The 63,136-nt window shown below is 34.3% G+C and overlaps 10 protein-coding genes across 14 annotated transcripts in view; 5 read left to right on the forward strand and 5 right to left on the reverse strand.

The window, feature by feature from the left end:
* Positions 1-3,370, reverse strand: part of LOC107417557 (uncharacterized) — a 3,937-nt gene extending 567 nt beyond the window's left edge. Inside the window, exons 1-3 of the mRNA XM_016026165.4 lie at positions 3,008-3,370; positions 2,135-2,493; positions 1-1,632 (exon numbers count right to left, since the gene is read on the reverse strand). The exon at positions 1-1,632 is cut by the window's left edge and continues 567 nt beyond it. Coding sequence (XP_015881651.3) covers positions 1-1,632; positions 2,135-2,493; positions 3,008-3,242 — 2,226 coding nt within the window. The 5' untranslated portion in view covers positions 3,243-3,370. The remainder of the gene's footprint in view (positions 1,633-2,134; positions 2,494-3,007) is intronic.
* A 1,194-nt stretch (positions 3,371-4,564) lies between these two features.
* Positions 4,565-5,085, reverse strand: LOC107417542 (photosystem II 5 kDa protein, chloroplastic-like). The gene has a single exon (XM_016026151.4). The coding sequence runs from the start codon at positions 4,999-5,001 to the stop codon at positions 4,684-4,686; it is 318 nt and encodes a 105-aa protein (XP_015881637.1). The 5' UTR covers positions 5,002-5,085; the 3' UTR covers positions 4,565-4,683.
* A 481-nt stretch (positions 5,086-5,566) lies between these two features.
* On the reverse strand, positions 5,567-10,186 carry LOC107417541 (uncharacterized). Its single transcript, XM_016026150.4, has 13 exons — positions 10,030-10,186; positions 9,004-9,242; positions 8,777-8,903; positions 8,352-8,479; positions 8,188-8,257; positions 7,983-8,085; positions 7,565-7,682; positions 7,292-7,373; positions 6,854-6,915; positions 6,655-6,727; positions 6,472-6,552; positions 6,033-6,113; positions 5,567-5,906 (listed from the first exon to the last, which is right to left on the reverse strand). The coding sequence occupies exons 2-13, from the start codon at positions 9,201-9,203 to the stop codon at positions 5,739-5,741; spliced, it is 1,293 nt and encodes a 430-aa protein (XP_015881636.2). The 5' UTR covers positions 9,204-9,242; positions 10,030-10,186; the 3' UTR covers positions 5,567-5,738.
* Positions 10,187-10,529: 343 nt separating this feature from the next.
* Positions 10,530-12,444, forward strand: LOC107417543 (protein TAB2 homolog, chloroplastic). Its single transcript, XM_016026152.4, has 5 exons — positions 10,530-11,099; positions 11,191-11,260; positions 11,473-11,644; positions 11,834-11,977; positions 12,138-12,444. Exons 1-5 carry the CDS (start codon positions 10,600-10,602, stop codon positions 12,395-12,397), a joined length of 1,146 nt encoding a protein of 381 aa, XP_015881638.3. The 5' UTR covers positions 10,530-10,599; the 3' UTR covers positions 12,398-12,444.
* Positions 12,445-13,022: 578 nt separating this feature from the next.
* Positions 13,023-18,903, reverse strand: LOC107417540 (uncharacterized). 2 transcript variants are annotated; one of them, XM_016026148.4, is made up of 13 exons: positions 18,702-18,902; positions 18,241-18,586; positions 17,666-17,843; positions 17,516-17,565; positions 17,104-17,196; positions 16,936-17,024; positions 16,601-16,679; positions 16,273-16,355; positions 15,785-15,863; positions 14,959-15,703; positions 14,327-14,380; positions 13,558-14,188; positions 13,023-13,311 (listed from the first exon to the last, which is right to left on the reverse strand). In XM_016026148.4, exons 1-13 carry the CDS (start codon positions 18,731-18,733, stop codon positions 13,170-13,172), a joined length of 2,601 nt encoding a protein of 866 aa, XP_015881634.3. In that variant the 5' UTR covers positions 18,734-18,902; the 3' UTR covers positions 13,023-13,169. The 2 variants fall into 2 exon arrangements, with proteins under 2 accessions (XP_015881634.3, XP_015881635.3); XM_016026149.4 differs by lacking the exon at positions 14,327-14,380 and having other exon boundaries at positions 18,702-18,903.
* A 7,631-nt stretch (positions 18,904-26,534) lies between these two features.
* Positions 26,535-34,883, forward strand: LOC107417550 (protein SEMI-ROLLED LEAF 2). Of its 2 annotated transcripts, XM_025073615.3 has the most exons (19): positions 26,535-26,965; positions 27,382-27,456; positions 28,684-28,799; positions 29,161-29,275; positions 29,406-29,534; positions 29,663-29,710; positions 30,214-30,377; positions 30,471-30,667; positions 30,800-31,092; positions 31,271-31,420; positions 31,543-32,034; positions 32,152-32,298; positions 32,435-32,510; positions 32,694-32,821; positions 33,087-33,281; positions 33,375-33,512; positions 33,592-33,714; positions 33,834-34,064; positions 34,321-34,883. In XM_025073615.3, the coding sequence occupies exons 1-19, from the start codon at positions 26,831-26,833 to the stop codon at positions 34,483-34,485; spliced, it is 3,117 nt and encodes a 1,038-aa protein (XP_024929383.2). In that variant the 5' UTR covers positions 26,535-26,830; the 3' UTR covers positions 34,486-34,883. The 2 variants fall into 2 exon arrangements, with proteins under 2 accessions (XP_024929383.2, XP_060670128.1); XM_060814145.1 differs by lacking the exons at positions 26,535-26,965; positions 27,382-27,456; positions 29,161-29,275 and having other exon boundaries at positions 29,309-29,534.
* A 917-nt stretch (positions 34,884-35,800) lies between these two features.
* LOC107417558 (peptidyl-prolyl cis-trans isomerase FKBP42) lies at positions 35,801-40,005 on the forward strand. Of its 2 annotated transcripts, none has more exons than XM_016026166.4 (8): positions 35,801-35,978; positions 36,425-36,511; positions 36,967-37,149; positions 37,808-37,897; positions 38,133-38,317; positions 38,394-38,516; positions 38,651-38,803; positions 39,269-40,005. In XM_016026166.4, exons 2-8 carry the CDS (start codon positions 36,475-36,477, stop codon positions 39,593-39,595), a joined length of 1,098 nt encoding a protein of 365 aa, XP_015881652.3. In that variant the 5' UTR covers positions 35,801-35,978; positions 36,425-36,474; the 3' UTR covers positions 39,596-40,005. The 2 variants fall into 2 exon arrangements, with proteins under 2 accessions (XP_015881652.3, XP_048329923.2); XM_048473966.2 differs by lacking the exon at positions 35,801-35,978 and adding an exon at positions 36,138-36,165.
* Positions 40,006-42,735: 2,730 nt separating this feature from the next.
* Positions 42,736-47,723, forward strand: LOC107417554 (protein OBERON 4). Its single transcript, XM_016026159.4, has 2 exons — positions 42,736-46,278; positions 46,911-47,723. Exons 1-2 carry the CDS (start codon positions 43,170-43,172, stop codon positions 47,468-47,470), a joined length of 3,669 nt encoding a protein of 1,222 aa, XP_015881645.3. The 5' UTR covers positions 42,736-43,169; the 3' UTR covers positions 47,471-47,723.
* Positions 47,724-49,270: 1,547 nt separating this feature from the next.
* On the reverse strand, positions 49,271-56,442 carry LOC107417559 (DNA topoisomerase 2). Of its 2 annotated transcripts, none has more exons than XM_016026168.4 (19): positions 55,733-56,442; positions 55,088-55,380; positions 54,928-54,994; positions 54,569-54,839; positions 54,278-54,477; positions 53,973-54,182; positions 53,737-53,850; positions 53,521-53,631; positions 53,261-53,425; positions 52,840-53,181; positions 52,601-52,734; positions 52,161-52,515; positions 51,886-52,072; positions 51,754-51,803; positions 51,228-51,647; positions 50,954-51,140; positions 50,785-50,849; positions 50,509-50,617; positions 49,271-50,102 (listed from the first exon to the last, which is right to left on the reverse strand). In XM_016026168.4, exons 1-19 carry the CDS (start codon positions 56,318-56,320, stop codon positions 49,510-49,512), a joined length of 4,461 nt encoding a protein of 1,486 aa, XP_015881654.3. In that variant the 5' UTR covers positions 56,321-56,442; the 3' UTR covers positions 49,271-49,509. The 2 variants fall into 2 exon arrangements, with proteins under 2 accessions (XP_015881654.3, XP_015881653.3); XM_016026167.4 differs by having other exon boundaries at positions 50,509-50,620.
* Positions 56,443-58,000: 1,558 nt separating this feature from the next.
* Positions 58,001-60,070, forward strand: LOC112491635 (uncharacterized). The gene has a single exon (XM_048473738.2). The coding sequence runs from the start codon at positions 58,001-58,003 to the stop codon at positions 60,068-60,070; it is 2,070 nt and encodes a 689-aa protein (XP_048329695.2).
* Positions 60,071-63,136: the final 3,066 nt, after the last annotated feature.

Genomic DNA, 63,136 nt, shown 5'->3' on the forward strand with positions numbered 1-63,136 from the left:
CTGAGAGACAAATTTCACATCCAGCACTGGAATATGGAAATCCACCACTGAAGCAGCACATGAAAATTCAAACATATTCTGCAAAATGTCTTTGTCAGATTTTTTTTCTGTAACTTCAATTGGCGCAGTTAAATTGGTACGTGCAGGGCCATCCTCCAATATAGTATCAGAGTCAATATCGGTCTGATTCATAAAGATTTGACTCTGAATGTCAGTTTCATCAGGGACCAGAATGTTACTTACTTCAGTGCTATCTTCTTCATTTTCAATTTCTTTTGGACAAAAATCAGTGCCAACCATGCCATGATGGGATTGATCATCATTATTTTCAACATGACTGCCACATGATTTATCCTTCTCTCCTCCTTCATAATGTAGGCACCTTTCATCACCTCCAGCCGTTTTATCTAGATTTTCATGATTGGGAGATCTTATCCTGTTCCCTTCACTTTCTAAAGGAGAAATATTGAGTGCATTTGAAAGCGAATCATCCATGCTCTCTGTTCCATCAGTCCTTATCTTAGAATCAGCTTTCTCTGAAGCACTTTTGCCAACTTTACCATCCTTTTCAATAGAAACCTCATGAGTTTCAACTGAAACACTTTGAAAATTTTTATCTGACTCAATTGAAATTGAAGATACAAATCCAGCCAGTGCAGATGCTAAAGCATCATCGATTGTCGGTGCCTGCCTTGGTTTATCCACCATAGAATCCAATGTTTCATTGGATGCATCGTTTTCTTCCTCATCATCACAGTTTGAAAACTCAGGAGCTGTAACGATAAGACTAGGGAGAAACTGAGTAGCATTTCCAGAATCAGACATATCATCAGCTGGGATAGATTGTGCATCTGAATGAACATCCTTCTTATTGGATTCGCATTCCTCATAATGGGGATAATCACTTCCACTATGACAAAAAGAGGTGGAATCAGATGCAATGCAAGAAAAATTAGGAGCATAAAATCTTGAGCAAGATGGCAACCCAGAATTCTTTGGTCTGTTGGTGAGAACTTCAAGTTGCTGCTCTACCCTTTGCAGCCTTGCCTCAATGCTATTTATGGGCTTTAACAACTTCTCTTCCAACCTTAAACATATGCCCTCTATTCTTCCCATTTGCGAAACAAGCTCATCCAAGGATCTTTCAACTTGATTATTCGGGGGGAAATCAGGCTTGTTAGGAGGAACTTGTGAGGGGCCCTGTAATTGTGCTGTACCTACACTAGACCTATTAAAGTTCTGAAACTCTACTTTCTGATCATCAGATACGCTAAGCTTCTCTTCCTGCCGAACTATAGTTGCAGAAGTTGAAGAATCAGCTTCTTGTGACCCAACATCCTGAAAGTTTTCGTTTTTGCAGGTGTCAGAGGTATGTTTATCTAGGGATCGTGTGGCACTCTTTGTTTTAGACAATTGCAAAAGGGTAGGCAATAGCATGGTCATAAAAGAACTTCCAGTTGAGTTTTCCACCTGACCTACTTGCTTTTCTGAGTCAGTTGAGTCAACAGGATCAGCAAACACATAGACCTCATCAACATACACCCTATCTTTACTCTGAAGTGAGAGAAGACGAATTGTAATGGATACACATGGATTCACATCACTCATCTGTGCCGTAGCCTCGTAAAAATCCTGAAAAAGTTTTTCAATCAGCAACCACAGAAAATTAACAAAGAAAGAAAGTTTTGATGCATCCATGTTATAGATCTTTAGATAGCTGTTTACTTAAACAGCCCTTTTCTAACTGGCATTTTGCATTTTATTTCCCCTGAATTACCGATATTCTACTCACTCATTGCCAGCTCATTATCACCAAATCTTATTTGACTATCTATTCTCTCCATTCAGAGTAAGGGTGGTAAAACAAACTAGGTCAGGCACAAGACTAAGACAAAAAGGAAAGGATGGAAATCATTCCAAAAACACGAGGGTAAATTCACAAACATGCATCAAACTTCTCAAACAATTTTCTTTTCTCTCTCTCCGTTGGAAAGAGAAGCCGTAGTTAAAACCTTAATACATATGCCAAATGATACACACACCCGCACACAAGGTGCACCAATAAAAAAAGTCAGATAAGAGGGTGAAGAAAAATTTATTCAGATTGACATACACGAAGAACGACACAAAATACCTGTGTGATCGGTTCTCGAGGCAAACTGAACTTCGATGGCAAAGAATTTTCTTTGTTGCCGGTTGTGGAATTATCTGGTGCTTTAACTTCAACCCAGTCATCTTCACTGGAGTTTAAATTACTGTCACTTCTTAAACTTTCTTTGGATAAGTTGTCATCAGACCCCTTTGGACATGCAGAAAGAACATCCTCAAAATCAGTCGTACGAAGCACTTGTTCATCCCTAGTAGCTATGCCGCAGCGAACCGTACAGAGATACTCATTGCCACTTTGAAAATCAGCTGCATAATATATCTCATACACTCGAGCAGTGCTTCGAACATAAACCTGCTGGACCTCATGCTTTTGTGTGAAATTAACTGTGCAGTTAAAAAAAAAATTCAGTCATTGCCATCGAGACTCTTAACAAAGATTATGGAAATTCTCTCCAAGCTCAAGAATTTGAACCAAAAAAATAAAAATTTACAAATTTTAAGCTTCGACACATTTGGTTACCAAGCAAGGATATTCTCCTAAAACCCATGATTGCTATCTTGTATTTTCCAACAATTTCCCAATTTTCCCGATGAAATCCTGATATTCTGGAAAAGGGATTTTCACATTCCAAGAAATAATGAATCATTTTTCTTTACAATTTCTTCTTCTACTTCATTTTTTCATTTGCTTAATATTCATAAACACTTAAACTGTGTGATTGGATAAAATACATAAACGAACAGAAATAAAAATTTCGCTTTTTTTTTTCTTTTTTTTTTCAATTACTCAAAGTTCCTACCTTTCGCTTTCTCGGATCCAAACAGATGAACAACCAAAAAAAAAAAAAAATACAAACTTTAAACGACCAAGAATTGAATTCACAGAATGAAAACTTACATGTGATCTCACAAGGGGGTGAATCCGGTGCGGAAGGTTGTAGAACAAGAGAGGGTTTAGCCGTCGAGTTGAGGCCGTCGTTCATATTATCATCGTCGTCGTCGTCATCGTCGTCTTTGATCGGATATAAAGAGGACTCGAAAGTCAGTGAATTTACAAGATTGCCAGAGGCGATAGTCCAGCTTGTTGCAGAGCTCCATGAATCGGAAATTTGATTGTCTCCTTTGATTTCCATGATGGTTTTTTTTTTTTTTTTTTTTTTTTTTTTTTTTTTTTGGGCTCAGTTTTCCCGAGTGGTGCTTTTCCTGATATCGAAGTTTTTCTCTGCAGAAAAATATATATTTGACATCCAAACCAACACAAAATGGAAGCCTTGAAATAAAATGAGAAACTTTATTTATTTATTTATTTTTTATTTTTTGGAAATTTTCAAATCACTTGTTTCATACACGTGGGCACTGAGCTGTGAGTTTGTTGCTAATTTTTTCTTTCTTAAAAAAAAAAAAAAATCAAATATAAATAATTAATGGTAATTACAACATTTCTTTTTGTTTTTTTTTTTGTTTTTTTTTTTTTCCTCTTATTCTTGCTTGTGGAAATTTTTAATCCTGAAGGATAATTGATTTATAATAAATATATATATATATATATATTTAAGTGCTAGAATCATTCGACAAGAGTAAGCTTATGCGATTAGTTCCATGAGATAAAACGGCAATCGTGGAATGCAAAAGTTGTTATTTTTTTATTTTTTATTTTTTTTGTTATGGACTGGATTTTTTTTTTTTTTGGGATATAAAAATGGGTAGTTGTACTAAAGACTAACGCAATAGACCAATTTACATAACTTTTTGACAATTTTTTTTTTAGTTGTTTGTTCTCTTTCAACATCTAATTCAAGATCAATACTTTTTTAGCTCCTACTTTACCCCATTAGTAGATCTTATTTATTTTTCATTAATTGGTACCAAAGTTCGGAAATATATAAATAAATAGGTGACAACAATAATATGTTATCCAATGGGTCTCTTTTTTTGAATGTTTATGAGCCATTGAGGCATATCTTAACTGTTTTTTTTTTCTTTTTTTTTGGAGGATAAATAAGACTTTAAAATGTTTTTATTGTTTCTAATTTTGCTCAAAAAACCCCATCGTTGATAGAGATGAAAAAAGAGAATGCTAGATTCAACATATAAAGGCAGCACAGATGGTTTCTCAAACACTGAATGGTAGAAATTACACCAAAAAAAAAAAATAATAATAATAAATAAATTACTCTGAGGTCTTGCTTGTATCATAATAATCAAACTTATCCAAGTATCAAAACTACATAATTAGCATGTATATATCCAAATCCATTGAAATTAAAAAATTTCTTCTATAAAGGCAATGATTTGAGTTCAGTTCAACCCATAAATCAGAACGTGTTTGGAAAGTGAGAAGGAAGATAGATATTCTCTGTTTAATTACCAAAAAAAGAAAAAGAAAAGGGAGAAAAAAAAAAAATTGCAATATGAACGTGCAAAGCATAGTACAACTAGAAAAGACAAATAGGGCTAATAAAAGATAATTGAAATAACTTAGATTACAAGTTCATAAATTAGATTACAGCATTACATTTTCTGATTTCAACCAAATCAATGAAAAAGCACAACTAAACCAAGTTCTTCCCCCTCTCACTTGTGGCAGACCTTTGCTGTTGGCATGGTCACACAAATAGGAGCATACGCTTTCTTGGCTTCTGGGGTACCCGGTTTTGGATCAGCCAAGGCGATCCCAGCTGCCGAGCAAACAGCAGCAGCTGCTGCAGCAAACATAAGGTCCCTCCTTCCATTGTTGGACTCTTTCTTGGTCTCAGAGTTCAAATTCACCTTCTCACCTTCTGCTGCTCCAGCAGCCTTGGCGACAACCAATCTCCGGCTGTTGTTGATCGGTGAGGGGCTGGCAAGGGTTGCGCCACCGAGGAATGAGGCTGTCATGGTGAATGAGGCCATTGCTGCAACGAGAATGGTGGATATTCACTGACTGTTTTCTTGGCTTTCTAGCCTATTTTCTTGCACTTGAAAGTAAATAAATGTAGTGTGGGCAACACAATTTGGAGGGAGGTAAGGCCTTGGGGCCACCCCTTATCTTATCCCAAAAAAATGCCTTAACCAATATGCTATTGCCACGTTTGATATGATAATCTTTGTCAGAATTAGTGGCCTTCAGAATTCCTGATGGTTCTCACTCTTGGGTCGGGAAATCAGGACCTTTAACAGGAGCTTCCTCATTATCTAGCACTCGAGAAATCCTTTAAAAGAGAGGAAAACAAAGGCCTAAAGTTTAAAAGCTATTTTTCTATTGTATTTTGGTTTTCAGGGTACAACTTAAAGAGTTATAGATTCTGGATTTTTGTTGAATCTTAAAACTGATCAACCATTCAAACAAAGGGAAAACTTTGTAAATTACTAGAAATGTATGAACGAAACCGGAAAATAGAAAACAAAAAGAAATCATAAATTTTACCACTGTCAAATATAATGGATCAAGAATGGATAATATAATGACACAGACTAGTCAAGAAAGATACTGAAGGTATTAGCACTTTAATGTCAGTTATCAATTAATATGCCTACAATACAATATTGTTACACCAGCCAAATCCGGCCACGCTACAAAATTGCAATGAATTTGGGTAGACTTGGAAAAATATAGCCATAGAATGTTTGAACTTTCGTACGTATACAAATTAAGCATATAGAACATCTTCTTCGCTTGTTTTGTATTGAGGTGGTAGCATACTATGTATATTAGCAAATGGATCTTCAGAGGCTGGAGGAGGCAGCTCTCCAATAGGTGAATCCATGACGTAGTCGGGAATTGCCACAAGAGTTTCCTCAAAAAATGATTTGATCGTCTGCAAAAGTTCAAAAGCTATCTGAGAAACTTCAAAGAATGATTAGTAACATTGTAACCAGGAATTGTACAATCCTGAATTTGGTCATTTCATTAGAACAAGAATGAATATCAGAATTTCCATTACCCTACAACTCTGGAAAGCAGCATCAGCTTTGCGCTTCCACAAACCATTCCCAGGTTCTGAATGAAAAAAGCTAAGTAAAGGCTGCAGCAGAATTCAAAAATTGATTATGTTTGGCACCAATGGTGTTGTCTATAAATCTAGAATGCAACCAAAAAAATAAATAAATAAATAAAAATAAAAAGGTAGGAAAAAGCATAGGACATAGTAGCAGCTTAAATGGTTCTGTACTTAGACATCAAAGGAGCTCCTTCAATATGTGAAACAAACAATGTGCCATCAAATGCACAATGAACGACACAGGAAACAAACCAAACCATGCAGCAGAATGCGGTAGAGAAAAGGATTACATAGCAAATTACATTGGAGAGAACAGCATTTCAGAGTGTATATTCAATGTCCGTCTAAGAAATATCCAATTAAACCATTTCTTGTTACCAACCTTTATAATATCCCGGACATTTGGTTTGTGTCCATATTTTCCCAACATGGCATCCCCATACACTTGATATTTCTCAAGGATCTTTAAGAGAAAAAGAAAAGTAAAAATTAGCTGTGAATAAAGCTAATAGTTTAGAAAAATTAAAAATATGCATCCATTTAATAGCTGAGTTTGTTACTAAACCTCACGCCGTGTAACACCACTCCTTGGTGCACCATAAATTGCAGCATCAACATGTCCCAAAATCCGCCAAGGGCTGATGTAAAATGGTCAACTTATTTATAATGAAAGGAGTGAAATGTAAAGAAAAGAACGCTTAAAAGCCAAACTAGTCTATAACCATGAGTAAACCAGAAAAATCTAGACTGAAAACTGTACATACTTATTATATGCAGCACGCCCAACCATTACACCATGAGCTCCTGCCCTTCTAGCTGCATGAACCTATAATATAAAATAAGTAAATAACAAGTTATGCTAATATTCACAAATAAATTGAATAATTGAAGTCAATATTATGGGACAACATGAAGCCCTTTTACGGTACAGTAAGTTAACTGTGCATGGCAATAATCCAAAATTTTAATTACAAGTTTATAACCATCAACGCTTTGAAAAGAAACTAAAGTAACCTATGCAAAGACCATATCCGATATCGGTCCCACTACAAAAGCAGGTCCTGGGATCTTAAACAAAGGATATTCACATCAAGGTATATGTTAATAGAATTTATATCTGCCTAGCCTAATCATTCTGTTAATCTGCAGCATTTATTTCATGTCTGGAATTCCTATGTAACTTTGTGCCCAAAAAGGTTCACCTCATCAATACTGTTTATGCCCCCGTTTATTGTAAATCTCAAGTCTGGAAAGTCACGTAGAAGGCCATAAAAATACTCATATCTGCAAGAAAGTAGAATCCAATCAACTATAAGGTACATAATTAGTGAGCTGTGAGCTTAAAATTGTTAATCAAAGCATTTTCAGAATGAAGTCTTGGTTTGAACTAGTAATGGTAAACATTTTTATTGCCATCTTCATTTACATAAAAGCTTAAGCTCACTAAACAAAAAAGAAAAGTTAAGAATACATACTTAAGAGGCGGAATACTTCGATTTTCAGCTGGACTTATGCCATTGAGAAGTGCCTTTCGTGAATGTATTATGAAATGCCTGGTTGGTGATAGAGAAGAAACCTTGTAAATAAAATCACCTGAAAGCAGATGGGAGAGAGGCATGATAAAGTCAGGATACTGTAGTAGAAAAAATCAGGATCTAATATACACACAGGTCCTGTCCTTAGCTCCTTTAGTCCAGATAATTTGAAAGCAAAGCCAAACAAGTTATAGACCCAACACACAAACCAATATATATTATTCTTCATCTATTATCCAGAAGTAGTTCCAGATAATTTCTTTGAAAGAAAAACGGAAAGAAGGAGAAAATTTGGTGTAAAACAGAATCCTAATTTGATACTTTAATAGAACAAGAATGTTCAGAAAAAGGACCTTACAGAGCTCATTATAGGAGTCATGATTATCGACACCAATTCGACATTTAACACTGACAGGGACATCTGTATTGGCAGCAATCACAGACATGGCCTCAGCAACAAACTTTCCTTGCAAAAACCAAATGTCTATATCAGAGCACATTGACAAATGACATCTATATTTAACATTTCTGCACCTACATTATAATCAAAAAAGATATCAAACCTTTGGATCAAGCATTAGACGAACACCAAAGCATCCATGTCCAGCAACTTTTGGACTTGGACATCCACAACTGGCAAATGATAATGGGTTTCAGTTCAATATGGAAACAAAAGAAGCGCCAGAGAGTAGCAGGTAATAATTAAGGAAAAAGGAAGAGTACAAACTTAAAATTGATCTCATCATAGCGGTAAGGATTCGCAAGTGTAGTTGCTTTTGCCAGGTTTTCCAAATTACTCCCACCAATTTGGAGAACGATAGGATGTTGCTCTGGAGAGTATGCCAGGAATCTGTCCTGAAGCAATATAAACAAAAATTAACAAGATGAGTGGTTCTCAATACTTCCCAATCAAATTCACTGATTGAAATTGAAGACTGCAACATATTTAATAAATACTGAACATTAATGAGCTGGAATGAGGAAATTTGAGTGCAAAGAATTACATAATGACAAACTGAAAGCTAATAAAGATCCAAGCCACCGACTCAATTTTCATCCTATATGGTAAACTTGATACAAATTATATATTGCAACAATTAGTAAATAATTCATCTTCAAGCTCCAGAAAACATTATTAGCATTCAAACTTACCAGATTACCCTCCTGATACACAATCGTTTCAGCTGCAAGCATTTCTGTGTAGAGCCATGCATGTTTTGATATCATTCGAGCTAGAGTCCTGTAATGATTATCAGTCCAGTCCATCATAGGAGCAACGCTGCAAACAAACCAGAAACAATGGAATCGTAGCCTTTAGAAACTCACTGTCTAAAGAAAAAGATATTATAGATTCAAATATACAAATAAGCACTACTCACCTAAACCAAGGAGGAAGATAATGTTCAGCACCCATCTCAGCTTTTGTACTCAGTTGATGCTTTTGACCATAAGCAGATATTCTCCTTGGTTTAGTCAAATTTCGGTGAAATATGCTAGATGGAGATCTGCAATGGTGTTTGCGAGAAATAGCATGAACAGGAATTGCTGAAGCTATTGAAGAATGCCTTGTAAATTTCATCTTCCCTCCATTCAGATCACAGCCTGCTCCTTGAGGTACCTGTCCATGAAAACAACTGCATCAAAACGAGAATTGGGATTTTCATTACCCAACTCAAAACCCAATGCAATGGAACACTTGTAAAGCTTTATAATTATACATCACAACCCCTTTTTAGAAACATTTAACAGAGAAAAGCAAAATACACTCTATAAATACAAATCTAACTCGACTTTAGGGAGCATATCTAGTAGGCCAGACCCAAACAAAGGAGTGATGGTTTTAAGACTTGGTTGCCTGCCACGGGGCCCCTTTGAAACCAACTAAGTCAAGCTCAATTACACAAAGCTAAAGTTCTCAAAAGAACCCAATTACAATTACCAAAACAAGCCGAAATTCAATACTTTGCAGCTCGTTGAAAAGACTGTTGCATTGATGCTTCCCTCTCCAAAAATAAAAACATTTTGAATCACGAAATCAAAATAAAACAAATTCCCCGAAATTTTTTTTTCTAGAAACTAATTCTACCATAAACTAGCCAAAACGGAAAACTTGTAAAATAGTCATACACAACCAAATGATTTACATATAACAAAATTAAAAAATAAAAATAAAAATGCCTACTCACCAAAGACTTAATTATATAAATAAAGCAAACAAAACCAAATCTCAAATGGGCCAAAAAAAAATTACAAACAAGCATTCTATTTTATGCTTAAATAATAATAATAAAGAAAAAAAAATACAAAGTTTTGCATATTCATAAAGTTTTTTATATATACCAATACATATATACATATGCATGTACTATCTATATAGATACATATACGTGAGGAATAGGGTTTACAAGGATGGGGAAGAAAGTTGCGGCGACAGCTCCTGCTAAACTCGACGGCCTTTGAGTATATAAAATTGCAGAATTTGGAGCAGGAATTTAGTGTTGCTTTATCCGCGGCAAATTGATTGAACGAAAACAAGAAAGGACATTGTGGGCCGGGCTCTTAGGGCATTTTCGTATTTAAGATGATGATCCAAAATTCCAAAATATATGGAAATTATTTTACCGATTTCTTTATTTTATTTTTTTTCATATATTAATTATTATCCATAAAATCAAACAGAACAAGACAATAACCTCCTATCTCCCATTATAATAAAACAAAAACACGCACACACAAAAAGAAAATGATATTATTTACCCAAAAAAAAAAAAGAAAGAAATGATATTGTATTTTTTTTAATTGGATGTTTAACAAAATAATAATTTATAATATCTTTATTTAAATTGGGCTTGGTCTACCACTGTTTAGGCCCAATTGTATCTTTTATAGGCCCGTTGTGATGAACGGATTTATGTGGCGGACAAATAACTACCACTTCCTCAAAAACTTATCAGTTACTACTGAAGAAAACTTCCATGGCGAGCTTTTGCTTCAACCCCACTAGACTCAGAACCCCAACGGTTCAATCCCATAAATCCATCTCCAACTCCAACTCTCTCGCAAAACCCACCAAAATCTCATACAGTTTCTCCATAAATCACTCAAAAAATTGGCAAAGATTGGAACTTTTTCGACCCAATTCAGTGTCGGAAAGCTCACTTTCTGTTGAGCAAGAAGAAGTGGAATTCGATGATGAAGAAGAGAAAGAAGATCCAACTGCTGAATTGAGCTATCTTGATCCGGAAACAGATCCCGATAGTATTTCTGAATGGGAAGTGGATTTTTGCTCAAGACCCATATTAGATATCAGAGGGAAAAAGGTTTGGGAGCTAGTAGTTTGTGATGAATCTCTGTCTTTACAGTTCACAAAGTACTTTCCTAACAATGTGATCAACAGCATTACTTTGAAAGATGCTCTTGTTTCGATTAGTGATGATTTGGGCGTCCCTTTACCTGATAAAATCCGCTTCTTCAGGTAAATTTTAGCTCAAATATGCAGTTTTCTTTGAGGACTATAAGAATATATTGTTGGGTTTATATGAATGATTCTGTTTAATGGAGTACAGGTCACAGATGCAGACCATTATATCAAGAGCGTGTAACGAGCTTGGTATAAAGCCAGTTCCTAGTAAAAGGGTATGTATGGAATTCTTATTTGCAGTCTTTTTCTTTATAGTTTCTTAGTTTCATAAACAATTTTCTTTCTTTACTGCAATTTCCCATCAGAAAGATTGGGGTTTTGCTAGTAAGTCTGATTATTGGATTATTAGTAACCTGTGTTGAAGTTACAATCTCTGAATCTGCTTAGTTTAGAAAACATTCTTATGATTTGCTTTTGTTTATTTCAGTGTCTGTCACTGCTACTGTGGTTGGATGAACGTTACGAAAGTGTATATACTCGACATCCTGGTTTTCAGAAAGGATCTAAGCCACTTCTTGCATTAGATAACCCTTTCCCAATGGAACTTCCGGAAAATCTTTTTGGGGAGAAATGGGCTTTTGTCCAATTACCATTGTCAGGTACAAAAGTACTAAAGAGCAACTTTAGCCTATTATATTGACAATTACAATTCAATTCTATACTAGAAACCACTATACTAATCTGTTATTTGCTGCTGATATTACATTTAGGAAGAATTGTGGCAAAAAAAGTCTCTTTTTTGAACTATTTCTCATTTTATATACTAACTTTGAGTCTCCTGTTTTCAGATGTAAAGAAGGAGGTCTCATCCTTAGAAACAAAACTTGTATTTGGTGCAAGTTTAGACTTGGATTTACTGGGAATTGAACTTGATGAAAACACACTTATTCCAGGACTAGCTGTTGCTTCTTCACGTGCTAAACCATTAGCAGGTAACTTTTATACATCGATGATGTTATTTTTCTTGTGCAAATGATAATTTTGCTCATACAATTTGAAGTTTGGATATTCTTACAATCTTTCTGTTCCTTGAACAATTGTGTGCTATTCCTATTTTCAATTAACAAGCTCCATTTTTATGTTCTGTTGCAGCTTGGATGAATGGATTGGAAGTGTGCTCCGTAGAAGTTGATGTATCCAAGGCAAGCTTGATTCTTTCAGTTGGTATTTCTACGCGTTATGTCTATGCTAGATATAAGAAAACCCCAACGACAACAAATGAAGCCGAAGCTTGGGAAGCAGCTAAGAAAGCTTGTGGAGGTTTACACTTCCTTGCTATACAGGAAGAGTTGGATTCTGATGATTGTGTTGGGTTCTGGCTTCTACTAGATTTACCACCTCCACCTGTATAATTTTAAGAATTTCTCAAATAAAAAGTTTACTATATCAATTTCTTTTCTCTCTCTCTCTCTCTCTCTATATATATATATATATATATATTAATTTTTCCATTCTTCCAGCAACGAAGGCTATAGCTTATTTTCATTTGGGAGTAGGACATGTTGATATATTTAGCAAAACAGTGTTGTAAACTGAAAATGGAATTCGTTCCATGAACCAAAGGTACCACACAAATGTCTTTTAACTTGAACAACAAACCCATTTTCAGATAATAACTTTTCTTAACATTTAACCAAATTATTTCCAACTTCTAGTTTTTTAATGTGAACATATATTTAGGTTGTTTGCTATTTTCTTATTTTCTCAATCATACCTATTTCTACTTTTTATCTTTTTTAATGACCTATCTTCTATGTACTACAAAGTTCTACTCTTCAACCACTTAAGCACTTATTTTCAATTTTAATTCGCATCGCATTCCTCATTTTCTTTTATAAAATTACAAATTTTCATAGGAAAAAAAAAATGATTATCCACGTTACTTGATGAAAAAATTGATTAATTGACATCACATTCAAGAGAGTGTAAAAGCCGTGAAGGGCTTTCTTCAAGCCAAACATTCTAACCACCTTCAAATCAAAGGAAGAAAAATAAATTTAAATATATCGTTGACATAAATTAATTAATATTATTTATATAAAGGAAAAAAACTACATAAGCCCCTTTTTTCCTCTCGCCTATGGCCATAAATAAAGTTTGTCCAGCCATGGAATCTTCCAGCCTTTATGTTCTAGATCTCTTCTGCTTTTGAGATACAAATCGAACACCTTGCTTCCCAAGTTCCAGAGTTTTTACTCTACCGTCATCTAAATTAACAGATAAGGTTGATGTGCCTTCAATTAGGTCAGAAACCACGCCCTTATGCCTGGATAAACAATTAAAACAAAACAAATCAATCCATAATGCACCAACATCAACCTCCAGACAACCCAAAAAACTGAAAACAAAAGCATGCTTTCTGTAGCTAGCTAGATTGAAAAAATTACCGCCAGGAGTTCATCCTTCGAAAAAAAATGCACTAGAGGTGGTATTTTTCTAATTCAAAGAAACCTTTGGTGTAAAAAGATTTTAACATGCTATCGATGAAATTCTTCTAAAGAAAAAAACTCACCACGAGTTATCAGATGACTGCTGAACTTCAACTCGCTTTCCAATTGCATCTTTACCCAACTTTTTCAATATCCAGTTAGCATCCATAATCTCATCCATTAAATTGTCTTGTTGTGATTGTGAGGCATCATCATCTTCACTGAGAGATATTTTATCAATAAATGATGATGACCGCTTTCGTTTTGACCTCTGGCCCTTGATAGAACTTTTTTCTTCCTCCTGTAGAGGAGAATTCTGATTTTCAACATTAGGCTTCTTAAATTTAAACTTCAGCAAAGGTTTGGAATCTTTGGGCAAAGAATGTGAAACAGGTGTATGGCCAGAGTCGTCAATGTTTTCAACAGACACATCAGGTCTACTTTCTGATTGTTTGCCTGAATATACCCTGTCACTTCTTAAAACAGGGGCATCACCTAGAGGCCCAACTGCAGCTGTGCTTCCTTCAATGCTTCGTTTCCCTGATAAAGTTTGTGAATGCTCTGGCATAGTAATTTCATATGCATCAGCACTTCTCCCTTGACCAGATTTGCTGGAATCAGAAATTCCTGATCTAATTTTTCCCAACTTAATAAAATTCCCTTCTCTTCCAGCAACCTTCAAACCCTTTAATTGACCAGAGTTATCATTTCTGTCTGCAAATAGCAGAAAATCCCAAAAATCACATTAACAATATCAAAATACATATATAACAACGTAAGATACTATTAATGAACGAGATAACAGAACAATATTTTTCCCATAAGAGCAGAGAACAAGTGTAATTCAACTACCATCAACATGTTTAGCAGAGCCATCATGTCTATGACGACTTGTGTCTTCACTGCCTGCTCATAAATATGAACCACACATATCAGAAAGAGGGAGGGAGGGGAAGAGAGAACAATAAGTGATCTTTTTTCTGAAATTTAAATATGTAATATAAAACAAAAGATATAGAAACAAATATTATCCACCCATGCATTTATACTGTAATCATCAATAATGGTAAACCAAAAACCCCTTTGAACTTAATGCTTAAGACTCAAGAGAAACAGCTCAGGAAGTATGAGCGCACAAAACTAGCATTCAGATACTGACTGCCTAATACAGTTTCTGTGTCATAGATGTGTCATTAATTGGCATTTCTCTCTGAAGCATACATCAAGTGAAAAGGCAACAAAATTACTGTTATCGGCTAATTTGTAACTAAAGATGCTCCAGAAAAGAAATAATAAAACTAGAATAATGAAACTCATACAGCTCTATGATTTTCTTATGATATGCTAAATATCCAATTTCCTTCAAATTCTTAGAAAAGAAGTGATACTTGTCACCCCTTTTTATGATAAACTTGTAACTATCTCTGGTGACGACACTAATAATAGTAAGTAGAATAAAGTTAAAAATCATAGAGATGATATACCATTGGATGCCACCAAATCTTGTTCCCTTTGGCCAGTTGAAGCATCAGATCTTGGGGAGTTGGTTACATTTATTTTTCGTGCACCTAAATTTATCACTAGCTTCTTTCCTTTCACAGGCTTTGACTTCCCAGCATGCTTTCCAGAATCCTCTCCACTATCCAAATCATTAGATTTGCTATTCTTGATTCGAACCACTCTGGAAGTCCTATCTTCATCACTCACCATTACCTCGTCAACAAACTTATGTTTCAAAACCCCTGGCTGGTTAATAGAGCAAATCTCTTCCGTTTGACTCTGACTTCCAGCAATTGGTGAAGAACATGTATCAGGTACCTCATTTCCATAAGACTGCACTCCATCATTCTTCTCATGACCCAATCTATAACCAAAAGATTGGGTATCTTTGTGTCCTTCAAAACTCTGGCTCGGCTCTGTATTACCACCTATTGATCCCTGATATCCTTTCTTCTTAACAGACACTTTACTGTAAGATTTCTTCCCATAATCCTTATTCTTTTTTGGTGATTTATCAACCATCCCTTTCAAAGATAACTTTAAGGAACGTCCAAATTCATTCTTCGATACCACAGGACCACTTTCTTCATCGTCTGAATAAGGAGAAATAGAAAAAATATCTTCTTGAGTTGGCAACCCAGCAGCAGCCCTCAAGCTTGCAATTAGATCTCGATCAGCTTTGTCTCTTCTCCTCCATAGTTCTTTTACTGCATCCTCAAGATCCTTGACCTGGCACAATAAAATTTTACATATTGGAAAAAAACTAAAATGTAATGATCAATTGCAAAGATAATCTAAATTTTTGCAGACCTGATAACACTCTCCACGACATGTGGCACACTTGTACTGAAGATTTCCATCCACTTGAAATTGCAAATATTTCTCATCGCTGCAAAATAAATAATCTAAAATTAACAAATGTTGTGGGATAAACTCATCTTCAATAAAGGTCGAAATAGAGCATAGAACATGAACATCACCTTTAACTAATAAGTTAAGTTTCTAGTCAAAATAAATAAACAAATACTGAAGTAAATTTTGGTTCCTTGTGAGCATAAAAAGTACTAGAATGCATGCATTCAACCAAGGTCCATTACTATTCTGCTTCACCAAAAAATCATGCAACATTTACTCCATGGTAATGACTCTCACAGGTAGTCTTTTATGTAACACCAACTTCTGATATAATAGCATAGTAAAAGCATATCAAGTATCAACAGCCTTCCATTTTAGTTGCTGAACAAACAATGTAAAGACCACTGGTAATAGCATGATAGGAAAAATAAGACAGGAATAACCTGATTCCATCACACTGGCAATGCACCCAGCGCTGGCAAACATCACAGCAAACCATTGGTGTTGACTCTGAATCTCTATAAACCTACAAAGTTTTCCAATAGATACAGTCAACAGTTTTTTCTGTTATCCTTTATATGTGAGTCTGAACACAATGTAATATATACATTCCCACTGCAGAGGGAGAGAGAGAACAGATTGCAACATGTTTAAGAGAAAAGACCCAGCATTTAAGTTATAAATTCTCACGAGCTCATTTCAAAACACGGCCAAAATAATAAAGCATTCAACTGATACGTAAACAAACATCCACGGCGAAGTAGTCAATACCTTCAAACAAACAGGGCAGTAGTTCCCTTTCACAAACAATCTTCCACATGCATCACAGCAAGTGTATCCCAGAAACCACCTGTCAGTTTTGAAAATAAATGGTGAATCCATACCCCTATAGCAAAGCAGATGCAGGTAGACTGATAAAATAATGTCTCAAGAATGTGGTCTGCCAGAATTGAAGAAAATAGAAAAGCAGACAAAAGATATGGCATTTTTCTTATGCTTTATATATGTTCTATCAGCTATCAGCCAGCCAACAAGAAAAATCATCTAAAAGTATCAAGGATAAATCAAAGACAGATTTACAGGCAACCTTAGATATTATCAAATACCTGACACTTAGGCCATTTCCTGGGACATTGGAGCCACAGCTGTGGCACTTTGTATGTTTGGGGCACAAATAAGGTCCAGAGCTAACATTCTGCAATATCCATCAACAAACATGAAAATTTTTTTTTGACTAGAATAAAATCCGCACAAATATGCAACGCAAAACCTACCTTATGTGATGGATGCTGGCAGTAACAATGGTAAGCACCATCACACCTTTTACAGAACATAAATTTGTTAGGATCTCCAGTTCTTCGACAGACCTGGAGAAAGAAAAAGGTGCTGAGTGTAAGAATTTAAGCCAGGAGCACCTTCATAGTTGACTGCATATGAAAAGTTGCCCCCTCTATGACCCTTAAGTTCATAAACTATGTGCCAGTAACATGAAGGGGAAGCATATCTCATCCAATACTAGCAATATGTGCATTTGAACCTTTTTTCTTATAAAAAAGTAAAACATCAAGATCTAGGTGTAAAACGTCTTCTAGGCCAACAACAATAATGGAAAATATGAGAAATATGAGGTTTCAAGCATGAATAGAACTGAGAGCAAGATTGAACTAGTATCAACTGACTTAATACCTCGCAAATTCGGCAAGAGGGGCATGTCCATGAACTCCAATGAAAGAGATCTGAAAACAAGCAGTTCCTGGTAAAAGAACTATGGAGGAGAAGAGACAAAGCTTACAGTGTAAACAAGAGGGGCATGTCCATGAACTCCAAATAGCTTACCTCTATGTTGAGCCCAACTTTTCAAGCAGTTCCTGTGGTACTTCTTGCCACAACTTTTGCAAGAAAGCATCCTTCTTGCTCTCTCACTTCCCTCATTCTCACCAAAAAAACATATCCGGCACATAACATTAACATTGGATTGACCCTGCTCTTCCCCCGCAGAACCTCTTGAAACATCCTGATATAGGCAAAGCAGCAGAAGGGGAGACAAATATCAAACAAAACATAAATGAGCATTTTTTACATGATAAACTATAAGTTGAATACGTTGCACTCAGGCTATAGCAAACCAAAATAACCTCAAAATCTATCAAATATTGTCTTTAACACTCAAGTACTACCAAAAAGTTAAAATATTTCAAGAAATAATCTTCCTAACGTCAAATAATCATAAATCTTAAATGCCATTTTACACAGGCTAGAAATTCTACAAATTTTCCACATAATACGCTACAAATAGTTCAACAACACACAAATCACAAAGCTACTAGAAAAGAAAACGAACATCAAAACCAGCATTGCATATCGTTCAATCTAGCAAAAAGACAAAAAAAAAAAATTTGAAAGAATCTCACCGCCAAGTCACCGGACTCAAAGCGGCGAGCATAGTCCTCAGCCGCAACCATAGCAGCAGCTGCCTTACGCTGCAGGGCGGCGCGCTTGTTCTGCGCCGACATAGCCAAGGCGGCTTCCTCATCGACCCCATCGGCGACCACCGGAACAAGCGGTTGAGGTGGCGGCGGAGGAGGCGCAACTCTCGGAACGGCAACCTGAACTGTCCCTTTCTCCTCCCGAACCCTAATTCCCCAAGGGTCTTTGAGAAACTCCTCAACTTTGCGAACTTCTTCGAGGAAGTCATTCTTGGATTTCGCAGTCCCAAGGCTCCGGGGAAACCCTAAGGGACAGAAACAGATTCGGCGACTGCAAAAACACACAGAACGAAAGCGAATGAGTTTGGGAGCCGAGAAAACGGAGAGAAAAAGAGAGGGAAAATAAGAAAAGAGGTTTTAGAGACGAAGAGAGAGGGACTTTGTACCATGTAATTGGGCAAGCGACGTGAAATGCCATATTGAGGGAGAAGATTTTGATTTGAATTTTTTTGGGTGTGTGATTTTAGGGATCGTTCGCAAAAAAATTTTACTTTGAAAATAATAAAAATTATAAATTTATTATAAAAAAAAAATTTATTTAAAAAAGTAATAATAAATATAGTAGTGGTTATATGGTAATACGATAGCCAAGATTTCGTTCGTTAAGCGTTTAAATGGGGAAAGACACAGAGAAATAAAGAGAGAGACAAAGAAAGGCTTCGGGGTTTATTTTTAATTTTGACGTTATCCAGGGACTTTCTCTGGAAATTTTATATTTTCCTATTTCGCAAATAAAAATAACCGCTTTTGATTTTCCTTTTTTTTATTTTTTTATTTTTTTATTTTTTATTTTTTATTTTTTTACGTTTCACTTATCGCTTGGCTCTACGGCTTTGAAATTATTTTTATTAGTTTTAGATTGAAATATTTTTATCATTTTTATGGACAAATTTATGTTTTTCTTTTTTCTAAAATAAAAAGTAATGGATACTTTTTTAATATAATACCGGACTAGTTTAATTTTCTTTTTTTCTTTTTTGATTTTCAAGTTTAAAAGTTATTCAAAGTTAAAATAATCATTTTTAAAATAATTTAAAAAATGTAGAAGCAATGCTGTCAATAAATATTTATCAAATGCACAATATAAGATGAGATGAGACCAAATTATACGGTGTATGATTTTTTGAGAAAGGAAAATTTATATGGTGTAACACTTATATATACATATATATATATATATATATGTATTACCAAAATTGCTAATATGACATTAAAATTTTCAATACTTTCCAGGTTGAATTTGTCTGGTAAAATAACTTTAATGGAAGTCTGAGAATTACACATCCATATCACCAAAGATGATGAAAAATAGTGAAGCCTAACCAACAAAATTAAAGATTTATTATGTTAGGATCACAACTAAAACTTAAAAAATAAAATGTACATTTTATTGCGCATATTTCAAACTCATATTTATCAAAATGTTCGTAAAATTTCAAGATCTTTGTTTAAATTATTTTAATTGTTTGATATTTAGAGTTTTAAAAGTTCAAAATAAAAATATTCTAAAAGTTTAAGGTCCAAATTTTTCAAAATATTAATAATTTTCCAAAATCTTTTAAACATTACGAGATGTTTCTAATTTCTCAAAAATCGTTATTTAAAAGTACTTGTTTTAATTTTTCGAAATATTTGTTTTAAATTATTTGGATATTTAGAGTTTTAAAAGTTGAAAATAAAGTATTCTAAAAGTTTAAGGTTTAAAATTTTCAAAATATTTTAAATTTAACAAAACATTTCTAATTTCTCAGAATCTTTGTTTTAAACCATTGTTTTTTTTTTAAATAAAATCTTCTAGAGATTTAGAGTTTAAAAGTAAATTTTCCAAAATCATCATTAAAAATTATTTTTATAAAAATTTTTGATATTTAAAAATTTTTAATGGACAAAATAAAATATTATAAAACTTTGGGATTAAAATTTCTCAAAATGTTATAATTTTTCAAAATCTGATTTAAAGCCATTTTGTAACAAATCCTCTTGACAATTAGAGACTTAAAGTAAATTTTCCAAAACCATCATTTCAAATTATTCTTATAAAAATCAGCTTAATATTTAAAGATTTAACAGATAAAAAGTATTCTAAAAGTTCAAGATTTAAATTTCTCAAGATGTTTATAATTTCAGAAAATGTTTGTGATTTACCAAATTAATATTTGTTTTAAATCATTATATCAAATTTTCTTGAGATTTTTAGAGTTTTAAAGGTTAAAATAAAAATATTCTTCTGATTTTCTTGAATTAATAAAGGCCATTAAACTTTCAAAATTAATGTTTAGAAAGGTTTAACATTCTCAAAACTAGTTTAATTATTAAAGTCCAAACTTCTCAACATATTAGTAGTTTAGTTTCTCCTCTCCAAAGTGTTGCAACAGGAACAAAGTAAACTGCCTTCTAGGCTATTGTTGTCGACAAGTTCATGAATATTAGTGTACATTGGATGCAAGGTTTAAAAAATTGATATCGGTAAAAATATCGAAAATTTAAAATATGAAAATTTTCATAAAAATATAGAAAATATCGAATATCGATAAAAAATTATAAAAAATGATGAAAATGTTTATTGAAACTTTAAAATTAGCTTATTTAATCTATCATTTATCAAATTGATTATAAAACTTGCTAAAATATTGAATGGATGTTATATTCTTCTAAGTGAATTGATTTATAATAAACATTAATGACCATAGATGAATTATTGTTAATAAAAATATATCAAAAAATACATATATGATAAAATTATTTATTAACTAAAATATATAGAATAATTATTATAATTACGTTGTAGTTCATAAACGTCATCTTAATATCGCGTAAAACTTCTGAGTGGTTGAAAATCATTGGTTTCCTCCTCATTTTGATTTTGATGTGAAATATGAGAAATAGTTATGAAAAGATGTATTTCCTTGATAATTTCTTGTTGTGACATCTTTGTTATAGATTTCTCTTTACGTATATATTCTTTTTCAACAGCACTGAATATTTAACCTGCATTTCTATTCCCATGATTTTCATCTTGTGTTACACTTGTGTAATATTGTTCACAAGTAAATGGGCTTAATTCAGCTTCTTGAATTGGTGATTCCATTTAGTCACTACCTCTTCTAATTTCTAATTCAAATAATTTATTGAAGTTATCTTCATCATCATTGGAGCTAGAATGACTATTAAAAGTCTCAAATTGTGAATGTGTACTATCTGATGGAGCTGAAGCACTAATAGTTCTAGTTTGCTCTCTTATAAGCCTTTGAAATGAATCACCATTATTAGAATTTACTTTTTCAGCAATCATTTTTTGAACATTTATTCCCTCTTTTTCAGCTTGTTGAACAATTTTTGGATCATGATTCTCTTTATGATTATCTAAATGAACATCTCTAATACATTGGTACATTTGGTTGCCCTCTTCATCATCATCTTCCATTATAGTTTCAAATATTATTGTTAGATCCAAATCTTGATGAATTTCTTCTTCAGCTTCCATATCCTTCAACTTGATTTTCATATTATAATAATAATAGACTAGTTTTGCTTATATCACTAAATGTTTAAAAAGCAATTAAAAGGTAAAAAAAAATTATCAATGAAGTTAATTTGATAAAAAAATTTACTAAATATCAATAATATTTATGAATTTTTTAACAAAAATAAAAAAATTTCATAGATATTTTCGAAATTTCAGAAATTTCCATGAAAATTATAGATTTTTTAACCAAATCGTTAAGGATTTGATGTGGATATTTGGCAAAATTTTAGAAATTTCGGTGAATATTATGGAAGTTTTATCCATTTTCATTTTGAACCTAAATTTTATTTTGACCCCTTCAAAAAATAAAAATATCGAAGAAATTTCGAGAAAATATCAGATATTTTCAACCTTGATTGAATGTAAGATTGTCCGAAATTCGTTTGCTTGTTTTGCATACAAAACCTCAATTCCCAACAAAAATAATCTAAACTTTTTGGATAATAAGAATTATTATATGGAATAACTTGTACCCAAAACAACATTTTCTAATTAGCTAAATACATTCTCTAAACATATTGCTTTTATTTTTATAATCAATCAAACAAAAAAGAAAAATTTTCATTTAAGAATGACACAAAATTATTTTAAAACTCCATTATAGATTCTTGTATAGTTATTATACTATTGACTATGGTTAAATATTTTTATAATGTGCGAAAAATGGTTTTAAACTTCTTTTTTTTTTTTTTTTAATAATGTACAAGTAATGGCTTAGCCCCTTAGCATATTTTTCTGGCTTGGCCCTTACTTCTTCTCATGTTTATGTAGAAGTTAGAATTTCAAACTCTTATTTATCAAAATGTATATAAATTTTCAAGAACTTTTTTTTAGATTATTTTTATAAAATTACTTTGATATTTAAAGTTTTAAAGTTCAAAAATAAAGTATTCTAAAAGTTTAAAGTCCAAAATTGTCAAAATGTTAATAACTTTCCAAAATCATTTAAATGTTACAAAATATTTATAATTTCTCAAAATCTTTGTTTCAAACCAATTTTTAATGGATTTAAAAATTTAATGGATTTTAAAACTTCAAGATTAAATTTTTTTAAAATGCTTATAATTTCTCAAAGTCTTTGTTTTAAATTACTTTTCTAAAATTATTTTTATATTTAGAGTTTTAAATTCAAAATAAAGTATTCTAGATCTGAAAGTTTAAGATCCAGAATTCAAATGTTAATAATTTCCCAAAATCTTTAAAACTTTTACAAAATGTTTATAATTTTCTCAAAATGTTTGTTTAAAAACATTTTTTTATCAAATCTTCTTGAGATTTAGAATTTTAAAGTGAAATTTCCAAAATGACCGTTTGAAATTATTTTTAAAAAATTCATTTTGATTTTTAAACATTTAACGGACAAAATAAAGTGTTCCAAAAGTTCGATATTAAAATTTATAAAATGTATATAGATTATCGAAATCTTTGTTTTAAACTAATTTTATAAAATTATTTTGAAATGTATATAGATTATCAAAATCTTTGTTTTAAACTATTTTTGTAAAATTATTTTGATATTTTGAGTTTTAATTTCAATAAAGTATTCTAAGAGTTTATGGTCCAAATTTCTTAAAATGTTAGTAATTATACAAAAACTTCTAAATTCTATAAAATGTTTATAATTTCTCAAAATTTTTATTTAAAACCATTTTTTTAGTCATAACTTCTTGGTATTTAGAGATTTAAATTTAAATGTCCAAAAGCATTGTTTTGAAATTATTTTTATAAAAATCATTTTTATATGTAAAGATTTAAAGGACAAAATAATGTGTTCTTAAAGTTTCTCAAAATGTTTCTAATTTCTTAAACTATTTGTTTTAAATTAGTTTTGCAAAGTTGTTTTTATTAGAGTTTTAAAAGCACAAAACAAAGTATTCTAAAAGTTTAAGGTCCAAATTTCTAAAAATATTAGTAATTTCCCAAAATTTTACAAAATGTGTATGATTTCTTGAAATCATTGGTTAAAATCATATTTTTTTCAAATCTCTTGATTCAGAGTTTTAAAGTAAATTTTCCAAAATCATTTTGATATTTAAAGATTTAATGACAAAATAAAGTATTCTAAAAGTTTAAGATTAAAATTTCTCAAAATGTTTATAATTTCTAAATATCTTTTTTTTTAATTACTTTTGTAAAATTATTTTGATGTTTACAGTTTTAAAGTTCAAAATAAAGTATTCTAAAAGTTTAAGGTTTAAAATTCTCAAAATGTTAATAATTTCCCAACATCTTATAAATCTTACAAAATGTTTATAATTTCTCAAAATCTTTAACCTAAACCATTTTTTTTATCAAATCATCTTGAGATTTAGAGTTTTAGAGTAAATTTCCCAAAATAAGCGTTTTGAAATTATTTTTACAATAATCATTTTGATATTTAAAGACTTAAGGGACAAGCTAAAATATTTTGAATGCTCAAGATTAAAATTTCTCAAAATGTTTATAATTTCTCTAAATCCTTGTTTTAGATTATTTTTGTAAAATTATTTTGATATTTAGAGAGTTTGAGAAATTTTATAAATTCAATAAAGTTTAGAATAAGAGTATTGTAATGGTTTTCTTAGATTAATAAAGGCGATTAGACTTTCAAAATTAATATTTAGAAAGGTTTATTTTATTTTTTATTTTTATCAAAACTAGTTGAATTATGCCAAAAAAAAAAAAAAAAAAACAAAAAAACTAGTTTAATTACATGGTCCAAATTTCCCAACGTGTTAGTTTCCAAAAATGTTCATGATTCCCAAAATGTTTGTAATTGTTAATCTGACTTTAGATTATATGCATGAACAACAGCATAATGAATTGCCTTCTAGGCTGCTATTGTTGAGCTGTAACATTGTCTGAAACTGCATTGCCAAACTGGTTGCTTGCCAAACTTTAAGAAGCTGCTGATTCATTTGCTTGTTTTTTGTACAAACCCCCAATTCTCAACCAAAACATCTTAACCTTTTCATACAATCAAAATCATTATATGAATCTTGTACCCAAAAAGAAAATTACCTTTTAATATTGATCAAACAAGAAAGGTTCTTTCACTGTTTATTGCATATAAACTAAACAAGGACCAAAGATTAGCTAGTTAATGTACCAATGAGTCTCAAATATCTCCGAAGGAACATATAAGAGCCTATAAAACAAAAGTTGCGTATGCAAGAAGTCTGTGATCTTAGTCTTAGTGGGGATTCAGTTTAACTTTGCAAAATAAACTAGTCAATAAATTGCAGCTGCTATGTTTCCTTAAATTTGCTTATTGAAATAAGAAAATTTGTATCTTTTTTGTAATCAAAGTAATATGAATTGATAATAGTCCCAATCAATCACAATCCTCACAGAAAATACAATTTTGAAACGAAAAATCAATCATATTTGACATTTGGAATTCTAAATTATGTTCAAAGAATAAATCATTGCCTCTAATAACTTTATATTACAAGGTATTGATTTTTTGCATCCTCAAGGAAAAGACAATTTCATTTCTTCAGCGAGACAAGAAAGTCGAGGCAGAGAGAATTAAAGAAGGAAACTCACAAGGAAAATAGAGTTGATGAAAACTCACAGGGAAAACAGAGTTGATGAGAGGTCAAAACACGCAAAAACTAATTCCACCATTCACGAGCATGAAGAAATCCAACAAGTTTAAAGCTACTTTTCCTTCTTTTTTTTTCTTTTTTTTTTTTTAAAAAAAAAAAGGAAGAAAATCCTTCTCTCTTTAATTTCCACCTTCTCAAACTTGTGATCAAATTTCATGGTTTGATTTTCCTTTGCATGTTGGTAAGTGCCACAGCCAATTCTTCACCTTTGGTTTTCCTAGGTGAGTTAATGGCTGCCATCGATTGCTTTGTTTGTTTAACGAGAAAATGTAGGACACTAGGAAAGTAAGCCATCCAAAAGGGTACTGGTGAAACCCAAAAAGAAACAAACAGAAATGTTTTGTTTGTTACCTTCAGATTTTTGTTGGTAGATTAAGTAAGATTTTGATGAATAACGTTGGCATGTACAATAATTTTGTCAATAAAAAAGTACCAAATATTATGCTTTTTTATTTTTGTTAAATGTATCAAATATTAGCTGCTTTGCTAGTTTTAATGTTTGTTTTATAGCCTTTGATGCTAAAAAAGTAGTATTTGCCATGCAATATTTTGTCTAGGTAATCCTGCTTTTTCTTTTTTTCTTTTTTTTTTTCTTGGGGTATTATTTTATCAATAGCTGTAAATAAAGTATGACAAAGTTATAACTATTCAATTATCCAGTTTGTTGTTACCAATTAGGAAAAAAAAAAAAAAACTAAAAATATATATGAACAAATTTCTCCATTATATAATTAGTCCTAGATAATTAAGTTTGCATATCAGATTTCAACATTTATTAATAAAAATGTTTAAATTTTAAATTTCTCAATCCTCAAAAAACCAAGCAATCAAAAATCTATAGTTATATACAATAAAAATAATATTTTTAATTATATGAAATTTATCCACAACGAACCATCATTTCGCGCGCGAACCAAAAGGGCAAAAAAAATAATAATAAACAATTATATATTTGAAGATAGAAAGAAAGAAAGAAATACGTGGCGAGCAGAAAACATATTGATTCAAATAGTTCGGATGCTAAATATAGCCGTTAGGTGGAGGAGGAGGAGAATCCATATAAATATATATATATAAGCAAAAGAGTGTTAGAAAAGCTTTTGGTTCGCGGCATTTCTCCTCCGGTGGAGAACCTCGGTGATCGGTGCTCGCTCTCAGCTCCAATTTTCTCATCCTCCCAACGATAACCAATCCCCGTCCCTCCCATTCCACCAATCCCGAGGCCCGCCGATCGATCCCTCTATTTCCTAAAAATTTTTTTAAAAAAAAATCCAGGAAAATTCAATTTTTTTCTTTTCTTTTATTTATTTATTTATTTTGATTCCTTATATATATAAGTTTATGCATAGATTTCTGAGGGATAAAAATCGGTGGTGTCTTTGAGGGGCTTCGAAAAAATATGGGTGTGATCTCAAGGCAGATCTTTCCGGTGTGTGAGAGTCTCTGTTTCTTTTGCCCTGCTTTGCGTGCCAGATCTAGACATCCTGTTAAACGATACAAGAAGTTGCTCGCCGATATATTCCCTCGGTCTCCGGTTGATTTTCTCTCTGTTTTCGATATCTTTTCGATAATTGTTTAATGTTAGATTTTCGGGAAATGTATTTTTGTGAAATTTCTATGCTATTATGATCTGCATGATGTTTGACATTAATCAATTGCATTTCTGATTTGATTTTATTTTCACCTTTTTTTTTTTTTTGTTTGGTTGTTCAGAAAGTAAGTAAGAAAAAGAAATAGGAACAAGTGTGATTTTTCTGTTTCATATGGTTGCTAATTTCAATTTCATAGATAGGAGAAACTCCCTCTTTTACATGTGAAAAATATTTGCTACTTTGCATGTCTTGAATCTTAAATCTCTCAAAGAAAATTTACGGCCTAATATTAATCTTGCAATCAAGAGCCGAATGCATTATTGGGTGCTAATATAACAAAACTTTCATATTTTGGCAGGATGAAGAACCGAATGAGCGTATGATTGGTAAACTATGTGAATATGCCTTAAAAAATCCTCTGCGTATCCCCAAGGTACAGCTCTGCTGGCTTTTGGTGTAGGAAATTTATCAAACATTTTGTGTTTGATATTTGAGCTATTAACTTAACTGATCAGTCGCATTAAATGAGAAAGTAAAAGTTTTTATAAATTATGATGTAAAGATACACATGTGGAAATCTTATAAAGTGCTGTGTAAATATTAGAGTCGTTACCGATCCTCGAGTTCATCTTGTAGGCATTGGATATTGTTTGCAGTGACCGGGTCTTGAGTTTGAGACACATTGATTGGTAAACCCAAAAAAAAAATAAAAAAATAAAAAAATTGGAGTTGCTATTTGTTTAGAGAGTAGAAGTAAATAAAACCAATTAATCGATTGTTTTATCTTACTCCATATAATTTGTCGCCATGCATGGCCTACAAGGGGTTTAGGGTTTAGTGGAGGCAATCAACAAGCGGAGGAGAAATATGTTCAACAAATAGCAGTTTTGGATAGGCTTTTATAAAAGAAAGATCACTTGTTGGGATCAAAGGTCAAGGAGGTCAGGGAATAATTATCACATATTGCCTCCAGGCTTACCATCAACCATCCTCAATGCTGCAACAGATAGTAGCGCAAGGAAGAGAAATGAGATGAAAAGCTGATGGCTCTTGATCACATCAGACTCCCTATCCTTGAGGAATTATTCTTCCTTTTAAGATGCCACATTCTTCTGCTCCCCTGCAAAGGGTTTTCAGCTGAACAGCTTGCTTTTTTTTCTTTATATCACCAAGCTCAATAGAAAAATATTGCTTCATTGAGTTTGGAAAAATTTAGGGCAGTCTAACTGGGTTTTTTAAATCTTTAAGGGGTTTTTTTTTTTTTTTTGGTTGGCTGTTTTTTAAGAAATATAGCTTTCTTGTACAATAATTCTGGAATAATTCCAACCCTGAATACCTTGCTGAGATATACAAAGATGGAAATGGAATGCATTTCTCAACAATGTCATAGTTAGTTTTTTTAAGGACATATATTTTACTGTACTTCTATTAAAACCGTAGAAGGGAAGTAAAAGATTAAGAAGAAGAGTTCTATCTCTGTATTTCATGCTTGGCAGACATGACTGCTCTAACTTTTACTTACGATAAATTGTTGAAAATTAATGTTCATTAGTTAGCTCAATTTTCCATTTAGTCATTTATCCTTTCTTTTTTTCAATTTTTTTAATGATATTAATTTCCTTTTGGCACGCTGATAGAAGTTCAAATATGCAACTTTCAGATCACAAGCTCTCTTGAGCAAAGATGTTACAGGGATTTGAGAAATGAGCAGTTTCATTCTGTAAAAGTTGTCATGTGTATCTACAGGAGATTGTTGATTTCTTGCAGGGAGCAAATGTAAGTTCTTTAGTTTTGTTAATATTGTGAGTAAGATTTAAATTTATTTCCCAGGATATTTCTTCTTTCAGATACCCTGACCATTTCTTGAGAAACTAGATCCTGTGCGAAGTTGAATATGACATGCTAACTAAGCTCAGTTGTGAATTTTTGTTACGATATTCTAAAACCAGATGTTTAAGAGGGCATTCTGAAATATTATTGGCACATAATTAGACTTGCATGTTTGAATCTTTAATGTAGTGAAGAATTACAGATCTGCTACTTTACTAGTATGGCATACCACTTATTGTATGCACTAGTGACTTGGCAAGGACTAATCTACATATAGAAGTTACTGACTAGTAGTACTTTGTGGCAGGCCATTATTTGCAAGTAGCTTCCTTAGTATTATACACATCCTTCTTGATCAAACACGACATGATGAAATACGTATTTTAGGATGCGAAACCCTTTTTGTTTTTGTGAATAATCAGGTGAGACTTGCTGATTTGTCCTCTCTTTCTCAGATTGTTGCATTATTTGTGGAGGTTCCAAATCAGGTATGACTTTCTTTTGAGCTTTAACAGAGGTTTTTAAGCTGTACAATATTTTTTGGTTGTGCAGACGGATGGTACTTACATGTTCAACTTAGATGGCATGATCCCAAAACTTTGTCTTCTAGCTCAAGATACAGGGGAAGATGAGAGGGCGCGACATTTGCGCTATGCTGCTCTTCAAACGCTTGCAGCAATGGTATACCACTTTCCTGCCATTCTAGTTATGATATGGATTAGTAATGCGTATTTCTCATGTCATACTGTAATTCTATGCCTAAGAAATCATTATTATAGAGGCACTCAATAGATTATGTTATTGAACAGGTTTGGTTCATGGGTGAATTCTCTCATATTTCAGCGGAATTTGATAATGTAAGTTAACTTTGATAATTTGTTTTCATTTGTTACCTATGAGTTTTGGCACACAGACAAATTTACACTATTTTAATTCCTTACTTATGAAATATGCTCAATGTGCTTATTGACTGACTTGAGCTATTTGTTAGTGTCAGTCTATATACTGGAATTGCTGTTTAAAAAATATGCATATGAAGAAGTAAGAACCTTCTGATGCATTAGAATCCCAACAATATACCAATGCACTTCCTATTTTTGGCTTTCCTTTCTCATTTCCATAAGTTGTTTTGATTATAATTCTGATTGTCAGAGTATTTAAATATCTTGGTTCCCAATTTTTTGAATAACTTCTTAATTTCATGGACTTTCTCTAACAATATTTTATATCATTCATGTATGGTTCTGATAAAACATTTTAAGTGGCAGTATGGCACAATTGAAACTGAATCATTTTTTTAATCCATGCTCGTATCTGACCCCTAGCGTTGAACACGCATATTTTTTTCTCTATACATCAGGTTGTTTCAGTTGTTTTGGAAAACTTTGGAGGTCCTATGGAAAACTCAGATGCTGACAATGATAAGAATGATGCCCCTAATGAGTCTAATCCTTTACCGTCCATGGCAACAATTTCTTCCTGGAGGATGATAGTGACTGACAGAGGAGAAATTAACGTGCCTGTGTAATTCCTCTTGATGCAATATCCAGTAATGTGGTTAAATATCCTGATGTTATTAATTGTTTAACGGCCGTTATCTACGTTTTTCGAAAACAGGGAGGATGCAAAGAATCCCAGATTTTGGTCAAGGGTATGCCTGCATAACATTGCCAAGTTGGCGAAGGAAGCTACAACTGTACGACGGGTCTTGGAGTCTTTGTTCCGCTATTTTGATAGTGAAAATCTCTGGTCTCGTCATCATGGGCTAGCACTTCCCGTGTTGATGGATATGCAATTAATAATTGAAAAATTCGGTATCTAATATTCTTTAATTCTCTTAGATTGATTTCTCATTCAACCAATCTTTCTTTGTGCTCAACTTGATTGTAGTGTTTCAATTGAAAACGTGGTGACTTTAAGGAAATTGTTTTATAATCAAAATGCAGGGCAAAACACACACTTTTTGTTATCCATTTTAGTTAAGCATCTTGATCATAAGAATGTTCTTAAGCGTCCAAACATGCAATTGGACATTGTTGAAGTTGTCACTGCCCTAGCGAGACAAACGAAGATTCAACCATCTGTTGCCATGATTGGTGCATTGAGTGACATGATGAGGCATCTGCGGAAAAGTATACACTGCTCACTTGATGATTCGAATTTGGGTGCTGAAGTAATTGAATGGAACCGAAAATATAAAGAATCAGTGGACGAGTGCCTTGTGGAGTTGATACATAAGGTGATTCTATTGTCCTTCCTTCTTCGTTGAGATAAATAATGCTGCTTGGTAATATGACTTACAGGATTTGATAAATTAGGTGGGAAATTAATCCATATTCATGATGTGTTATGTCATGTTAAGTGGCGTAGAAAAGCTATCCTCCTAAGCTGGATTTTTCCATTGTTATGTTATGCAGGTAGGAGATGCTAGTCCTGTTCTTGATGTGATGGCTGTTATGTTAGAAAACATGTCTAATATTACTGTTATGGCGAGAACATTGATTTCTGCTGTTTATCGTATTGCTCAAATTGTGGCATCCATTCCAAATTTGTCATACAAAAACAAGGCAAGAGCAAATCATCTTTCCATCTTGTTTTCTGATCTTAATGGTGCATGCAAAGACTTTTCAAGCGTCTATCTGATCAATTAATTTTTTTTTTCTTTTTTTTGAAATCTAATATTCTATAGACATTTCCTGAGGCACTATTTCATCAATTACTCGTAGCTATGGTCTGTAGTGACCATGAAACCAGGGTGGGTGCACACCGTATATTTTCCATTGTTCTAGTTCCATCTTCTGTCTGCCCTCGTACTAGCCCTGCTGGTCCCAGCCATGCAAACACTAATGAAATTCGGAGAACACTCTCAAGAACTGTATCTGTGTTTTCTTCTTCAGCTGCACTCTATGAGAAATTGATAAAGGAGACCTCACATGAGCATGAGGAACCGAAGGCTAATAATGAATCTATTCTAAGCAGATTGAAATCGTCTTATAGTCGAACTAGTACTGTAAGAAGGAATCCACCAGTGCCAACCACAAGTGATTCTGTAGGTAACGTGGATGTAAACATGCGTAGTCCTTCTCTGCTTAAAAGATTGAAGTCAAGAGCTTATACAGTGAAAAGAAATCCATCAAATGTGATGGCCGCTCCAAAAAACAATGTTCCAGACAAAGAACCAGTATGCATCTTTGCTCCTAGCAGCCCTGACATTTTAAGAACTACATGTATGCAATGCTACCTTTGATACTACTAGATCTTTAACATGCATGAACAACTTCCTCTTGGATATGTGCAGACAATCACCCTTAGACTGAGTAGCCGCCAGATTACCCTTCTGCTTTCATCAATATGGGCACAATCCATTTCTCCCTTAAATAAACCAGAAAATTATGAAGCAATTGCTCATACCTACAGCCTGGTGTTGTTATATGCCCGGTCTAAGGTACATCTTCCTTTCTTGGCATGTTAAAAGTTTTTATAAATACATTATTTTCCCGTCCGTTTTCATTAGATAATCAATTTACCTACTCCTTGAATTTTTATCTGTGTTTGTTGCTCTACTTCATTGTGTAATGTAGAACTCTGGTCAAGATACCTTAATTCGAAGTTTCCAGCTTTCATTTTCCTTAAGGAGCATAACCCTTGGTGAAGGAGGTAGGCCTCAGATCCCAAAGTATAAGCAAATTTGATGGTTTTTTATTGTAGAAGTAGAAGCATGATAAAATGCAACTGTCCTATAATCTGATGCAAACTGTGTCAAGTGTGCCAATCATCTAAATGTGTCCTAGTGTAGCAGTCTTGGGATGCTTTCTCCTAAAGAATTTTTCATGCTTACAGGCCATCTGCAGCCATCATGCCGCAGATCCCTCTTCACCTTGGCAACATTTATGATAATCTTCTCATCAAAAGTGTACAACATCATCCCTCTTGTTGCTCGTGCTAAAGCTGCACTAACAAATGAAACAGTAGGTGTAACGGTGTTTTTAGGACTCGTTTTTTCCATTGGCTTTTATATACTTTACTGATCTTACCATTAAGGGTTTCGCTTTCTACTTCATTTTTTGAACGTCAGCTTTTGATAATCTTTTTTATTTTGTTGATACACTGTTCTTGTCCACGTTGTGGAGGAAGAAAAGTACAGACAAATGACTGTCACACGCGAAACATGAAAGTTGAAAATGAAGAAAATGTTACTTCCTACTAATCTTACTCTTAGTGGCTTTGTATCAGGCTGATCCATATCTACAGTTGGTTGATGATTGCAAGTTAGAGACTGTTAATACTGGATCAGGTCAATTAGGTTATGGATCAAAAGAAGATGATGAGGAAGCTATGAAGTCACTTTCAGCAATACAACCAACTGAAATCAAATCAAAGGAAGCATTTGCTAATATGATAGTGCAAAATCTGGGAAAATCACCAGAAGTAATCATATACTGCCCTCTTGAAGCATTTAGTGTTTCTAGTATGTTGCTTAACATCAATGTGACGTTAACACTATGTTTTTTTGGGCTGCAGGAGTCCGCAACAATAATAGAGAAGTTAGAAAATAACTTTTTGCCTGATGACGTATGTCCATTGGGAGCTCAATTATTCATGGATACACCAGGACAGATCTACCAATACATATTAAAAAATAATGGATCTCCTGATATGGTTAGTTATTTACACATTTCGATGTTTTACCTTTTCAGTAAACTAAGCACATAGTATACATAATTGTGTCCTATTGCAGGCTGAGCCACCATTGCTCATTGTTGAGGATGATGTTTTACCCAGTGAAAGGCAAGATGATCAAGGAACAAAGCAAAGCCTGGAAAGTCAAACCCTTCTAAGTGTTGATGAGCTTTTAGATTCAGTAAGTAGGATCTTTTTGCTAATAACCGTAACAAAACATGTTGAAGGCTTCTTCTTCGGAATTATTATACTTACAGCTAACTTTTCTTGCTTCTACATAATTTTATTGTTTGTATGCAGGTGGTGGAGACAACAAATCAGGTAGGAAGGATGTCAGTCTCAACAGCACATGACATGCCATACAAGGAAATGGCTGGCCATTGTGAGGCCCTTCGGAAGGGAAAGCAGCAAAAGTTGTCCACTTTCATGGGTCAACAGAGACAAGACAATTTAATTACCTATCCTTCTCATGATTCCAACCAGGGAAAAGAAATTGTTTCTTCTGCCAATGTCCAACCGGGTTTTCCTATGGTACTTTCTTCATTATACATTTGAATTCAAAATTTTAATCTGTTATTTTCCTGCTATTGTTTATTTCTCTCAAAAACTTAAGATTCCTATATAAGAACTTTTCACAAAAACAATGAAATTACTTTCTTCAGATGTGATATGGCAACACACACATCTAGCTATAATTCTAACTCTGCTCTCATTCAGTTCATTTTTTTTTTTTTTTTTTTTTTCTTTTGGCAAATTGATACTGAACTCATTACATCACGAGATGCAGACTGGAAATCCAATCCTTGTCTCAAACTTCGAAGCTAAACCAGGCAATCCATTCGTCAGCACAGGTCCAACGCATTGTGCAACTGACTACCAGCATACTCCTCAGTTCTTCAAGCTACCAGCAGCGAGCCCTTATGATAATTTTTTGAAGGCCGCTGGTTGCTAACATGTAGAGAAGTGACAGTAGTCCCCATAACAAGTAAGTTTTGTATTTGAACTAAGGACAGAGGCTTAAGTTCACAGGTAGTATGTCAAATTCTCATTAGACTGGCACAGGCTGCCATCGAAATTTTGCAAACTTTTGTAGCGTTTCGAGATTTATAATCTTTGCCAGTTAGTGTCTCCAATGCTTCCATCCATTTTGCATTTTATTTTTGTACAGAGGAACCTTAAATATTATTGGCTCTTCCACATGTTCTTTATTTGTTGTGAAATGTGGAAAATTGACCCCTCCAATGTATACTGCTGGGTTGAGTATAGGCTTCTTTCCTTGTTTTCAGTAATTGGATTCCATTCCTTATGATGTGAGGATCTGTAAAGGCATATTTTTTGGGTAGAAGAGAAGCTTGTATAATCTTCTTCTTCATCTTCTTCTTCTTTTCTTTTTTCCTTTTTTTTTTTCTTTTTTTTTTTTAAATATAAAAGAGGAAGAACCACAATCTACAGAATATAACTACTAGCTTGCTCACACAGACAGGTCTTTCACATTTTTTCTGCATCTTTATTTCATAATTTGGTTGTAAAAGTTCATAGAATGCATCTTAAGTTTAGCTTTTTTCAGTTAAAATTCTTACTTGGAAATTGGGTAATGAATATGTGTCTTTATTGGCTTTTGAGAGCTTTTAAGCTCAGCTCACAGTTTCAAATTTTTTTATCCCATCTTTTTATTAACTTGAAAGAATTTTTTTTTTTTAAAAAAAAAAAAAACAAAGTAAAGAAAAGAAAAAATGATAGGGAATTTTCTTGTGACCAAGTTGATTTGGCTATGAACTAAATTAAACAAAAAAAAAAAAAAAAGGATTTACATAAATCAATTTTTTTTAAGGTAAAGAATCTACATCATCAATGGAGATGCTACAACGGTTGCCCTTATAAACATGTAATAAGTCTAAGTAGAGCAAAATTATTCACCCAAAAAAAAAAAAAAATTATATATATATATATATATAATGCAAAATTTACTTGAGAATTTATTGACATCGTAGCCAAGCCCAAAAGCCTCGTGCTTCATCAATGGCATTAATGTCAAGCTGAAAAAAAAAATACAATGGAATTAATTAATTTGAAATATAATACTAATTACTCACTTGAATATTATCTGCCTTTACCCAAAAAAAAAAAAAAAAAAAAAACTTGAATATTATCTGCCACGTGAAGCACGTGATTCATCAAATTTTCTTTTAAACATATTTTGCCTTTTTCTAGTGTTTTTCCTTTTTTTTTTTTTTTTTTTCAGCAATTTTCTTTTTCTCGCTCCAAATAAATTAGAAAAGAAAAGTAAGAAAAGCTTTGCCTAGTGCTTTTCGCCTACTCTTTGAGAGACTTATATTCTCTCTCTAGAATCTTCTTCGAACGTTGAAAATCTACATATTCACTGGCGTTCTACCAAAATCGTGAAGCGAAAACTCGATAGCCTCACAGATCTCACAGCTAGCCCCTGTAAGACGGTCAAACATTTTCCTTTTTTTTTTCTCATTTTCCATTTGGTTCCCGAGAAAATTTGAGGGATAGTAAAAGTAATATGGAAAAAACGGAATTTTTTTTTTGGGTATTATAACGATTTTATGTTGCATTTTTTTTTTTTCCTAAGAAATGAAGTCAGCTTAGCTAATTGATTCTTTACAAGGTTAATCGAATTAAAGTTTCTTGCTTTATTTTGTTTTGTTTTAACAATTCCGAAACTTTTTAGTTACCAGCCAAATGAATTGAATATGATTTCCATGGAAAATTGTTTATCAGTCTTATGGGAAGTCAACTTTGGTTTCAGTTGCTTCTTCCTTATAGAAAAATTATTACAATTTAAAAAAAAAAAATTGGCTTTTTTTTTCATTTTACAATTGAAACGTTATAACTGTTGGCTGATTTAGATTTTCTTTTCATTTAAGGTTTTAAAGAAATTTGGTGAAATCCACTGGGTTTATAAGATTTTGGGACAATGGAAGATGCTCAGGAGCAGAAAAGTCAATCTCTTGGTAATTTTTCATTCTTTGACCTCCATTTCAGATTCGTGAAATGTTCGTACTTTGGAGCTTAACTCAAAATTCAAGTTAAAGGGCGTACAATTCCATGAGAACTTTTGTTTTAAGTGCTATTTTTTATGTTCTGCTTTCAATGGAAACAGAAATCAGATTCTAGTTGATGAAGTAGGTTGCTTTATTTCTAATTGTTTAATTTGGGAATCTAGAAGGTTAATACATGCGATTAGATATAAAAGCAATTTTAATTTCTTATAGTTCTACTTCTTATGATTGCGAGCATATGTAATGGGGAAAAAAAAAAAAATGTTTTTTCCTCGTTTCTTGTGATTGTGGAAGTATTTCTTGATAAGAACTTTTTCATTGTGGTTATTTTTCTATGGCAAATTTTATGAATTTGAAAAAGGGACCTCATCAAACTAACGAGTATCTGTATCTTGTATTCTTTGCAGGTCAAGATGATGAAAATGAAATAGTGACTGAAAGTGCTGCATTTGTTCATGGGGAACCTCCTCAAGATGCTAATGGACCCCCAAAAGTTGATTCTGCGGTGGAAATTCTTCAGGAGAAAGTTACAAAGCAAATCATTAAAGAAGGTCATGGTCAGAAACCGTCCAAATATTCAACATGCTTCTGTAAGTACTAGATAGTTTCATATTTTGGTACTTCAAGCATGTTACCTCCTTTTTGGTTTTGTTGTGCATACGAGTAGGGAAATGCAGAACTTGACATGTTTACAAAATTTTATAAAATAATGTAATTTACAAAGTAATCTGGAGTTACTATTATCTTCCAAATGTAAACTTGGGTATGTGTATTGTTCTTGTCTAGATGTTTCTTTTGGTTTGAGGTGTCTACTATTTGGCATAGAAAGCGTGGCAAGTATATCAGATTGCCTTAGCCAACATCTCATTGTAACTTAAATGAAAATTCTCTTAATAAAATTTCGGGAGTCTTAAGGGTGTGGATAAGTGTATTACAATGGCTGACCACAATCATTTGTGGAATTCCTGATCAGAATACCAGGCTTCAAAAAGATTTGTAGGATTCCAAATTAGAATACTAGGCTTCAAAATGTTGAGAATGCTACTGATACATTATCTATGTTGTTAGAAGTCATAGCTCAAGTGTCATGCAATAGTTATTTTAGAAATTGCTTTTGCAATGAAAATAATTTTAAGTTTTGGGACATTTAATTCTGTTTTCCTTATATAATTATTTTGTAGTAGGTTTATTTATACGTAAAGTTATTATTCTTTCTTTGGTTATCTTGCTGACTTTTATGTACAATAGTGCACTACAGGGCATGGACTGAGAGCACACAGCATAAGTTTGAAGACACATGGCAGGAACAACGACCTGTTGAAATGGTTTTAGGGAAAGGTGTCTGCCTAGCTTATTTTAATTTGGTTTCAATATATAAAAGATGTCAATGTAATGAATTCTGATGTGGTCCATCTATAACGAGCATTTTGTTTTCGTTTAGCATAGTTGTTTCTGACAAATTCTTGGTCCCTTACTTTCAAATGTACAGTACTGGTTCTTGATCTTATTTGCTTTACTTTAATGGATAGATGGGCTTTCTGCTAGATGGTAATACATTTGTTTCTGCAAACAGAGAAGAAAGAAATGACTGGCTTGGCTATTGGTATATCCAGCATGAAGTCTGGTGAACGTTCTCTCTTACATGTAGGCTGGGAATTAGGGTATGGAGAAGAAGGGAACTTTTCTTTCCCAAATGTTCCACCCATGGCTGATATAATATATGAAGTTGAGCTTATTGGATTTGATGAAACCAAAGAAGTAAGTTACTTGCACTTTAATTCCCAAGTAATTGTGTGCAGACGTAAAAGATTTAAAGGCTCGACTTCATTGATAGGGGAAAGCTCGAAGTGACATGACTGTTGAGGAAAGGATTGGAGCTGCGGATAGGAGAAAGATGGATGGAAATGCTTTATTTAAGGAAGAAAAACTGGAAGAGGCTATGCAACAGTATGAAATGGTTACACACTTATATTCCTTAGATATGACTCTATCATTCTATGTTTATACTCCTTTTCTTCGTTTCCTTTTGTTGAGTTATGTATTTTCTTTTGCTTTTTCCTTAATTTTCTTTTTCCTCCTCTTTGACATCAGGCTATAGCATATATGAACGACGACTTTATGTTCCAGTTGTTTGGAAAATATCGGGACATGGCTCTGGCTGTCAAGAACCCATGTCACCTTAACCTTGCAGCAAGTTTAATAAAGCTCAAGCGCTACGAAGAAGCCATTGCACAATGCAGCATTGTGAGTATATATACTATATTACTGCCAAATCATTTCCCTTTAGATAATCCTCTGTGACTGTAATGTTCATTTTTATATGCTGGGAAGTACAGTAATCATGTAGCTCGTTTGTGAATTTAAAAAAGTGTAGATCCTTATGGATTGAGAATTTACTTCATGTTTGGGTTGGCTTCTTAGGAATTGTATTTGATGGAGTAAATGAAGGCTCGCCATCGCCTTTAGTTACCTAACTTCTAACATTTCAAAATGCGGTTTCTGTATCTCATCTATTATCTATATCATGGATTCGTTTTGTAAAATGTGCTGTTTGCCCATTAGAATTATGAATGAAGTTGACGTTAAGGTATTGAATTATATATTATTTTGCCTCTGAAGCCATTTAAGTTTTTCATTGTTAATTTATATCCATGAATGTGGTAATCTCTGAGATTTTCATATTCACTTCGATCCTGATGGGTTTTGCAGGTGTTGTCAGAGGACGAAAACAATGTCAAAGCACTTTTCAGGAGAGGAAAGGCCAGGGCAGAGCTTGGGCAGACTGATGCTGCGCGAGAAGACTTCCTAAAGGCACGTAAATATTCTCCTGAAAACAAAGCAATCACAAGGGAGTTACGTTTGCTCTCTGAGCATGACAAGGCTCTTTATCAAAAGCAAAAGGAGATCTATAAGGGGATTTTTGGTGCAAGGCCAGAACCAAAACCTAAGCGAACTAATTGGCTGATCGTGATTTGGCAATGGTTTTTGTCACTATTCTATCGCCTTTTCAGGCGCCATAGGCAGAAATCAGACTAGTCAAGCTTTTGAGCAACAAGAGTGATGAAAATTATGCATCAAGTTAGCATCCTTAAAATAGCAGTAAAAACTTTCTGATGAGTTTGTGGTCTTGAAAGTCAACCAGCTGTCAAGTGCTTTATCAAGAGGAAATGCAGGATGCCTAATATATGTCTATGAAAGAACCTTCAGACCTGTGAGTGTATCAAAGACCAGAGTCCCTACATTGTTGGGAAGAGGGTTTTTCTTTTTATTACAATTTCAATGAACTATACCTTGTACTTCAATTTCATGTGCAATTAGTCATTTATTTTCATCCTTGACTATGGCTCTAATCAGTTTCAATTCTTGATGATGTCTACTGTAATTAAAGATTTAAGCTCACTGAAATAGAAAAAGACTGAGGCTCTCCTGCTTCTCATTTGATTGTATTTATAAGATTCATCCATTTAAAACCTGTATTATTTGTTGTTGTAAAAATCGCAGTTGCTCTGTTGAAATGGTCATCCCAAAGTCAACAAAAACAAATATTTAGCTTAGGCTAGCAAAATAAGACAATGTAATCTGAATTTTATACTACATATATAACAAGCTTGCATATATTTATATCAATATGATCCTACAAAACATCAACTTCATATTCAAAACAATTGAACAAAAAGAAAAAAAAGGGTGGGGAAAGAAATCCCCACTTCGGGGCTAAAAGTATCTACCACGGTGTTCTAGGCATAGACATCCAAGCAAAGTAAGCGCAGACTATCTTTTGAGATATATACACATAAACAGCAAACGATAAGCTCATTAACGTCAAGTCCTTCCAGTCACCCTTCTTCTGAGGACTCAAATTCTCCTTCACACACTTTCCCAACTTTCCAAAACCCACAAAAAATGGCAACGACGTTTGTTTTTCTTTCTGTTTCTTTGTTCCTTCCTCTGTAGGTTCACGGCTTTGGCAAGATAAGAGAATCAGATTTTTGGGTCTGCATCTGTTCTTGAACTCAGATATGGGTCTGTTTTTGCTATGAAAACAATAGCCAAGTGAGAGAGCAGCAGCCATAGAAAGAAAGACAAATGATCAAGGTTTTGGAAAAATGAATGAAATTTAAGGAGGTCGGAGGGTTGAGTTAGAGAAGAAGATGGTTCTGTTCATCGATTGTTGAGAAGTGCTTCTGTGTTATTTGACTTTATCATGGGAAAGAAGATGAGCAACAGTAATATAAGAAAGAAAATATCTTTCAGTGGCAAGTAGATATTAGCCTTTGGAATTCGCAAAGAGAATGGATAAGACTACCACTGTAACTTGCTTGGTCAAAACAATGTAGACCTTTTGAAAGCTCTACTCTGTTAATATCTCAAAAAATGCCATTTTACATTAAATTTTAGCACTTCATTTTTCTCCATAGACCACTTTATTTCAATATTGAGAAGTCAAAACAAAGATTCCGAATGTGTTCATCTGATGAGAATTGGAGATTCGTTAAAAACATAAGGCCTAAAAATGACACCATTCCCAAAGGTTAAAAATTTAAATTTCCCTCCTTCTTCCTCATGGACTTTGAAGGGTCTTTCTGAGTCAAAAAAGTAACAAAAATCCATTAACACAAAGCTTTCGTGGAGGATCACTTAGAAATATCAAAACTTTGGACTGTGAATTTATCTCCTTTGACCTTCTACCCATCTTGACTATTAGTCTCTCCTTTATCTGACACGTATAAGATATAGATCTCTGAATCTCATCCCCAAATGGTAGGCCCAGCTATAACCCAGACCAAATGTCTAAATTCAATCTCCACCTTTAGATTTTTAACCCCCCAACAACAATCTCCACCTTACATTTTCTGAAACATGTTTATCAATTAGTACAGAAGATAGAAGAGTCAAATTTTGAGTAATGTTATGACGTCAAAAAGTCCAAGAAAGAGTCAAACCGTCCTTATTTTTGTCTTTTTTTGTGTACTGGAATACATGCCATCTTTTACTGACACGTGTTTGTAATTAAAGCTGAATCAACACGTGGATGGTCAAGATTGTGAGTGTAATTATTTTGTGTACTCACATACGGTGATCTTCCATCGACTGTAGCAAATAAAATTTGCGATCTGAGCAGTGAGTACTGACCCACTGAGCTGCTGCACGCAGCTGGCCAATTGCAAAACCTTGTGGTTTTATTGAAAAATGTAAGTATGAACATAAAGAACCTATCATATCACGCCACGTAATTGTACTAGTACTCAATGGTCAAAAAACGGAATTTTAAAAAGTTTTGATACTAAGTTGGAAGGACAAATTAGTTGGAAAATGAAGCTCCTCATTTTCATCTTCGATTTTTCTACACAATTTGATAAATTAATTTTAAATTATGGAGAAGTTGCTTTATTTTTTTGAAAGTTTAAACTATTTGCACGTTGTGGGATTGAGATTGATTTATCCATGCACAAGTGCACATCATATATTATAAAGCAAATTAGTGAGGCCAACATTATGGACCATTTGTCATATTAAATGTAATATAGAAGTTGGTCCAACAATATTAATTCATGCTTAATAAATATTCTTATTATTATAAGGAGACCCATTTGTTGTCATAGTTGGCTTATTAGGCGTCCGTGATATGTTGTGTGTTACTCCGCAAAAATATTTTTATCTGTGTACTCAGTACCTATGTGCTAATACAAAATGAATGAATTAATTATTACTGTTGATAAAATTTTAATTTTCATACTAAACAAAAAAAAGTTTTTGTTAACATATAGTAATAATCTCAAGTTTTGAAAATAAAATGGCATCGAATATTAACATATAAAATAATATAAACACAGTCATCGTTTTAAATTTTAATAAAACCCAAAAAAAAAAAAAAGAGTGAATTATAAAATATTTACTTTTTATTTTTTTTTATTGGGGTCAAGATTATAAAATTAATTATTTGAAGAATAATGGGAACAAGTAATAACAAGCATACTTAAATTGTAGTACTCTCAACCATAGATAACCTAAACCCACCAAAGAGGCCCCCAAAAAAAAGAAAAAAAAATTAAAAAAAAAAGAGAAATGAAAAGTCCATGTGAAAAAGAGGACAAATTCTACCGTGCACCCTAGGTGAAATACGCATCCTTCCTCCTCGTCTTTTGCTTTATCATTCAGACTTCTCTTCTCCCCAAACAAAAAGTCTTTAAACTCTCTCTCTTTCTCTCTCTCTCTCTGCGTTCCACGCACTTTGCGTATTCAACTCACTCTCTCTCTCTCTCTCTCTCTCTCTTCGCTCAGTGGTTAAGCTGCGTTGACTGAGATAACCCCCCCAAAAACACCAAACCCAAAGCTTTCATTTTTATTCAAATTTTCATTTTTGTGTTCCTTCCCATATTTCCAATTATGTCCTCCGCCATTTCCAAAGTTTCCACACCACTCCTTTCCCGCCGGTACGCATTCTCGACGTCTTTCCGGTTGCCGGTGACGCCTTGAAAACCAAAAGCCAGCCACTTCAATCTGGAAGCTAGGGCACCGAAAAAGTTTCCACCTTGAATATTTTTTATTTGAAGAAAAAGTTTTTGTTTTTTGGGTGTGTGGTGGGAGGTTTGAGGGGTGGTTCGAGAAAATGAAGAGGTTGAGATCCAGCGACGATCTTGATTCGTACGGAAAAGATCCGAGCCCGAATCCGAATCCGAGTAGTAGGTCATCTTTGTCTTCTCACCGAAGCTTTTACTACAAGTCGGACGGTGCAAGAAAGGGTTTGTTGTCTTCGTCGTCGGCATCTTCGGCTTCGGCTGCGGCGGCGGCGGCTAGGTATGACAGAGAGCGGTTGGTGGACGACGACCGAGAAGGGTCGAGGATTGTGAGGAAGCGAACAGCGGATCACGATTTCGATGGATTCGATCGGAGAAAAGGGTTTGATAGGTATAGAGACGGTGGCGGTGGAGGAGAGAGCAGAGGGTATGATCGTGGTCTGATGCATCGTTCCGAGAGCTTTTGCGGGTCGAGGAGGGAATTCCCGAAAGGATTTCGATCGGAGCGAGATAGGTCTCGGCGAGAAGGGAGTGTTTCGTCATGGAGAAGATTTGGGAATAATAATAAGGAGTTTGAAGAAGGAGGGAATAGTAGCAGGAGTAGTAGATTGGAGGAGAGAGGGAAGGGATTGAGGGACGTAAAGTCGCCGTCTTGGTCGAATTCGAAGGATTCAGGTAGTGAGCAATCTACTAGGGTTAGGTCTCCGAGCAGGGGATTCAGAGATGGGAAATCCATGTCCATGTCTAAGTCCAAATCGCCTACTTGGTCCAAGGACTCGGTTGGGAGCGAGCAATCCAAGAGCGTTGAGCTGAAAAAGAGTGAAGAGGTTCAACAGGTTGAGAGTGGGAGTAGCAGTGAAATGGAGGAAGGAGAGCTCGAACCTGAACCTGAGCCTGAACGCAAACATGAGGCCGAACCCACAACCAAAACCGAGACCGAAAGCGTTCCAGAAGTTGAAGCTGAAATGGCACAAGTGCGGGTTGAGGTTGAGGTTGATGCTACTACTACTACTACTACTGCTGATAGGGAGGTAGAGAGTGCGTGCCCAGTTGAGGATATGAAGACGGATATGGAGGATAAAGATAAGTCTTTGAGCAAAGAAGAGGTACAGAAAGATCAGTCATTGAGCAAAAATGAAGAGGATAGGAATGGTGAAAGTGCTTTTGAAGGTAAAAATGTGGAAAGCCAAGTAGATGAGTTGCCTAATCGTGATAAAGGCATGATTGATGAATCACGTGAAGCTGATAAAGAAGATGGCAAGAGAGAAGAAGAACGTTTGAGGGATGATGATGATGATGATGAATGTGAGGAAACAAGAAAGGATACAGTTGAGGAAGAGAAAGTGCAATTGGAAGGGGGATCTAAGCAGGACAAGGGCATAGATCTTGAAGTCAAGGCTGAGGATGAGGAAGGTAGGGATATGGATATGGAAGTCATGGAAGAAAATGGAGATCCTAAAGAGGAAATGGCAAAGGAAACAGATGGTTTGGCACTGAGTTTGAAGGACAAAGGGAAAAGCTTGGCTGTTACACCCACCAACCATGTTGCAGATTCTACAGAGGATGGTGCATGGAATGAAAGAGAACCTAGAGATCTGTTAAGTTGCAGGGACAGTGATATGGAAGGACCCAGTACAAGAGGTTTTGAACTGTTTAGTAGCTCTCCTGTTAGAAGACAGGACAGAGCGGAGCAATCTGGTGTTAATATGCAGACCAGTGAACAGCTAGGGCTTGAGCCACTTGATCTTTCTCTTAGTTTGCCGAATGTTCTCTTACCTATTGGTGCAGCTCCTGGTTCTCCAGGTCAAGCAAGGAGTGTTCAGTCCTTGAGCAACACATTTCGTACTAATTCGGATGGATTTACAGCATCAATGTCTTTTTCAGGTTCTCAGTCATTTTATCACAACCCAAGTTGCTCTCTGACGCAGAATTCGATGGACAACTTTGAGCAATCGGTGAAAAGTCGTCCCATTTTTCAGGGAATCGATTGGCAGGCACTTGCTCAAAATGAGGCTAAGCAGAAGGAAGTTCCTCTGTATCAAAGAATCCTGATGAATGGAAATGGTAGCAATCAGCAGTCTCAAGCCATTTCAAATGGTCAGTCTGTGCAGGGGCAACATTCTAAGATTCCTGAAGGAAGCTCAAAAATGGCCAATGGATTGGAAAGGCAACTAAGCCTCCACAAGCAGCTGTCAGGAGGACAGTCAAGGCACCACGACGATGTTCGGTCACCTTCACATAGTGTTGGGTCTCACGAAATGGGATCAAATTATAGCTTTGAGAGGAAGAGAGTAATGAGGGAGAAAAGTAGTGGTAGCTTATATAGGAGTAGTAGCATGAAGGAACATGAAAATTTTCTCATTGGTGGGGCTGAATTCGTTGAGACAGTGATCGCCCGGATAGTATCAGAGCCAATACATGGAATGGCTAGGAAATTTCATGAAATGACAGGACAATCCTTGGCATGTCTGAAAGAGAGCATGCGTGAGATATTGTTGAATCCGGATAAGCGTGGGCAAATATCTGTAATCCAGAAAGCATTGCAAGAGAGGTCTGATATAACCTTGGAGATGCTACTAAAATCCCATCGTGCGCAATTGGAAATCTTGGTTGCTTTGAAGACTGCTTTACCAGATTTTCTTCAGCAAGCAAACACTGTTTCGTCTTCTGATTTGGCTGAGATTTTTCTCAATTTAAGATGTAGAAATCTTTCTTGTCGGAGTTCTGTGCCAGTGGATGAATGTGAATGCAAGGTTTGTGTGCAAAAGAATGGTTTTTGCAGTGCTTGCATGTGTCTTGTGTGCTCAAAATTTGACATGGCGTCCAATACTTGTAGTTGGGTTGGGTGTGATGTCTGTCTTCATTGGTGCCACACAGATTGTGGGTTACGGGAATCTTATATAAGAAACGGACGGAGTGCAAGTGGAGCTCAGGGAACATCCGAGATGCAATTTCATTGCGTTGCATGTGATCATCCTTCTGAGATGTTTGGCTTTGTGAAGGAGGTTTTCCAAAATTTTGCTAAAGATTGGACAGCTGAAACATTTTCCAAGGAACTTGAATATGTCAAGAGAATTTTCGTTGCAAGTAAAGACTTAAGAGGGAAACGGCTTCATGAAATTGCTGGCTACTTATTGGGAAGATTGGCAATCAAGTCTGACGTTACTGAGGTTTACGGTCATATCATGGCTTTCCTGACTGGTAATAACCTATTTTCTTGAACAAGGTTTTTATCTTTTTATTATATATATGTGTGAGAATTTACCTTCTGGATAAACGTGTTTGGTATGCTTGCTAGTCACACATTTTATATTCAGATTTATAAGGTATGTACGAGTTGTGATATTATTTTGTTTCTTGTGCTAATCTTTAAGACTGTTGACAGTTTTTTCAATATGGTAAAACCAATTTGAGTAATTTTTTGAATCAATTAAAATACTACTTTAAAGACTTTGTTTTGCCTATATACGAGCATAATATGGAGTTTATGATACCCTTGTACATGAATCTTGTGATTGTCATATGAATCTGGAGCATGTAGCTTTAATTTCTATTTAAATTTTGTGATTGTCATATGAATCTGGAGTATGTAGCTTTATTTTCTACTTTCCAGGCGTCAACACTTTCTGCTTGCTCCTGGTTTTTTGCATTTTGGGTATTGGGAATTGAAGTTTGGAGCTTTGAGAAATGGGTTATACTTTATAGCATGATTTTTTTGCCATTTATATTGCATGTGTTTTCTTCAGGTTAAATTGTTAATGTTTTGATTGGCACTATTATCTATTCAAACCAAATGGTGAGGTCTTAATTGCATCTATCACTTATCATTGCAGATAGTGATTCTTCCAAGTCGAGCAAAGCACCAGTTTCATCCGGGAAGGAACAAAGCAAAATGAACAATGGGATTGCTGGACCCAGTCAAGAAGCAACATGGCTAAAGTCTGTCTATTCAGAAAAGGTTCCTCAGTTGGAAATAGCTACTAGCTTACTACCTAGCTACAGCTATGACCGAAATGAAAAACGTATTGTGGACTTGGACTTGCAAACAAGTTCTCAAAAGGAACCTCTTTTTGATGAATTGGAAAGCATTGTGAGGATCAAACAAGCAGAGGCTAAAATGTTCCAGTCACGAGCGGATGAAGCAAGAAGAGACGCTGAAGGACTGAAACGCATAGCCATTGCAAAGAATGAAAAGATTGAAGAAGAATACACAAGTAGAATTGCAAAGCTGCGTTTGGTTGAGGCTGAGGAAATGCGAAGACAAAAATTGGAAGAGCTCCAGAATTTAGAACGAGCACATCGTGAATACTTCACTATGAAAATGAGAATGGAAGAAGATATCAAAGATCTGTTATTGAAAATGGAAGCTACAAAGCGGAATCTTGCAATGTGACCGCCAGATTAACAACATTTTTCTGTAGAATTATCATCTTCCAGGTATTATACCCTTAATGATGTAATTCTATGGTTCTGAGATGTAGTTCTTGATCTGTAGGCTTTTCCTTGTTTTTTGTTTTTTGTATTTTTTTGTTTTTTTTTCCCCTTTTCAAAATTGTTTCTGTTGTATTAGCTTTTGAATTGCTAACCAGAATCTGTACAGAACAGCAAAATCTCTTTTATGTTATAAAACCAGTTCAAATTTATTATGGAAGCAATCTGATAGAGAATTTATTGATAATAGTTTGTCTCCTAATGTAATTTTACTGCAATGCTTGAGATGTGCCCTTGATGCTTGGTTGATTCTGTTTGGGATCAGCAGAAAAAAGGTTCTCCTGCATTATCTGTTTCTCTTTTGTTTTTTTGAATCTGCATTATCCGTTTGTTCATGAATTTGATTATGACAAAATATTCCGGAAAATCAAATTTAATTGTATTCTAGAAATTTGTTTTGTATGTGTCCATTTGATTATTATTATTTTTTTGGGGTAAAATGTATCAATTGTTTGTCATTATGATATTTTGAAGCAAAATAATGTTTATATATATATATATATGTGTCTGTGTATATTAACTTTGTACAGAATATCCTAGGCTTCAACTAAGTACTTCAATAAAAACATTGAATTTACTCGAATTATGAGAACCATACATGCCATCACAGTTTAAAGAATTCTCACATTTTTAAAATGCAAATATGGCATACATGGTAGCTTGACTTTTCTATTGTTGTAATGTTGTTGAAACTTTGAAGAGTGCAATGCGTATTCATGAAAAATACCTTGATCTACATCCAATTGATTGGTTGGGCACAAAATATTGTCCTCTTTGCATTATTTTTTGAAACACCTGTATGAGAGATTATATAGTCAAATTAGAACTTGAGTTTATTTCCTTTAAGTCCCAGAAAAGAATAGCGAAAACCTATGATTGAGAAATGGAATAGCTTTTTCTAGATTTATTTATTGATTGAAACGGATTGATTGAAACGGCAATGACCCAGCACTCTTCAGAAGGGTCCAGCGAGAGAGCGTCAAAACCAATGAAACAGTAGGGCCGAAAGGCAAACAAAGAGTCAAATTTGTCAAAAAGGATTTATTTTTAATCCCTTTTGTTCAAAGCTATAAGAGGTAATGACGCTCACGCAACTTCGAAAGGTTGGCTTACAAATTGGAAGCCAATGGCCGAAATGTCTCCAAATTCGAACTAGTTGAATTTTATATGCAATCTCAATCGTCCATATCATCCCCAAAAGAAAAAGCAATCTTATACCACGTCCAAAAATACCTTCTAATAAGAGATTATTGTGATTGAGAAACTATGCCTGTAGGCCTCTATGAACTATTTGGGCTTTAGTTCTCTCAATGGGCCAAATGTTAGGCCCGTAAATTAGGAACGAACCATTAGGGAAATCTAGTTCTATTTGCACTCCATTAAATAGCAATACAATAGATTCCCTCCCAAAGAAGTCAAATTACTAAAAAGCCACATAACAATCCACCAATACCATCATCTTCTCCACTTCATCTTCCATATTCCATTATCAATTCCCAATCCTCCATTCCTCCTGCAATCTCTCTCTTCCTCCACTACTGCTTTTTCCCTTCTTTTGGCCGACCCATCATCGTTTGATTCATCTCCATCAAACGCTGGCATATTCGAGGCTGTCCTCTGGCCGTCTATGCCAGCCTGAAGGAGGGATTTCAGAGGGAAGCAGTTTTTGGCTTTTTAGTAATTTTAGATTGTAGGGGTCCTATTTGTGATGCCAATTAAGAATTCTTGTTTCATAAAATTAGAGTGAAAAAAGAACAGAATCGGTGTCCAGAAGAACACAAGACAGAAGTTTAAAGGGAAATGAGCTAAAATCAGTACAAATTCCACAGCTAAAATCAGTTAAGCAACAACATGATGATAAATCTATATAAAGGGAAATAAATAAGCACGCATTTCCCATCTCATCATTTTCCGTCAGCCTCAAACCAAACTAAACAAATCTCATTCCTCATTTTCATCGAAGTCAGAATCTTCAGTACCCACCTCACTCTCCGAGTCACTCACTACATACCTTGCCTGCGTGCGGTTAGCTCTCTGGGGTCTAGCTCTTGTTGCCGGGACTTCCATTCCTTCTTCAGTATCATCAAATGTAGGTGGAGGAGATACTGACATGTCTTCACTTCCTGTTGCCTCGTCATCTTCATTAGCAACTCTGCCAAGCATAGAACTGCTTTTCTTGTTGAATGGGGAAGCCCTCATCTTCCTCACTTTCTTCTCTGGTGAAATTCCACTAGTTTCAGCAGGCTTTAACATCTCAGTTACAAGCCTCTGGCCCAATGTCCGAGGCTGCTTGTTAGCTGCACCTCTCTTTGCTGCTGCTGCATTGGGCTTGGATGCCTTGGTATTTGCAGCAGCTTTTCTTCCTCCCTTCTTCTTGGCTGCTGCTCCTGTTTCTAGCTCGAAGTCTTCATCGAAGTTCTCATCTTCATCATCAGAAATTGTTGTTAGATTCACCGAGGCTTTCTTTTGTGCAGCAGCCCTTTTGGTAGGTTCTTTCTTCTGAACCGGAACTTGTGGTGCTTCACTTTCCATGTCTGTGACCGTAAAACCCAGGTTAACACAACTATTGGTGATATTGAAACGAAGAAAGCAAAAGTTTATATAGTCTGATTGTTTAAGTTTAAAGTTCAAGAACCATAGAAAAAGTTCAACAATTACTTCCGTCGTATTTCTTATGAATTCATACTTAAACGAGCTTTAGGTATAAGATAAAAGATCATTAAGTTATTGCAAATAGTTACAAAAAAATAGAGGGAAAGAAAACCATAAACGACGTTAGTTGTTCGAAAGCACATTTGCATGTTCTGTTTTCTGGTTTTCCTACATATACCATGTCACAATGCTGTTCATGGCTAGAACAATGAATCCTAAGATTGTCATCAAAAGCAGAAAATGCTATAGTCCAGATATGATAATCAGTAAAATTATGCAAACATGTACCTGCTGGTCGATCAGGAGATGACTCGAGATTGTAGGCAGCAAGTCGTTCTTTCAGTTCGAGTACTTCATCATCATCATCGTCATCATCCAGAATCACTGCAGGTTTTTCCTGCTGATAAAGAAAAAGAAACATAAGGTCTGGCAAGACACTTTCCTGGGTTTTATCTAGAACTATAGGATTACTCCAACAAATTTTTAGAGCCCAAAGAGCAAATTATATATTTATTTTCTATGTTGGTGCTGATGGGGTGGGAAATATACAGGATTAGAGCAAACCTTCTTAGTAGGAGCTTTCCTTGAAACAGCTCGGCCTTTTGGTTTCACTACCTCAGGAGCTTTCTCTGAAGAAGCAAAGTAGTTCAGCAAAAAAGGTACACCACAAATTTAACTTTAAAAATTAAAAAGATAATGTAACATAAATCAAGCGACAATTATCCAGGCTTACCCATTTCCATTGTGGAACTAGAAGTTGTCTCCATCATTTCTACAACAGCTTCTGCATTGTTGGCCTTCTTATTATACTTGCGAGGGTTTTTGGGAGCTTTAGCAAATTTAGTGACGGCTGCGGGGTTAAGTTGGCTTTTCAGTTTCTTTCTTGCATCCTCTGCTTGAGCATCATTTTTGTCTAGCTCCTGAAATAGGACACAAAATATCAGAAAAGATATTGAGGAATAATATTAATAAAGACTAATAGAGCATTATTTGTTCTGGAATCGTACATCCAATTCCTTGTCAAGAGCATCAAGATCTTTCTCCCACAGTGATTTTGGAGTTGCTTTTCTCAGATCATCAACCTCCCCATTAAGCTTGTCCCTTTCAGCACATAGAGCCTGAACCTTTTCAAGGGTCAATGTTCCAATGGCCATTGACAGTAGATACTCATAATCACTAATACGAACTCCATCAGGATTTGAATTATCTTCTGTTTCTTCTGTATAATCAGTGGCTCCAGCAACCTCTGGCTCAACAGATTTAGCTTTCTTTGGAAAAGGAGTGAAACCTTTCTGTTGAAGCTCAAGGAACAGATCAGCTCTCTTCCTATTGCTCACAATGATCTCTCCATTTACAACCCCAAGGATGAATCTAACCTTGTTTTCCAATTTCAACAACTCCATTTCAAGGTTATCGAGTAGTACTTGCTGTAAGCATTAAAAAGAAGAAGTTGTAAATAGATATACCCATGTTGAAAGTGCCTAAAATATGTAGAACCTCTGTATATTTGTCAATAATTATAACTAAACTCACCTTTCTTTTCTCATAAAATTCAAGTCTTAGGTGGAAAAATTCCTCAAGAACTGCAGAAGATGCAACAGTGAGTCTGGCTATATCAAAAAAGCAAATAAATATTAATACACGTTAAATATTATGTACGCTTACTTTGTTCTGGAGTGTCATATTTCTTAATCACGCCTTTTGCATCAAACAGGTGCATGTTGCTTGTGCTTATTGTAGTTGTCAGTTTAAATTTCTTTAGCAAACCCTCTTGCTTGGCTGCCACCAGGTTCTCTTCTGGCATGTGGACAAGGATATCTACAGTAATATGATCACTATGCTGTGTAAAACCCTGCAACCACCATAATATCATTGAGAAACAGGAATATCTCCAACATTTTGGTCAATATTGTAACTTTCAAGGATTTAAACCTACTTACCTCAATAAAAGGATCCTTGGCCTTGTCGTTCCCTTGAGAGATAGATTCAAGAAATTCCTTATAATCTTGAGTCCACTTACGAATTGGCAGCTCAGTTATCCTGATTGTTGTCTCATTGACTTCCTCCAATATTCCACTTATGGTGTAGCTTACTCCAGCTTCCTTTACAGTTTTCTCGATAGTTCCTTTAAATCCTCGATACCATGGATCCATGGGAACCATTGAATGACCATTAAGCAAACGCCTTATGTTTGCAACAATGTCTCTTGGGTTATAATTAGGAATGTATGAACTCCACCCTGTCCCAATACCTTCACTACCATTGACAAGAACCGTTGGAATAATTGGCACATACCTACGTCACAGAAACCATTAGTCAGCGATTGATCTCCATCCAATTTATTAAAATAAATTCCTAGGCTGTGCAGAAAATAAAATACCAAGTCGGTTCAATGGTTTGTCCATCCTCATTCAAGTAGTCAAGAAGCTTGTCATCATCCTTTGGGAAAAGGAACCTTGTAATTGGTGAAAGTCGAGTAAATATGTAACGAGCACTTGCATGATCTTTGCCACCCTGAAGGGTACATAATATATAACAAGTAAATAAGAAAGTCATGTAAGTATACAATATTTAGCATCATTACAATGCAGGAACTGACATGAGGTTTATCTCCCTTACCAGGTTACGAGTACCGAACTGGCCATTTGGTTGAAGAAGGTTAATGTTATTACTACCCACATAATCCTGGGCCATTCCAATAATGGTACTGGCAAGACTTTGCTCTCCATGGTGGTATGCTGAATGCTCAGATACATAACCAGAAAACTGAGCGACCTTTGCTTCTTTAAAAAAGTTCCTTTTGAAAGAACAGAATAGAATCTTCCTTTGACCAGGCTTCAGACCATCAACCATTGAAGGGATAGATCTTTGCAGGTCCGCCACGGAAAACAATATAAGTTCCTTGTGAACAAAGTCACTGTATTTTATTAGCTTCTCCTTCTGATCAAGGTGAGTTCCAGGCTGCAAAAGTCCACAAAATTAATTTACATTTGGTTCTACAGAACCACAAGTGCATAGTTGAGTTATTAAATGTACCAACCTCAAATTGCCGAAGCCAATTTTTCCTCTCTTCTATCTTCTTCTTACTGAATGCAAGCTCAATTGCTGCCCCATCCTGGTCATCTACCCAAAGAAAATCTTTCCTGTGCTTATCCAGACTCTGGAAATACTCCCTTCCTTCCTTTGATGTGCTTGTTCCCAACCCCTAATCAAGGTAAAAAAAAATAAATCAATAACACTGAGTTCAGAAGAATTATAGAATTCTAGACGTTCCTTCCAAACAAGGTAAGAAATAAGGACCTTATAGTACTTGATGGACCATCCACTAGCATTTCCTCTCAAACTTTCCCTCCATGACTCATACTGTGGCATGGTATAAAATGCTAGTTCTTTCCCATTCTTGTGAGTTGCCTGTGCGGTTGATGGGACTAAAAAAATTACAGATGTTCTCCAAGAATTTCTTCCAATCAAAAATAATATTGAAATGTAAAAGACGTTAATTAGTAGCAGACAAACCTTCACAATAGGTGTTATAAACTCAACTAAGAAGGATGGAACCTTTAGTAGAGATGGCCAGAAAGAATGAATGAAATTGATCAACAGACCCTTGATATGGGACCCATCATGATCCTATACCAACATAGAAGTCAGCCATGTATCTCAATTGATTGATGAGAAAATGAGTCATATCACTCGTTGGTAATTTCAACAGAAAAAGAAACCAAAAAGGTGGAGAGCTTGAGATGTCAAACCTGATCGGTCATTATCATCAGATGACCATATCTCAAAGACTTGACGTTGGTGTATTCCTTATCTTGCTGCAGCCCCAGTATTCTCTTGATGTTCTTGATTTCCTCGTTGTCCCTTACCTGATTAGAGCTGGCTTCTCTTACATTGAGCAATTTACCTCTTAATGGGAAAACACCATAACGGTCTCGACCCACAACAGAAAGCCCTGCCATCTGTATGATCCAAGTCTGTCAATACTCTTTAACTTTAAACTAGAAAAATATTGACAGATTATGAAATGATCAATTTGTAAAATAAAACAGCTTACTGCAAGAGCCTTGGCTGAATCTCCTTCTGTCAATATCAAGGTGCATTTATCAGAATTCCTCCCCCCAGCTTCATTGGCATCCTCAAGCTTATTGATATTATGCACCCTCTCTGTTTTTGTTCCATCTGTCTTCTTTAGATCCTTATTATTCTTGAAATTCGCCCATGATAGAAGACTATCCACGATTCCAGACTTTGCAACTGCAAAAAAAGATTTATACAAAAGAAGCAAGCTCAAGAACTTAGTTGATATCTATGAATACGTACTTATACAAAAAGGTCTTTAACAAACCTTTCTTTAAGAATTCTGGTGGAAGTTCACATTTCGAACCAAAACTGCTTGGGCGAATAGTCAGAGTTTCTTTAGTTTGAGAATCAAAAGCAGGGTTGTCAATAAGGGCACTGACAAAAACCCAAAGATAGTTCTTCACATTATGAGCTTTGACGTTGGCATTCTTGTTCTTCTTATTCACAACATTCATAACATGGTTTGTGATCTGATTTGTAATGTAGTCAACATGTGTGCCACCTTTAATTGTGGCAATCGAATTTACAAAGCTAACCTGGAAGAAAAGAAAACCATCAACACAAAATCACAATTGCACAGAAACGATATTACGATACTTCTACTAAAAATACATTTCCAAATACCTGTTGAAACTGCCCATCACTAAGACTTACACAAATCTCCCATCTGTCATTAACCCTCTCTGTAATCCTGACAAAATTTGATAAATCCTATAAGCAAAAAGAAATTCCATTTGCAAAATAATAAAATGAATTCATAACCAAAAGAGTTCATCAAAAGAACCTTGGGAGAGTAACATCTCTAGATTTACGAGCAGACTGTAAGTAAAGGTCAACATAGTCAAGAAATGTCTTAACAGGCACTCGACGTCCATTCAGTTCGACCTTCACAGTCTTTCCAAGACATCCAGCCATGTCAATCACTCTCTTCTTCATCAGAGCAACCACATCATCTTCAAGGTGGGTCATGTTAAATTTCCCTAAATCAGGCTTAAACGTCACTTTGGTCCAGTTCTCACCCTCCTTGCACTTGGTGATCACCGGCTCCGATTTCTTCCCCATGTTATCAGAGAACACCTTCAAGACAACAACAAACAATTTACTCACCAAGCATTCAAACTAGAAAACTTCCAAATGGCTAAAACTTCACATAAAAACAATCAGGAAAATCTGAAAATTCATTTTTTTTTTTTTTGGGGTGTAATAAAGGAAAATCTGAATCATGCATGAATGAAGAAAACAGAAATGGTCTCAAAATCATAATAAAAAAAAAAAAAATCCAATCTTACTCTAAATTCATGAACTCTTAATAATTTCTAACAAATCAATGAAACCCTAAAAAGGAAACACAGAACACAATTAATTAATCAGCAATCACTGCTTATAAAAACGAAGATCCCTTAATTTCCCTACACTTATAAGAATATACCTGCTTATACTTCTTCTGGCGCTTTCCATCAGCGGTCTCGATCAGAAACTCCGTCGAGAAAATATTCGTGAGCTTCGCACCGTACCCATTCCTTCCACCAGTAGTTTTCTTTACCGTATCATCGTAATTACTACTCGTCAAAAGGTGCCCGAAGATCAACTCCGGGACATAAACCTTTTCCTCCTGGTGGATCTCCACCGGAACCCCATCACCATTGTTGTAGACGCTGATACAGTTCTGCTCCACGTCGATGATGACCTTGAGGGAGTCCATAGAAGGATCTCTCTGCTTGTTATCGGCGGCGTTGACCAAGATCTCGTCGAAGATCTTGTAGAGACCAGGGACGTAGGTGACGGAACGGTGGACCATCTCGTCGTTTTGGTAGACCCAGAGAGTCTGGGTGTGTTTCTCGATGGATCCGATGTAGGTATCGGGTCGGAGCAGGATATGCTCCAGCTGGCTCTTCTTCTGGTACATTTCCTCGATGGTTTTGGCTGGTCCATTTCCTCCTCCGGTGGTGGCCAGTGGTGGTGGGGCCATGTTGACGTTGTTGCTGCTCTGCAGCGGACGTTTCTTGTCGACGGCCATGGTAATCCTTGGCGATTCTTCGAACGAAACGAGTCGTTTCGGTTTCTTGGTCGCTCGGTTTTGGAGAGAGGAAAAGTGAGGGTTTTTGTTTCAGAGAGAAACTGACAAAAAAGAGAGAGAGCGTTAGGGGATCTATAAGGTAAAGGGCAAAGGCTAACGGTCAGTTTGGGAATTTGAATTTGAAATTTAAGTTTGGGCGGGGAAGTTTGGAACTTTCTAGGGTTGGGATTAGACAATGTGATTGGAGAGTCGACGGTTCTGATTTCTTCACTTTGGGTGATCTCATGGGCTAGGCCTGGAATAGTAATTTTGGGTTAGAGGCCCGCTTTTTTTTTTTTTTTTTGAAAAAATTAATTCTAAATACAATTTATCCAAAAAAATTTCTAAATACAACTTATTATATACACCTTTTTTTTTTTTCTTTTTTCCCCTATATATATAACTCTTTTCGTCTTTTATCTAATGTGGGTATATTGTATTTACATTTCTTTTTTTTATATTATTTTTATTTTTCTACAGAAATTTCCAACTTATTATAAGGTCATTATAAATTATTAAAAAATTATGTTTACATGGTCTTGTCTTTTATGAGGTCCCAAAAAAATAAAAAAAATAAAAAATAAAAAAAACTGACATGAAGTACAAAAAAATAAAAATTGACAAGAATCAGTATAACATATCATCCAATAAAAAATCAATATATTTCTAAAGCAACTTCTAACTTTTAAAGGTCACTTAAAATTATTAAATAGTTTTTTAGAAGTTATGTTTACATGATATTTTATCAGGATTGGGGAAAAAAAAAAAAAAACTTACATGGAGTAGGAAAAAAATTGACAAAAATCAGTATATATAGTCCCCCCAAAAAAAAAAAAATCAAATAATGTTTTTGGTTTAAAAATCAAAATAATGTTTTTGACATAATATTTTTTTGATCATTTTTACATAATACTTTTGAATTTATATTTTTTACGAAACAAATTTATTTCTAATAACATTTCTTCTTCTTTTCTTCCCCTTTTTTTTTTTTTTTTTTCTTGGTCCACTTCCTTCCCTTCCACTCTCCACTTTGCAGTCCTTATTTTATTCTTTTCACCATTTACACTTCTTTATATTTCCTATCAAAGACAGGGTAAAGGAACTAAAGCCTGAACAAAGCAAAAGAGAGACTCAAAGTATAAAACCAGCTCAACGTATTATCTTCCAACAACAGCCCCCCACCAAAAAAAAAAAAAAAAAAAAAAAAAAAAAAAAAAAAAGGCAAAATAATGTTTGACTTAATATTTTCGAATTTATAACTTATGAGAAACAAATTATAACATAATCATTTTTTATCCTTTTTTTTGGTTGACTTCCTTCCCTCTTACTCTTATTATAGTCCTTTACTTTATTCTTTTCACCCTTTACACTCTTTCTATATTCCATGTCAAAGACAGACCAATGTGGGATGGATGGCAATAGGGGTAGAATTGGTATAGAAAATCAGACAATATATATATATATATATATAAAATAAAAGACATGCTCAATAAGCCTGAACAAAGCAAGACTCAAAACTCTCTTTTAACATTCTTCCTCTACTTGTTCTGTTTTAAGTTGACAAATCCTTGCCTCTGACTCTTACTCTTACTCAATTTTCAACCTTTGCTCTTCTTTCTTCACTATCAAACACAAACTAATATGGAGCTACCCATTCCCAACAAGCTCGAGAAGCTCTGGGATTTATGGGACATACGGCTCAGCGTTCTGTTAAGCCTCTTACTACAAGTTTTCTTGGTACTATTCGCACCCTTTAGGCAAAGAAGCAGAAACTGTTTCCTTCTCATGTTGATCTGGTCCGCATATTTGATCGCCGACTGGATTGCTGCTGTTACAATCGGACTCATCACCAAAAGCCAGAATGATTCCCGAGTCAAGCCAAAACAAAATGAGGACGTTTTGGCATTCTGGGCTTCTTTTCTTTTGCTTCATCTCGGTGGCCCTGATAGCATTACCTCTTTTGCTCTTGAGGATAATGAGTTCTGGCTCAGACATTTGTTTGGACTTCTTTTGCAGGTTTTGGGTGCTGGTTATAGCTTTTTTCTAACACTTCCTAAGAACCAGCTATGGATTCCTACCATTCTAGTCTTCGTAGTTGGAACTATCAAATATGCAGAGAGAACGTTTGCTCTGTATCTTGCAAGCTTGGACTGCTTCGGATCCACTACATTGCCTAAGCCATATCCAGGTCCTGACTACGAAGAGGCCGTCGCAATTTACTCCACAACAAGGTCTGTAGAAGTTCCGGAGCAAACAGAGGTTACCATGGCGCCAAACCTTGGTAATTACAGAGACCGTAAGTTTGCTATTCATCTACAACCAAATTTGGAATCCGATCAAGTGGAACTAATGGGGCTTGCGCATTCCCTCTTCGAGAACTTCAAGGGACTTATTGTTGGCTTCCTTCTGAGCTCCAAATATCGAGAATCAAGCCGGGATTTCTTTCTCCAAACAAAGCCTGAGGTCAGTTTTAGATTGATAGAGTACGAGCTTAGCTTCATGTACCAAGCTCTCCACACAAAAATGGATGTGGTACAAACCAAAGCTGGGCGCGTCTTTCGGTTGATAAGCTTGTTTTTCTTGGTTGTTGCCTTTATGTCGTTCCAGTTTTTAGTTGATAAGGATAAGTTTAAAAAATTCGAACTCATCCTTACTTATTGCTTGCTTACTGGAGCTATAGTTCTTGATATTTTCTCTGGAATTAAGCTCATTTTCTCTGACCTTGTCCTTATTGCCCACAAGAACTGGAAAAAGTACATTCCAGATTGCTTTTTGCAAAGAAGAAGGTGGTCTAATTCGGTTTCTCTGTATAATATGATAGCATATTGCGTAGATTGGCGTTGGTTATGGAAATCGAAGTACCTGTTTCCTGACTTTATTAGAAGCATGCTAGACAAGTTGAAAATGATGAAATTTTCATCGTCGGATAAAATCATTGAGGATCTCACAAGCTTTATCTTTGAAGAGCTGAAAAACAAATCTTCAAACGCAAAGACTTTAAGCGAAGCCATGGAGAAGTGTTCACAAAGAGGGGATGGTGCTCTGTTTGGTACTTCAAGCTATATCAAGCTCAAATGGAGCATCAGCGAATTTCAGTACGGTGAAAGCCTTCTCCTTTGGCATTTAGCTACTGAACTTTGCTATCAGGCTACGGAAAAGAAATCAAACCCAGAAAAAGATGATCAGAAAAAGGAATCAAGAAGTAGTAGAACAATCTGCAAAATCCTATCAGATTATATGTTTTATCTTCTGGTAATGAAGCCAGCAATGCTAGCACCAGTTTTGGGCAATTGGCAGATAGTATTTCAGGATACTTTTGAAGAGGCCGAAAGATACTTGGGCAAATACTCAATATCAAGTCACGCAGAAGCCTGTAAACGTTTGATTAATGTAAAAACAAAATTCAGGCCAGCTGCAGTGAAAGGAATAAGAAGCAAATCAGTGCTGTTTGATGCATGTATACTTGCTCAGCAACTCCAACATTTGGAAGAAGAATTGGAGGAAAACCAGTGGGTGCTAATGAGCAAGGTTTGGGTGGAACTAATGTGTTATGGTGCAATTAATTGCAGACCAATTGTACATGCACAGCAACCGAGTAAGGGTGGAGAGCTTCTGACTTTCACTTGGTTGCTCATGAATCATTTGGGTTTGGGTTTACAGTTCAATGAGCAGGACATGCATGCAGGAACCAGACTTGTAGCTGTAAAGTGAGAGGCCAATAAATTCATGGAGAAAAACATTAAGGGAGTGAGAGATTGTCACTGGAATCGATTGGAAAAGGCTAAATTAATATTTCTTTGATACCATTCTAATAAGTTCTCTGTTTTAGATTACTATATTTAGGCCTTATGAGTTGACTTGAAATTAATGTGTATTTTGTCTTTCTGTTGATCTCAAATTTACTATCTCAATTCTCCTTGTATATTCATATCTTATCTTTCCTGCTGTATTTGAATGTCACATATCTCTTTTATCAATTAATATGCAGCGAGGTAATTACATAAATAATTAGCTCGGACCAGTTTGTATAATTAATGTCAAAAATACTATTTTCCAAAAAAAGAAAAAAAGCGTCATACAGTTAATGATGAAACATCCAAAAAAAATAAAATAATATAAAATAAAACAATAGGAATAAGATACAGCCGGCTTAGGCATAGGCTAAGGCCCCCACGAAATGAGGGTCCAAAATTATTTTTTTTATTTCGACGCAAGCCAATATATAATTTCGCTATGTATTTATTAAATAAAATAGATTTTTTTTTTTAATTTTTTGCTTTTGGAAACATTAACATTTTGACTTTCTTAAATTCTAGTTTATCTCTAATTCATCATTTGTTGCTATTTTATCTCTAATTAATTTATTTTTGGAAAATAATATTAATCAAGTCCAATTCAACTTTTTGGTTTTTACAATTGATTATTTTTTGATAAATCTACAATTGATTATATTTTAATGATAAAAAGAAAAAGAAGAATACAGAAACATGTTTAATACTCCTTGTCTATACCTTTTTTTTTTTTTTTTCTCTTGATCTTGCTTATTCACTTTCTTCTCTTCTCATTCAGTCCGTTTTTCATATTCGTGTAATTTTGATACTTAAATTATATAATTACAATTTCGATTCAAAATAAAAAGATAAACTTATTGATTATTATTTATTTTAATAAATTTATATGGTTCGTTCTTATAATATTTATCTTTTTTTGTTTTCCATGAATTCATGATTATAGTTAATTACTAATTCTTTTATTCATAGAAAGCTAACATTTTGAGCCTCTCTAGTATGTGTTTAATTTCTTTTCTTTATATATTTATTCAACTAAATTGATTAGAAGTTCACTCTCATACGGTTTCATTTGTTTTTAATTAATTTGGACCAATTCGTCTTTTAGATACTCTTTAATTAAAATAAAAGTTATTGTTTAAATAATATTAATATCACCAAATTGCAATTACATGGCATAAATCAGGTTTTATTATTCCTTATTTTTTTTAAAGCATTTGTCTACATAAAATATGAATTGAGTATGAAAAACATATGAAAAAAAGAAAGAAAAGTAGATGAATTTATTAAATCCCCAAAAGGTGCACCAAAAAGATTAAACCATCTAGCAATTTTATCAATTGAAAAAAAAAAAAAATTGTTATCAAAACTTGATATGGAAGTTTAATTAGTGATTTTGCATTTTGAAAAGCAAGAAAATTATATTTTATATAAATTTGGTAAATTTTTTTTTTTTTGGTAAAAAAAAATTTAATAAAGGCCTCAAGTATTATCTTTTGCCTAGGGTATCAAAAGCGGTTGAGACGGCCATAGAAACTAGTTTGTCATATTTATTAAAATCTGTTTATTAAAATCCTTAATGTAACAATTTTACACTGTTCAGCTTGCGAATCTATGTATAGGATGTTATCTTAGCCTAATATTGCTTTGAAAATGTAAATGAGAAATAACTGTTAATTAGTACAGTTCATATGGATATGTTTTTTCCTTTTAAATTTTGGTATTGGTTGTGGATATAAGAGGCATAACATTGAGCCTACCTCACTCGGCAATAGTATGTGAAGGTAATTATAAGAATGATCTATATCATCCGTATGAACAAAGGGTTCTTTATTCTTGCTTGTCATTCATGTAAAGTAAAAGTTGCAAAAACAACAAATTAAACACGCTTGATTAATTTTTGTTTTGTCGTCCAACTCAAGTAAGGGTTGCAAGAGTAGATACTGAACATGTAAACTTAATTTTTGTTTTGTAGAAGGGATGGAAAATGGAAGGAAAGAATAAATACTATATATATATGATTTTTTTTTAAATTTTTTTTAAGGGATACAAATATAGAGGGAAAGAATAAATCCTCTCTCTATATATATATATGTAAGATTAATATTTTTTATTTTATTTTTTTTGGTTAATTGCCTGCGGGCTTCATCAGCAAGACGTGGTTTAGATCAATTCCCCGGCCCTTATGCTTATTTATTGATATACCGTGTGTTGGTTTCATAATCATAAGATGCATTTATCCAAAAAATAATAATAATAATAATAATAATAAATAATCGTATGACAATTCATAATAAAGTGAAAATTATAAAATTACATCCATGTACGAACAATTAAGAATGCAAAGAAATTGGATCTTGGACCAAAGGACCAAATGTATTTTATATACTTAATGATGTTGGAATTTCTTTTAATTAAAAGGAAATGTAAAAACAAAGAGATTAAATATCTGATCTAATTTTATAAAGCAAGATATCCAACTTCAAAATAATTCTTTGACGCTTGACAAAGGAAAGAATATTCCATATTCTTTTCGCAATTCATGTGCGGTGAGCTAATTATATAGAAAATTAGTCATCTTCGGTTAAATGTTCTACGTCTGTTTTATCAATTAACTAATGTGCACTGAAGTAATTAGATAGTTAGCTCTATTATCTCAAGTCACCTTTTCTCTAGATAGTTAGCTCTTTTTTTTTTTTTTTTTTTTTTTTTTTTGGCTTGGGTCAAGAATGTGATTAGCTCGTGCTAGTATGTACAGTTAAAGTCATGCTATTGCAAAAAGAAAATTATAAAAAAAAAAGTCATACAATTAATAATAAAATATCCACAAAAAAAAACAAGACATAGGAATAAGATAGAAAATCAGTTTGTCATCTTCAGTTAAATCTATTGATCAAAATCCTCAGTATGTAACAATTTTATATTTTTTCAACATGCCAATCTATGTACAAAATTATTGTTTTCTTAGCTAAGGCTTTAAAAAAGTAAA

Source organism: Ziziphus jujuba, chromosome 2 (assembly GCF_031755915.1).
Source record: "Ziziphus jujuba cultivar Dongzao chromosome 2, ASM3175591v1".
Lineage (NCBI taxonomy): Eukaryota > Viridiplantae > Streptophyta > Magnoliopsida > Rosales > Rhamnaceae > Ziziphus > Ziziphus jujuba.

Excerpts from the sequence above, each read along its gene's own strand:
- LOC107417543 (XM_016026152.4), top strand. The coding sequence starts at position 10,600 with ATGGCGAGCTTTTGCTTCAACCCCACTAGACTCAGAACCCCAACGGTT. Across the intron at positions 11,261-11,472 it reads AGCCAGTTCCTAGTAAAAGG|TGTCTGTCACTGCTACTGTG; the intron begins GTATGTATGGAA and ends TGTTTATTTCAG. Across the intron at positions 11,978-12,137 it reads ACGTGCTAAACCATTAGCAG|CTTGGATGAATGGATTGGAA; the intron begins GTAACTTTTATA and ends GTTCTGTTGCAG.
- LOC107417554 (XM_016026159.4), top strand. The coding sequence starts at position 43,170 with ATGAAGAGGTTGAGATCCAGCGACGATCTTGATTCGTACGGAAAAGAT. Across the intron at positions 46,279-46,910 it reads TATCATGGCTTTCCTGACTG|ATAGTGATTCTTCCAAGTCG; the intron begins GTAATAACCTAT and ends TTATCATTGCAG.
- LOC112491635 (XM_048473738.2), top strand. The coding sequence starts at position 58,001 with ATGGAGCTACCCATTCCCAACAAGCTCGAGAAGCTCTGGGATTTATGG.
- LOC107417542 (XM_016026151.4), bottom strand. The coding sequence starts at position 5,001 with ATGGCCTCATTCACCATGACAGCCTCATTCCTCGGTGGCGCAACCCTT.
- LOC107417559 (XM_016026167.4), bottom strand. The coding sequence starts at position 56,320 with ATGGCCGTCGACAAGAAACGTCCGCTGCAGAGCAGCAACAACGTCAAC. Across the intron at positions 54,183-54,277 it reads ATTCAGCCAAGGCTCTTGCA|ATGGCAGGGCTTTCTGTTGT; the intron begins GTAAGCTGTTTT and ends TGGATCATACAG. Across the intron at positions 50,621-50,784 it reads GGAAAGCTCCTACTAAGAAG|CAGGAAAAACCTGCAGTGAT; the intron begins GTTTGCTCTAAT and ends TTTCTTTATCAG.
- LOC107417541 (XM_016026150.4), bottom strand. The coding sequence starts at position 9,203 with ATGAAATTTACAAGGCATTCTTCAATAGCTTCAGCAATTCCTGTTCAT. Across the intron at positions 8,480-8,776 it reads TGTATCAGGAGGGTAATCTG|GACAGATTCCTGGCATACTC; the intron begins GTAAGTTTGAAT and ends ATATTGCTTCAG. Across the intron at positions 7,374-7,564 it reads CGAAGTATTCCGCCTCTTAA|ATATGAGTATTTTTATGGCC; the intron begins GTATGTATTCTT and ends ACTTTCTTGCAG.
- LOC107417540 (XM_016026148.4), bottom strand. The coding sequence starts at position 18,733 with ATGGCATTTCACGTCGCTTGCCCAATTACATG. Across the intron at positions 17,844-18,240 it reads TTGAGTCCGGTGACTTGGCG|GATGTTTCAAGAGGTTCTGC; the intron begins GTGAGATTCTTT and ends TGCCTATATCAG. Across the intron at positions 17,025-17,103 it reads GCCAGCATCCATCACATAAG|AATGTTAGCTCTGGACCTTA; the intron begins GTAGGTTTTGCG and ends TGGATATTGCAG.
- LOC107417558 (XM_016026166.4), top strand. The coding sequence starts at position 36,475 with ATGGAAGATGCTCAGGAGCAGAAAAGTCAATCTCTTG. Across the intron at positions 38,517-38,650 it reads CTATGCAACAGTATGAAATG|GCTATAGCATATATGAACGA; the intron begins GTTACACACTTA and ends CTTTGACATCAG. Across the intron at positions 38,804-39,268 it reads CCATTGCACAATGCAGCATT|GTGTTGTCAGAGGACGAAAA; the intron begins GTGAGTATATAT and ends TGGGTTTTGCAG.
- LOC107417550 (XM_025073615.3), top strand. The coding sequence starts at position 26,831 with ATGGGTGTGATCTCAAGGCAGATCTTTCCGGTGTGTGAGAGTCTCTGT. Across the intron at positions 29,276-29,405 it reads TTGTTTTTGTGAATAATCAG|ACGGATGGTACTTACATGTT; the intron begins GTGAGACTTGCT and ends TTGGTTGTGCAG. Across the intron at positions 29,711-30,213 it reads TTTCAGCGGAATTTGATAAT|GTTGTTTCAGTTGTTTTGGA; the intron begins GTAAGTTAACTT and ends TCTATACATCAG.